The 72089-nt window shown below is 37.2% G+C and overlaps 1 protein-coding gene across 1 annotated transcript; it reads right to left on the bottom strand.

Moving 5' to 3' along the window:
* Window positions 1-26267: 26267 nt before the first annotated feature.
* Window positions 26268-31986, bottom strand: LOC138305872 (MAM domain-containing protein 2-like). Its single transcript, XM_069246134.1, has 4 exons — window positions 31918-31986; window positions 31386-31581; window positions 26775-26912; window positions 26268-26457 (listed from the first exon to the last, which is right to left on the bottom strand). Exons 1-4 carry the CDS (start codon window positions 31984-31986, stop codon window positions 26276-26278), a joined length of 585 nt encoding a protein of 194 aa, XP_069102235.1. The 3' UTR covers window positions 26268-26275.
* Between the last annotated feature and the right edge of the window lie 40103 nt (window positions 31987-72089).

The raw sequence follows: 72089 nt of genomic DNA, 5'->3' as shown, positions 1-72089 counted from the left end.
AAAGGTATGAAAACCTGTGTAATAAATGCATGTACTTTTACTCTCTGAAAATACAGGTTTTTTTCCATCCTTGCATGGTATCTCTCTGTAAAAACAGTTTAAGCAACTGTCATCTTTTCGTCTTGTTCTCATTTTGTCAAATAAAACCCAAGGAGTACTGAAAATGAAAAAAAAAATTTTACGATTTTCAACTCAAAAACTTAAAAACTTTGCCGCTAAAAAAAGTGTCAAACTCATGGATTTGCTCTGAAACGTCTAAAAGTCGGTCTTTAAATTTTAAAACAAATTATTTTGAACTTTATTACAACTTAAAAAATTTTTGAAAATGGATGTTTGCTGCAAACTTAGTTTGGGAGGAAAACGGATTGCCGCTGAAAAACCCATGTCAAACTCATGGATTTGCTCTGAAACGTCTAAAAGTAGGCTTTAGCATCATTTAAATGGTAAAACTAAATTTTTGACGACACCCAACTCAAAACTGTTAAAACACATTTTTTGCCGCTGAAAAGTTGTCAGACTAATAATGGATTTGCTCTGAAACGTCTAAAAGTAGGCTTTAGCATTGATTGAAATGGTATAAAACAAATTTTTTGACGATTTTCAACTCAAAACTGTAAAAACACGTTTTTTTGCCGCTGAAAAGTTGTCAATCAAAACTCATGGATTTTTGCTCTGAAACTTAAACGTCTAAAAGTAGGCTTTTAAGCATCATTGAAATGGTAAAAATTTTTTTTTTTACCACGATTTTCAACTCAAAAAACTGTTAAAAAACACGTTTTTTGCCGCTGAAAAGTTGTCAACTCATGGATTTGCTCTCAAAACGTCTAAAATGTAGGTCTTTAGCATCATTGAAAATGGTAAAAAAAATGGATTTGACGATTTTCAACTCAAAAAAAATTAAAACACATTTTTTCCTCAAAGATGAAAAAATTTGTCAAACTGTCCAAAAGTTTGAAAGCTCAAAAAATGAAAAGTATTTTGTTAAACATGTAAACAGGTAATGTTGAACGAATGTCTGACTCATTTTTTCTGTTTGTCAAACGTTCGGTAAAGGGAGGATATTGTTTTTTTGTCCCCATTAATTGGTAAATTTTTCCAAAACTCAAAAAACTTTTCTTGATGGTCAATACCTTGGGTCAATGGATTTTCTGCATCGTCTAAAGAGGCTAAAAAAAAAATTTTTTTTTTCAATGAACACTGAAAAACCAAAAGTGGGAAAAAGTCTTCATCATGGATTTGCTCTGAAAAACTAAAAAGTAGGCTTTAGCACATTTAAATGGTAAAAAAAAATTTTTTTTTAAAACACAAAATTTTTGAAAAGTTGTTAAAAACTGTAAAACTCACATTTTGAAAAACATAATTTTTGACACAGCTGAACTCGTGTAAAAATTGTTGCAATGAGTTTTCCAAAAATCACTCATGATTTTGCTCTGAAACGTCTAAAAGTAGGCTTATAACAAGTAAAGGTATAATTAATGCACTTTTTAATGAAATTTTCAAAAAACTTTTTTGAAGATTTTTTCAAAGCACTTTAACTTTTTCAATTTTTTTTAAAACAAAAGTATTGACTGCCTTTTGCTGTGTAAAAAATTTTTTTTGAACACGTAAAAGTAAAAAGTTTCAGCATCTCCTCCACTTTGTTCTGTACTGTCATGTCACGTGTTTCAGCATCTCCTCCACTCCTTTTGTAATGTACGTACGTCACGTATTTCAAACACATTTTCTCCTCCACTCGTTCTGTACTGTTCAAAACGTGTTTCAGCATCACATCCACTCCATGTGTACTGTCTGTCACGTGTTTCAGTATTTCAGCATATCATTCACTCGTTCTGTGATCAAATTTTCAGCTGTCTAAAACGTCAAGTGTTTTCTGCATCATTCAAACTTTTCAACAAAACTGTAAAACACACTGTACTTATGTCACGTCACGTGTTTTTGAATGTCCGTCCACTCGTTCTGTACTGTCACGTCACGTGTTTCAGCATCTCCTCCAATTTCTGTACTGTCACGTCACGTGTTTCAACATCTCCTCCACTCCTTTCTGTACTGTCACGTCACGTGTTTCAGCATTCCTCCACTCCCTTCTGTACTGTCACGTCACGTGTTTTCAGCATCTCCACTCCCTCTGTACTGTCAATTCACATGTTTCAGCATCTCTTCTCCACTCTGTCTGTCACTACGTGTTTCAGCATTTCACTCCACACTCGTTTGTACTTTTCACGTCACGTGTTTCAACATCTCCTCCACTCGTTCTGTACTGTCAAATGTCACACGTGTTTCACAGCATTTCACTCATTTTCTGTACTGTCAATCGTAAAAATCTTTTTCGTTCTGTACTGTCACGTCACGTGTTTTTCAGCATCTCCTCCACTCCCTTTCTGTAACTGTTTTTCACTCTCCTCACGTCACGTTTTGCTGCATCACGTCAATGTCTCCTCCACTCGTTCTGTACTGTCACGTCACGTTTTCAAAATCTCCTTCCACTCCACTTTTTGTACTGTCACGTCATCACGTGTTTCAGTCAAACTCACTCGTTTTGTCACGTCACGTGTTTCAATCCTCACTCATTCTGTACTGTCACGTCACGTTTTTCACATCATCCTCCACTCTGTTCTGTACTGTCACGTGTTTACGTCACGTGTTTCAGCATTTCCTCAACTCCTTGTACATGTCACTGTCACGTCACACTGTTTAAAAACACGTGTTTCAGCAACTCCTGGATTTCTGTGAAACTGTCTTCAACTTTTTCACTGTCAAGTTTTCAAATCTCCTCCACTCCCTCTGTACTGTCACGTCACTTTCAGCATCTCCTCCACGATCTCAAAACGTCAAACTCGTCAAATCACACTGTTTTGACTTTTCTCACTCCAAAACTCTTTCAGCATCTCACTCGTTTGTAAACTGTCAAAAACGTCACGTGTTTCAGCATCACATCCTCCACTCGTTCTGTAATGTCACGTCAAACTGTTTTGAGCATCTCATCTCCACTCCTCTGTACTGTGTCACGTCACGTGTTTCAACATCTCCTCCACTCGTTCTGTACTGTCACGTCATTTTCAGCATCTCCTCCAAAATTCATGTACTGTCACGTCACGTGTTTTCAGCATCTCCTCCACTCAAAAATTTTTGTACTGTCACACTCACGTCATTTTTAGCACATCAAACTCTCCAATCGTTCTGTACTGTCACGTCACGTTTTCACATCCTCACTCGTCTCTGTACTGTCACGTCACGTGTTTCAGCATCTCCTCCACTTTTCCATCAAACACATACTTCTGTACTGTCACGTCACGTCTTCAAGCATCTCCTCCACTCGTTCTGTAAAACGTCACGTGTTTTTCAGCATCTCCTCCACTTTCTGTACTGTCAACGTCACGTATTTCAACATCTCCTCCCCTCTTTGTTCTGTACTGTCACGTCACGTGTTTCAGCATCTCACTCCAAAAGTTTTTCAGCATCTCAACTTGTACTCTCACTTGTACGTTGTCACTACGTGTTTTACAATTTCATTTCCTCCTCCCTCTGTACGTCACGTCACGTGTTTCAATCTCCTCAACTCGTTCTGTAAAACGTCACGTTTTTTTTCAGCATGTCCTCTGAAAAAGTTGTCAGTCACTGTCACGTGGATTTGTTTCTGAAACGTCTCCAAAACAGGCTTTAGCAAAGTCATTGCAATTAAAAAAAAATTTTTTGTTTTCGATTTTTTCAACTCAAAACTGTAAAACACATTTTTTTTGCCGCTGAAAAATGTTTCAACTCATGGATTTGCTCTGAAACGTCTAAAAGTAGGCTTTAGCATCATTGAAATGGTAAAACAAATTTTTGACGATTTTCAACTCAAAACTGTAAAACACGTTTTTTGCCGCTGAAAAGTTGTCAGACTCATGGATTTGCTCTAAAACGTCTAAAAATAGGCTTTAGCATCATTGAAATGGTAAAACAAATTTTTGACGATTTTCAACTAAAAACTTAAAACACGTTTTTTGCCGCTGAAAAGTTGTCAGACTCATGGATTTGCTCTGAAAACGTCTAAAAGTAGGCTTTAGCATCATTGAAATGGTAAAACAAATTTTTGACGATTTTCAACTCAAAACTGTAAAAAAACACGTTTTTTGCCGCTGAAAAGTTGTCAAACTCTCATGGATTTGCTCTGTAAACGTCTAAAAAGTTTCAGCATCATTAAAACAGCATCATTTAAATAGTAAAAAATTTGGTTCACGATCTTTCAAATCAAAAACTGTAAAACACGTTTTTTGCCGCTGAAAAAAATTTTCAAACTCATGGATTTGCTCTGAAACGTCTCTCTTGCTCAAAAGGCTTTAAATTTTTGCATCATTTTCTGAAATGGCTTTTTCAGCATAAACAAAATTTTTTGACTCATGATTTTCAATGTCAAAAAAAAAAACTTTTTTGATTTTTGCACAAATTTGAATGATATTTTAAACTCAAAAGGTTAAAAAATGCTAATTCATTTTAATTTCATTGTAAATGTTTCAACTTGTTTCAAAGTTTCTTAAGATACTTCACTTGATTGAAATGGTAAAACAATTTTTTTGAACTTTTTTAACACGTCAAAACTGTTGAAACACGTTTTTTTTTGTTTGTCTTCAAAAGTTGTTAACACATGGATTTTTCTGAAAAGTTTTATTTGCTTTACACAAAATGAAATGGTTAAAAAAAAAATTGACCATTTTCAACTCAAAATACTGTAAAAACACGTTTTTTTGTGCAAAATTGTCAAACTCATGGCTGAAACGTCTTTAAAAGTAGGCTTTAGCATCATTGAAATGGTAAAACAAATTTTTTGACGATTTTCAACTCAAAACTGTAAAACACATTTTTTTTGCCGCTGAAAAGTTGTCAAACTCATGGATTTGCTCTGAAACGTCTAAAAGTAGGCTTTACATCATTGAAATGGTAAAATTTTTTGAAAATTTTTTGATTTTTTTTCATCATTAAACTTGTCAATGTGTTCCACTCCATCTGTAAATTGAAAAAGTTTTTCATTTGCTCCGCTTTAAATTAAAACAATTTTTGTAGTTTCCTCAAAAAACTCTGAAACTTTTAACTTTGGCTAACGTTGACAAAAGTACTTTAGCATGTTTGAAAAACATGGATTTTTGTCAACATTTCACTCTAAAACTGTAAAAACTTTTTGCCGCTGAAAAGTTGTCAAAATTGGATTTGCTCAGTTTGAAACGTCTAAAAGTAGGCTTTTTTTACATTTGAAATGATAAATAACAAATGTACTGATTTTCAAAAAAAACTGTAAAACACATTTTTGCCGCTGAAAAGTTGTCAAACTCATGGATTTTTCTGTGAAACGTCTAAAAGTAGGCTTTAGCATCATTGAAATGGTAAAACAAATTTTTGAACGACTTTCAACTCAAAACTGTAAAACACATTTTTTGCCCGCTGAAAAGTTGTCACACTCATGGATTTGCTCTGAAACGTCTAAAAAGTAGGCTTTAGCATCATTGAAATGGTTTACAAAAATTTTTGACGATTTTCAACTCAAAAACTGTAAAACACATTTTTTTGCCGAAAAAAGTTGTCAAACTCATGGATTTGCTCTGAAAAACGTCTAAAAAAAGGCTGTAGCTAATGTAAATGGTCAAAACAAAAACACATTTTTTAATGTGAAACAAAACTGTAAAACACATTTATTGCAAAGTCTAGTGTGTGAGACACATTTCTGAAACGTCTAAAAGTTTTCAACTCAAAATAAAATAAAAAATTAAATTTTGTCGTTTTTTCAAAAAATGTAAAACACGCTTTTTTGCCGAAAAAAGTTGTCAAACTCATGGATTTGCTCTGAAACGTCTAAAAGTAGGCTTTAGCATCATTTAAATGGTAAAACAAATTTTTTTGACGATTTTCAACTCAAAACTGTAAAAACACGTTTTTTTTTGCCGCTGAAAAAGTTGTCAAACTCATGGATTTGCTCTGAAACGTCTAAAAAAGTAGGCTTTAGCATCATTGAAATGGTAAAAAAAATTTTTTTTGATTTTTTCAACTCAAAACTGTAAAAACAACATTTTTTTCCAAAAAGTAAAATTTTTTCAAAACTCTTTTGGATTTGCTCTGAAACGTGCTAAAAGTTAGGCTTCAAAAATTATCATCAATGAAAGCGAAACGTAAAACAAATTTTTTTGATTGAAATGGTAAAACGATTTTTCAACTCAAAACTGTAAAACAAAACACATTTTTTTGCATGTCTGAAAAGTTGTCAAACTCATGGATTTGTCTGTGAAAAAAAACGTCTAAAAGTAGTTTTTAGCATCATTGAAATGGTAAAACAAATTTTTTGAAATTTTCAACTCAAAACTGTAAAAACATTTTTTTACTGTTGACGAAAAGTTGTCAAACTCATGGATTTGCTTTGAAACGTCTAAAAGTAGGCTTTAAGCATCATTGAAATTGTAAAACAAATTTTTGACGATTTTCAACTCAAAACTGTAAAACACATTTTTTTGAAAAATTTGTCAAAAACTTTGGAAACTGAAATTAAAACCATTTGAAATGAAAAACATTTTGATTTCTGTTGTGTGTTTCAAAACATTTTTAGGTCAGGATCTGTGAAGTAGGTTTTAAAAGTTTCACTTGAAATGGTTTGAAACGTCAAAAGTAGGCTTTTTTTTGACTTTTTGACGATTTTCAACTCAAAACTGTAAAACACGTTTTTTTTGTTTTGCGCTGAAAAAATTGTCAAACTCATGGATTTGCTCTGAAACGTCTCAAAGTAGGCTTTAGCATCATTGTAAATGGTATTTGTTTTTTTGAACAATTTTCAACGATTTCAAATCAAACAGTAAAACACATTTTTTTTTGCGTGTGAAAAAAAAAAATTTCAAACTCATGGATTTGCTTTGCTGAAAACGTCTAAAAGTCTAGATGTTTAGCATCAAATTTTTAAATGTTAAAACAAAATTTTTTGACGATTTTCACAACTTAAAACATCATGTTAAAACATGTTTTCAACTCAAAACTGTTTAAAACACGTTTTTGCCGCTGAAAAAGTTGTCACATGGGGGATTTGCTCTGAAACGTCTCTAAAAGTAGGCTTTAGCATCATTTAAATGGTAAAACAAAATTTTTACGATTTTCAACTCAAAACTGTAAAACACGTTTTTTTTGCCGCTGAAAAGTTGTCAAACTCATGGATTTGCTCTGAAACGTCTTTTAGGCTTTAGCATCATTGAAATGGTAAAACAAATTTTTGACGATTTTCAGCAACTGTAAACTGTAAAACACATTTTTTGTGCCGTTGTTTTTGAAAAGTTTTCGACTTTGGCATGATTTGCTCTGAAACTCTAAAAGTAGGTCTTTAGCGTTGGTTGTTTTGAAGCTGAAATGCTCTATTGTCTGTCTTTTTCAAAAAAACTGTAAAACACTTTTGTCCGCAGCTGAAAAGTTTTAAACTCATGTCATGGATTTGCTCAAAACTGTTAAAAGTAGGCTTTAGCAATCATTCCTAATGTAAAACAAAAATTTTTGACGATTTTCAACTCAAAACTGTTTAAAACACGTTTTTTTTTTTTGCCGCTGAAAAGTTTCACAACTCATGGATTTGCTGTGAAACGTCTAAAAGTAGGCTTTAGCATCATTTTAAATGGTAAAACAAATTTTTTGACGATTTTCAACTCAAAACTGTTTCTAAAACACGTTTTTTGCCGCTGAAAAAGTTGTTGTCAACTCATGGATTTGCTCTGAAACGTCTAAAAAAGGCTTTAGCATCAAAAAAATGGTTTTAAAAACAAATTTTGACGATTTTCAAAACTGTAAAAACTGTTTTTGAACAACATTTTTTCAAAAAAATGAGTTTGAAACATTTCATGGATTTGTTTTTTTGAGTGAAAAGTTGTCGTCATGGAAAAGTAGAAACTTTAGCAAGATTTAAATGTTAAAAAAATTTTTTTGACGACTTTTCAACTCAAAAAACTGTAAAAAACGTTTTTGCCGCTGAAAAAAGTTTTTTGAAAATGTCTAATTTTCATTTGAAAAATCAAAAAGTTTTTTTTTTTCCAAAAACGTCTAAAAAAATACTTTTCACTTTTCAACGTTCTGTAAAACGTCTTAAAGTTTTTTACATTTTTTATTTTTGAAATTAAAAACTTTTTTGCCGTCAAAACTCATGGATTTGCTCTGAAACGTTTAAAAAGGCTTTAGCAAACATTGAAATGTTGAAACAAATTTTTGACTTTTCAACTGTTTCAAAAACTGTAAAACACATTTTTTGCAATGAAAAGTTTTGTCAAAATGGGATTGCTCTGAAACGTCTAAAAGTAGGCTTTAGCATCATTTAAATGGTAAAACAAATTTTTTTGACGATTTTCAACTCAAAACTGTAAAACACATTTTTTGCCGCTGAAAAAAGTCAAAAACTCATGGATTTTGCTCTGAAAACGTCTAAAAGTAGGCTTTAGCATCATCATTCAAAAATGGTAAAAAAAAATTTTTGACGACTTTTCATTTTCAACTCAAAACTGTAAAACACGTTTTTTTTTTGCCACTGAAAAGTTGTCAAACTCATGGAAATTTGCTCTGAAAAACTCTAAAAGTAGGCTTTAGCATCATTGAAATGGTAAAACAAATTTTTGACGATTTTCAACTCAAAACTGTAAAACACGTTTTTTGCCGCTGAAAAGTTGTCAGACTCATGGATTTGCTCTGAAACGTCTAAAAGTAGGCTTTAGCATCATTGAAATGGTAAAACAAATAGTTTTGACGATTTTCAACTCAAAACTGTAAAACACGTTTTTTGCCGCTGAAAAGTTGTCAGACTCATGGATTTGCTCTGAAACGTCTAAAAGTTGGCTTTAGCGGCATTGAAATGGTATAACAATTTTTTGACGATTTTCAACTCAAAACTGTAAAACACGTTTTTTGCCGCTGAAAAGTTGTCAGACTCATGGATTTGCTCTGAAACGTCTAAAAGTAGGCTTTAGCATCATTGAAATGGTAAAACAAATTTTTGACGATTTTCAACTCAAAACTGTAAAACACGTTTTTTGCCGCTGAAAAGTTGTCAGACTCATGGATTTGCTCTGAAACGTCTAAAAGTAGGCTTTAGCATCATTGAAATGGGGAAAACAATTTTTTGACGATTTTCAACTCAAAACTGTAAAAACACGTTTTTTTTTGCCGACTGAAAAGTTGTCAAACTCATGGATTTGCTCTGAAACTTCTAAAAGTAGGCTTTAAGCATTAGCATTGAGAAATAGTAAAACAAAAAATTTTTGACGATTTTCAACTGAAAACTGTAAAACACGTTTTTTGCCGCTGAAAAGTTGTCAGACTCATGGATTTGCTCTGAAACGTCTAAAAGTAGGCTTTAGCATGATTGAAATGGTAAAACAAATTTTTGACGATTTTCAACTCAAAACTGTAAAACACGTTTTTTGCCGCTGAAAAGTTGTCAAACTCATGGATTTGCTCTGAAACGTCTAAAAAAGGTTTAGTATCATTGAATTGGTAAAACAAATTTTTGACGATTTTCAACTCAAAAACTGAAAACACGTTTTTTTTTTGCCGCTGAAAAAAGTCAACTCATGGATTTGCTCTGAAACGTCTAAAAGTAGGCTTTAGCATCATTGAAATGGTAAAACAAATTTTTTGACGATTTTCAACTCAAAAACTGTAAAAACGTTTTTTTGCCGTGAAAAAGTGTCAAAACATGGATTTGCTCTGAAACGTCTAAAAGTAGGCTTTAGCATCATTGAAATGGTAAAAAAAAATTTTTGACGATTTTCAAAACTCAAAACTGTAAAAACACGTTTTTTTTTGCCGCTGAAAAGTTGTCAAACTCATGGATTTGCTCTGAAACGTCTAAAAGTAGGCTTTAGCATTTTTGGTAAAACAAATTTTTTCTGTAAATTTTCAAAAAAAATTTTTGAAACATTTTTTCAAAAAAAAAGTAAAAACACGTTTTTTGAAAAATTGAAAAAAGTTGTCAAAATTTGAACGTCAAATTTTTTTTACGGATTTTCAATTCAACTGCTAAACTCTAAAACACTTTTTTTAGTTTTAAATCATGGATTTGTTTGAAACTTTTTAGCAATTTAATGATTTTAAATGGTAAAAACGTTTTTTGACGATTTTCAACTCAAAACTGTAAAACACTTTTTTGCAGTTTTAAAAGTTGTCAAAACACATTTTTTTCTGAAACGTCTAAAAGTAAATTTTCACATTTTAAATGACGTTTTTCAAAAACTCCTCCATCGTTTTTAAAAACACGTAGTTTTAAAATCAATTCAAATTTAAAACAAGTTTTTTTGATTGAAAACTTTTTTAAAATCATGTGTAAAACACGTTTTTTTGCCGCTGAAAAATTGTCAAACTTTTTTTGCTCTGAAACGTCTAAAAGTAGGCTTTAGCATCATTTTAAAATGGTAAAAAAAATTTTTGACGATTTTCAACTCAAAAACTGTAAAACACATTTTTTTTTTTGCCGCTGAAAAGTTGTCAAAACTCATGGATTTTTGCTCTGAAACGTGTAAAAACAAGTAGGCTTTAGCATTTGAAAATTGTAAAAAATTTTCAAAAAAAAATTTTTGACGTCAAATTTTCAAAACTTCAAACAAAAACACAGTTTTTTGCTTAAAACATGGACTTTGTTTCAAAAAATTTTTAAAAAAAAAAAAAAAATGTAAAAAAAATTTTTTTTTCACTTTTCAACTCAAAACTGTAAAACACGTTTTTTGCCGCTGAAAAAGTTGTCAAACTCATGGATTTGCTCTGAAACGTCTAAAAGTAGGCTTTAGCATCATTGAAATGGTAAAACAAATTTTTGACGATTTTCAACTCAAAACTGTAAAAAACGTTTTTTTTTTGCCGCTGAAAAGTGTGTCAAACTCATGGATTTGCTCTGAAACGTCTAAAAGTAGGCTTTAGCATCATTGAAATGGTAAAAAAAATTTTTTGACGATTTTTCAACTCAAAAAACTGTAAAACACACATTTTTTGCCGCTGAAAAGTTGTCAAACTCATGGATTTGCTCTGAAACGTCTAAAAGTAGGCTTTAGCATCATTTAGCATCATTAAATGGTAAAACAAAAAATTTTGACGATTTTCAACTCAAAACTGTTAAAAAAACTTTTTTTTGCCGCTGAAAAGTTGTCAACTCATGGATTTGCTCTGAAACGTCTAAAAGTAGGCTTTTAGCATTTTAAATGAAATGTAAAAAAATTTTTCTTTTCAACTGAAAAACTGTAAAACAACATTTTGCGCATGAAAAAAAAGTTTTGTCAGACACATCATGGATTTGCTCTGAAAACGTCTAAAAGTAGGCTTTTTAGCATCATTTAAATGGTAAAAAAAATTTTGACGATTTTCAACTAAAAAACTGTAAAACACGTTTTTTTTGCATTGAAAAAGTTGTCAAACTCATGGATTTGCTCTGAAACGTCTAAAAGTAGGCTTTAGCATCATTTAAATGGTAAAAAAATTTTTTTACGATTTTCAACTCAAAAACTGTAAAACACGTTTTTTTGCGCTGAAAAGTTGTTTCAAACTCATGGATTTGCTCTGAAAAAAAGTAGGCTTTAGCATCAATTAGTAAAACAAATTTTTGACGATTTTCAAAAAAAACTGTAACAAAAAAAAAAACTGTAAAACACATTTTTGAAAAAAATTTTCAACAAATCATGGATTTGCTCTGAAACGTCTAAAAGTAGTTTTTAGCAGCATGATTGAAATGGTTAAAAAAATTTTTTTTTTCTTTCAACTCAAAACACTGTAAAACACGTTTTTTGCCGCTGAAAAATTTTTCAGAAACGTTGGATTTGCTCTGAAAACGTCTAAAAGTAGGCTTTAGCATCATTGAAAAATGGTAAAACAAATTTTTTTTACGATTTTCAACTCAAAAAAACTGTAAAAACACGTTTTTTTGCCGCTGAAAAGTTGTCAAACTCATGGATTTGCTCTGAAACGTCTAAAAGTAGGCTTTAGCATCATTTTTGAATGGTAAAACAAATTTTTGACGATTTTCAACTCAAAACTGTAAAACACGTTTTTTTTGCCGCTGAAAAGTTGTTGTCAAACTCATGGATTTGCTCTGAAACAAATTCTAAAAGTAGGCTTTAGCATTTTTGCCGAAAAAAGTCATGGTAGGATTTGCTTGAAACGTCTAAAAGTAAAAAATGGTAAAATTTTTGACGATTTTCAACTCAAAAACTGTAAAACACGTTTTTTGCCGCTGAAAAAAAGTTGTCAAACTCATGGATTTGCTCTGAAACGTCTAAAAGTAGGCTTTAGCATCATTGAAAATGGTAAAAAAATTTTTTTGACGATTTTCAACTCAAAACTGTAAAACACGTTTTTTGCCGCTGAAAAGTTGTCAAACTCATGGATTTGCTCTGAAAAACGTCTCTAAAAAAGGCTTTAGCATCATTGAAATGGTAAAAAAAATTTTTGACGATTTTCAACTCAAAACTGTAAAAAAACGTTTTTTGCCGCTGAAAAAAGTTGTCAAAAATTGGATTTTGCTTGAAACGTTAAAAGTAGGCTTTAGCATCATTTAAATGTTTTCAATTTTCAACTCAAATTTAAAACACATTTTTTGCAAAAGTTTTAAAAACTTTGTATTTGCAAACAATTTTTGACGTGTTTAAATTTTTTTGATGATTTTTTAAAACAAAATTTTTACGTTTTTTTTTAAAAAAAAAAAAGTTTTTCTCATGGATTTTTGCTCTGAAACGTCTAAAAGTAGGCTTTAGCATCATTGAAATGGTAAAAAAATTTTTGACGATTTTCAACTCAAAAACTGTAAAAAACACATTTTTTTTGCCGCTGAAAAAACGTTGTCAAACTCATGGATTTGCTCTGAAAACGTCTAAAAGTAGTGTATCATTTGAAATGGTAAAACAAAATTTTTGACGATTTTCAACTCAAAACTGTAAAACACGTTTTTTTGCCGCTGAAAAAAGTTGTCAAACATGGATTTGCTCTGAAACGTTTTAGCATGCATTGAAATGGTAAAAACAAATTTTTGACGATTTTTCAACTCAAAACTGTAAAAAACACGTTTTTTTTGCCGCTGAAAAAGTTGTCAGACTCATGGATTTGCTCTGAAACGTCTAAAAGTAGGCTTTTAGCATCATTTAATAAATGGTAAAAAACAAAATTTTTTGACGATTTTCAACTCAAAACTGTAAAACACGTTTTTTGCCGCTGAAAAAAACTTGTCAAACTCATTGATTTGCAAACTCTGGATCTGAAACGTCTAAAAGTAGGCTTTAGCATCATTGAAATGGTAAAAAAAATTTTTGACGATTTTCAACTCAAAACTGTAAAACACGTTTTTTGCCGCTGAAAAGTTGTCAGACTCATGGATTTGCTCTGAAACGTCTAAAAGTAGGCTTTAGCATCATTGAAATGGTAAAACAAATTTTTGACGATTTTCAACTCAAAACTGTAAAACACGTTTTTTGCCGCTGAAAAGTTGTCAGACTCATGGATTTGCTCTGAAACGTCTAAAAGTAGGCTTTAGCATCATTGAAATGGTAAAACAAATTTTTGACGATTTTCAACTCAAAACTGTAAAACACGTTTTTTGCCGCTGAAAAGTTGTCAGACTCATGGATTTGCTCTGAAACGTCTAAAAGTAGGCTTTAGCATCATTGAAATGGTAAAACAAATTTTTGACGATTTTCAACTCAAAACTGTAAAACACGTTTTTTGCCGCTGAAAAGTTGTCAAACTCATGGATTTGCTCTGAAAACGTCTAAAAGTAGGCTTTATAGCATCATTTGAAATGGTAAAACAAAATTTTTTGACGATTTTCAACTCAAAAAACTGTAAAAACACGTTTTTTGCCGTGAAAAGTTGTCAAACTCATGCTGTAAAACACGTTTTTTTTTTGCCAATAAAAAGTGACAAACTCATTTGTTCTAAAAGTCAAAGTTTTAGCATCATTTTTCAAAATTAAAAAAAAATTTGACTTTTTCAACTACACAGTTAGACGTACACAGTTTTTGACCTGTGTGTACACAGTAGACCTGTGTGTAGTCCCCATGTAACCATGTCACACAGTAGACCGTAACTGACCTGTGTGTAGTCCCCATGTAACACAGTCACACAGTAGACTTACTGACCTGTGACCCCCCTGTAACTCAGACACACAGTAGACGTACTGACCTTGTGTAGTCCCAATGTAACACACCAGTATACACTAACCTGTGTTGTAGTAGACACATACTGACGTACTACCATGTGTAGTGTCCCCCATGTAACACAACAGTCACACAGTAGACGGTACTGACCTGTGTGTAGTCCCCATGTAACACAGTCACACAGTAGACATACTGACCTGTGTGTAGTTGTCCCCATGTAACACAGTCACACAGTAGACGTACTGACCTGTGTGTAGTGTCCCCATGTAACACAGTCACACAGTAGACATACTGACCTGTGTGTAGTGTCCCCATGTAACACAGTCACACAGTAGACATACTAGACCTGTGTGTAGTCCCCATGTAACACAGTCACACAGTAGACGTACTGACCTGTGTGTAGTGTCCCCATGTAACACAGTCACACAGTAGACGTACTGACCCTGTGTGTGTAGTCCCCATGTAACACAGTCACACAGTAGACATACTGACCTGTGTGTAGTGTCCCCATGTAACACAGTCACACAGTAGACGTACTGACCTGTGTGTAGTAGTCCCCCATGTAACACAGTCACACAGTAGACGTACTGACCTGTGTGTAGTCCCCATGTAACACAGTCACACAGTAGACGTACTGACCTGTGTGTAGTGTACCCATGTAACACAGTCACACAGTAGACGTACTGACCTGTGTGTAGTAGTGTCCCCATGTAACACAGTCACACAGTAGACGTACTGACCTGTGTGTAGTAGTGCCCCATGTAACACAGTCCACACAGTAGACAGTACTACTGACCTGTGTGTAGTGTCCCCATGTAACACAGTCACACAGTAGACGACTGACCTGTGTGTAGTGTCCCCATGTAACACAGTCACACAGTAGACATACTGACCTGTGTGTAGTGTCCCCATGTAACACAGTCACACAGTAGACATACTGACCTGTGTGTAGTCCCCATGTAACACAGTCACACAGTAGACGTACTGACCTGTGTGTAGTCCCCCATGTAACACAGTCACACAGTAGACATACTGACCTGTGTGTAGTGTCCCCATGTAACACAGTCACACAGTAGACGTACTGACCTGTGTGTAGTGTCCCCATGTAACACAGTCACACAGTAGACGTACTGACCTGTGTGTAGTGTCCCCATGTAACACAGTCACACAGTAGACGTACTGACCTGTGTGTAGGTCCCCCATGTAACACAGTCACACAGTAGACGTACTGACCTGTGTGTAGTGTCCCCATGTAACACAGTCACACAGTAGACGTACTGACCTGTGTGTAGTGTCCCCATGTAACACAGTCACACAGTAGACGTACTGACCTGTGTGTAGTGTCCCCATGTAACACAGTCACACAGTAGACATACTGACCTGTGTGTAGTGTCCCATGAACCATGTAACACAGTCACACAGTAGACCCATGTAACTGACCTGTGTGTAGTGTCCCCATGTAACACAGTCACACAGTAGACATACTGACCTGTGTGTAGTGTCCCCATGTAACACAGTCACACAGTAGACGTACTGACCTGTGTGTAGTGTCCCCATGTAACACAGTCACACAGTAGACGTACTGACCTGTGTGTAGTGTCCCCATGTAACACAGTCACACAGTAGACGTACTGACCTGTGTGTAGTGTCCCCATGTAACACAGTCACACAGTAGACGTACTGACCTGTGTGTAGTGTCCCCATGTAACACAGTCACACAGTAGACATACTGACCTGTGTGTAGTGTCCCCATGTAACACAGTCACACAGTAGACGTACTGACCTGTGTGTAGTGTCCCCATGTAACACAGTCACACAGTAGACGTACTGACCTGTGTGTAGTGTCCCCATGTAACACAGTCACACAGTAGACGTACTGACCTGTGTGTAGTGTCCCCATGTAACACAGTCACACAGTAGACGTACTGACCTGTGTGTAGTGTCCCCATGTAACACAGTCACACAGTAGACGTACTGACCTGTGTGTAGTGTCCCCATGTAACACAGTCACACAGTAGACGTACTGACCTGTGTGTAGTGTCCCCATGTAACACAGTCACACAGTAGACGTACTGACCTGTGTGTAGTCCCCATGTAACACAGTCACACAGTAGACGTACTGACCTGTGTGTAGTGTCCCCATGTAACACAGTCACACAGTAGACGTACTGACCTGTGTGTAGTGTCCCCATGTAACACAGTCACACAGTAGACCTACTGACCTGTGTGTAGTGTCCCCATGTAACACAGTCACACAGTAGACGTACTGACCTGTGTGTAGTGTCCCCATGTAACACAGTCACACAGTAGACGTACTGACCTGTGTGTAGTGTCCCCATGTAACACAGTCACACAGTAGACATACTGACCTGTGTGTAGTGTCCCCATGTAACACAGTCACACAGTAGACGTACTGACCTGTGTGTAGTGTCCCCATGTAACACAGTCACACAGTAGACGTACTGACCTGTGTGTAGTGTCCCCATGTAACACAGTCACACAGTAGACATACTGACCTGTGTGTAGTGTCCCCATGTAACACAGTCACACAGTAGACATACTGACCTGTGTGTAGTGTCCCCATGTAACACAGTCACACAGTAGACGTACTGACCTGTGTGTAGTGTCCCCATGTAACACAGTCACACAGTAGACGTACTGACCTGTGTGTAGTGTCCCCATGTAACACAGTCACACAGTAGACGTACTGACCTGTGTGTAGTGTCCCCATGTAACACAGTCACACAGTAGACATACTGACCTGTGTGTAGTGTCCCCATGTAACACAGTCACACAGTAGACTACTGACCTGTGTGTAGTGTCCCCATGTAACACAGTCACACAGTAGACGTACTGACCTGTGTGTAGTGTCCCCATGTAACACAGTCACACAGTAGACGTACTGACCTGTGTGTAGTGTCCCCATGTAACACAGTCACACAGTAGACGTACTGACCTGTGTGTAGTGTCCCCATGTAACACAGTCACACAGTAGACATACTGACCTGTGTGTAGTGTCCCCATGTAACACAGTCACACAGTAGACGTACTGACCTGTGTGTAGTGTCCCCATGTAACACAGTCACACAGTAGACATACTGACCTGTGTGTAGTGTCCCCATGTAACACAGTCACACAGTAGACGTACTGACCTGTGTGTAGTGTCCCCATGTAACACAGTCACACAGTAGACGTACTGACCTGTGTGTAGTGTCCCCATGTAACACAGTCACACAGTAGACGTACTGACCTGTGTGTAGTGTCCCCATGTAACACAGTCACACAGTAGACGTACTGACCTGTGTGTAGTCCCCATGTAACACAGTCACACAGTAGACGTACTGACCTGTGTGTAGTGTCCCCATGTAACACAGTCACACAGTAGACGTACTGACCTGTGTGTAGTGTCCCCATGTAACACAGTCACACAGTAGACGTACTGACCTGTGTGTAGTGTCCCCATGTAACACAGTCACACAGTAGACGTACTGACCTGTGTGTAGTGTCCCCATGTAACACAGTCACACAGTAGACGTACTGACCTGTGTGTAGTGTCCCCATGTAACACAGTCACACAGTAGACGTACTGACCTGTGTGTAGTGTCCCCATGTAACACAGTCACACAGTAGACGTACTGACCTGTGTGTAGTGTCCCCATGTAACACAGTCACACAGTAGACGTACTGACCTGTGTGTAGTGTCCCCATGTAACACAGTCACACAGTAGACATACTGACCTGTGTGTAGTGTCCCCATGTAACACAGTCACACAGTAGACGTACTGACCTGTGTGTAGTGTCCCATGTAACACAGTCACACAGTAGACGTACTGACCTGTGTGTAGTCCCCATGTAACACAGTCACACAGTAGACATACTGACCTGTGTGTAGTGTCCCCATGTAACACAGTCACACAGTAGACGTACTGACCTGTGTGTAGTGTCCCCATGTAACACAGTCACACAGTAGACATACTGACCTGTGTGTAGTGTCCCCATGTAACACAGTCACACAGTAGACGTACTGACCTGTGTGTAGTCCCCATGTAACACAGTCACACAGTAGACGTACTGACCTGTGTGTAGTGTCCCCATGTAACACAGTCACACAGTAGACTACTGACCTGTGTGTAGTCCCATGTAACACAGTCACACAGTAGACGTACTGACCTGTGTGTAGTGTCCCCATGTAACACAGTCACACAGTAGACGTACTGACCTGTGTGTAGTGTCCCCATGTAACACAGTCACACAGTAGACATACTGACCTGTGTGTAGTGTCCCCATGTAACACAGTCACACAGTAGACGTACTGACCTGTGTGTAGTGTCCCCATGTAACACAGTCACACAGTAGACGTACTGACCTGTGTGTAGTGTTCCCCATGTAACACAGTCACACAGTAGACGTACTGACCTGTGTGTAGTGTCCCCATGTAACACAGTCACACAGTAGACGTACTGACCTGTGTGTAGTGTCCCCATGTAACACAGTCACACAGTAGACGTACTGACCTGTGTGTAGTGTCCCCATGTAACACAGTCACACAGTAGACGTACTGACCTGTGTGTAGTGTCCCCATGTAACACAGTCACACAGTAGACGTACTGACCTGTGTGTAGTGTCCCCATGTAACACAGTCACACAGTAGACATACTGACCTGTGTGTAGTGTCCCCCATGTAACCCAGTCACACAGTAGACGTACTGACCTGTGTGTAGTGTCCCCATGTAACACAGTCACACAGTAGACGTACTGACCTGTGTGTAGTGTCCCCATGTAACACAGTCACACAGTAGACATACTGACCTGTGTGTAGTGTCCCCATGTAACACAGTCACACAGTAGACGTACTGACCTGTGTGTAGTGTCCCCATGTAACACAGTCACACAGTAGACATACTGACCTGTGTGTAGTGTCCCCATGTAACACAGTCACACAGTAGACGTACTGACCTGTGTGTAGTGTCCCCATGTAACACAGTCACACAGTAGACGTACTGACCTGTGTGTAGTGTCCCCATGTAACACAGTCACACAGTAGACGTACTGACCTGTGTGTAGTGTCCCCATGTAACACAGTCACACAGTAGACGTACTGACCTGTGTGTAGTGTCCCCATGTAACACAGTCACACAGTAGACATACTGACCTGTGTGTATGTCCCCATGTAACACAGTCACACAGTAGACGTACTGACCTGTGTGTAGTGTCCCCATGTAACACAGTCACACAGTAGACGTACTGACCTGTGTGTAGTGTCCCCCATGTAACACAGTCACACAGTAGACGTACTGACCTGTGTGTAGTGTCCCCATGTAACACAGTCACACAGTAGACGTACTGACCTGTGTGTAGTGTCCCCATGTAACACAGTCACACAGTAGACATACTGACCTGTGTGTAGTGTCCCCATGTAACACAGTCACACAGTAGACGTACTGACCTGTGTGTAGTGTCCCCATGTAACACAGTCACACAGTAGACATACTGACCTGTGTGTAGTGTCCCCATGTAACACAGTCACACAGTAGACATACTGACCTGTGTGTAGTGTCCCCATGTAACACAGTCACACAGTAGACGTACTGACCTGTGTGTAGTGTCCCCATGTAACACAGTCACACAGTAGACGTACTGACCTGTGTGTAGTGTCCCCATGTAACACAGTCACACAGTAGACATACTGACCTGTGTGTAGTGTCCCCATGTAACACAGTCACACAGTAGACATACTGACCTGTGTGTAGTGTCCCCATGTAACACAGTCACACAGTAGACGTACTGACCTGTGTGTAGTCCCCATGTAACACAGTCACACAGTAGACGTACTGACCTGTGTGTAGTGTCCCCATGTAACACAGTCACACAGTAGACGTACTGACCTGTGTGTAGTGTCCCCATGTAACACAGTCACACAGTAGACATACTGACCTGTGTGTAGTGTCCCCATGTAACACAGTCACACAGTAGACATACTGACCTGTGTGTAGTCCCCATGTAACACAGTCACACAGTAGACGTACTGACCTGTGTGTAGTGTCCCCATGTAACACAGTCACACAGTAGACGTACTGACCTGTGTGTAGTGTCCCCATGTAACACAGTCACACAGTAGACGTACTGACCTGTGTGTAGTGTCCCCATGTAACACAGTCACACAGTAGACATACTGACCTGTGTGTAGTGTCCCCATGTAACACAGTCACACAGTAGACGTACTGACCTGTGTGTAGTGTCCCCATGTAACACAGTCACACAGTAGACGTACTGACCTGTGTGTAGTGTCCCCATGTAACACAGTCACACAGTAGACGTACTGACCTGTGTGTAGTGTCCCCATGTAACACAGTCACACAGTAGACGTACTGACCTGTGTGTAGTGTCCCCATGTAACACAGTCACACAGTAGACGTACTGACCTGTGTGTAGTGTCCCCATGTAACACAGTCACACAGTAGACATACTGACCTGTGTGTAGTGTCCCCATGTAACACAGTCACACAGTAGACGTACTGACCTGTGTGTAGTGTCCCCATGTAACACAGTCACAGTGTAGACGTACTGACCTGTAGACCCCATGTAACACAGTAACACAGTAGACGTACTGACCTGTGTGTAGTGTCCCCATGTAACACAGTCACACAGTAGACGTACTGACCTGTGTGTAGTGTCCCCATGTAACACAGTCACACAGTAGACGTACTGACCTGTGTGTAGTCCCCATGTAACACAGTCACACAGTAGACGTACTGACCTGTGTGTAGTCCCCATGTAACACAGTCACACTGTAGACGTACTGACCTGTGTGTAGTGTCCCCATGTAACACAGTCACACAGTAGACATACTGACCTGTGTGTAGTCCCCATGTAACACAGTCACACAGTAGACGTACTGACCTGTGTGTAGTCCCCATGTAACACAGTCACACAGTAGACATACTGACCTGTGTGTAGTGTCCCCATGTAACACAGTCACACAGTAGACGTACTGACCTGTGTGTAGTCCCCATGTAACACAGTCACACAGTAGACGTACTGACCTGTGTGTAGTGTCCCCATGTAACACAGTCACACAGTAGACGTACTGACCTGTGTGTAGTGTCCCCATGTAACACAGTCACACAGTAGACGTACTGACCTGTGTGTAGTGTCCCCATGTAACACAGTCACACAGTAGACGTACTGACCTGTGTGTAGTGTCCCCATGTAACACAGTCACACAGTAGACGTACTGACCTGTGTGTAGTGTCCCCATGTAACACAGTCACACAGTAGACGTACTGACCTGTGTGTAGTGTCCCCATGTAACACAGTCACACAGTAGACGTACTGACCTGTGTGTAGTGTCCCCATGTAACTCAGTCACACAGTAGACGTACTGACCTGTGTGTAGTCACACAGTAGACGTACTGACCTGTGTGTAGTGTCCCCATGTAACACAGTCACACAGTAGACATACTGACCTGTGTGTAGTGTCCCCATGTAACCCAGTCACACAGTAGACATACTGACATGTGTGTAGTGTCCCCATGTAACACAGTCACACAGTAGACGTACTGACCTGTGTGTAGTGTCCCCATGTAACACAGTCACACAGTAGACATACTGACCTGTGTGTAGTGTCCCCATGTAACACAGTCACACAGTAGACATACTGACCTGTGTGTAGTGTCCCCATGTAACACAGTCACACAGTAGACGTACTGACCTGTGTGTAGTGTCCCCATGTAACACAGTCACACAGTAGACATACTGACCTGTGTGTAGTGTCCCCATGTAACACAGTCACACAGTAGACATACTGACCTGTGTGTAGTGTCCCCATGTAACACAGTCACACAGTAGACGTACTGACCTGTGTGTAGTCCCCATGTAACACAGTCACACAGTAGACATACTGACCTGTGTGTAGTGTCCCCATGTAACACAGTCACACAGTAGACGTACTGACCTGTGTGTAGTGTCCCCATGTAACACAGTCACACAGTAGACATACTGACCTGTGTGTAGTGTCCCCATGTAACACAGTCACACAGTAGACATACTGACCTGTGTGTAGTCCCCATGTAACACAGTCACACAGTAGACATACTGACCTGTGTGTAGTCCCCATGTAACACAGTCACACAGTAGACATACTGACCTGTGTGTAGTGTCCCCATGTAACACAGTCACACAGTAGACGTACTGACCTGTGTGTAGTGTCCCCATGTAACACAGTCACACAGTAGACATACTGACCTGTGTGTAGTGTAGTCCCCATGTAACACAGTCACACAGTAGACGTACTGACCTGTGTGTAGTCCCCATGTAACACAGTCACACAGTAGACATACTGACCTGTGTGTAGTGTCCCCATGTAACACAGTCACACAGTAGACATACTGACCTGTGTGTAGTGTCCCCATGTAACACAGTCACACAGTAGACTACTGACCTGTGTGTAGTGTCCCCATGTAACACAGTCACACAGTAGACTACTGACCTGTGTGTAGTGTCCCCATGTAACACAGTCACACAGTAGACATACTGACCTGTGTGTAGTCCCCATGTAACACAGTCACACAGTAGACGTACTGACCTGTGTGTAGTGTCCCCATGTAACACAGTCACACAGTAGACGTACTGACCTGTGTGTAGTGTCCCCATGTAACACAGTCACACAGTAGACGTACTGACCTGTGTGTAGTGTCCCCATGTAACACAGTCACACAGTAGACGTACTGACCTGTGTGTAGTGTCCCCATGTAACACAGTCACACAGTAGACGTACTGACCTGTGTGTAGTGTCCCCATGTAACACAGTCACACAGTAGACATACTGACCTGTGTGTAGTCCCCATGTAACACAGTCACACAGTAGACGTACTGACCTGTGTGTAGTGTCCCCATGTAACACAGTCACACAGTAGACGTACTGACCTGTGTGTAGTGTCCCCATGTAACACAGTCACACAGTAGACATACTGACCTGTGTGTAGTGTCCCCATGTAACACAGTCACACAGTAGACATACTGACCTGTGTGTAGTGTCCCCATGTAACACAGTCACACAGTAGACGTACTGACCTGTGTGTAGTGTCCCCATGTAACACAGTCACACAGTAGACGTACTGACCTGTGTGTAGTGTCCCCATGTAACACAGTCACACAGTAGACGTACTGACCTGTGTGTGTAGTGTCCCCATGTAACACAGTCACACAGTAGACATACTGACCTGTGTGTAGTGTCCCCATGTAACACAGTCACACAGTAGACGTACTGACCTGTGTGTAGTGTCCCCATGTAACACAGTCACACAGTAGACATACTGACCTGTGTGTAGTGTCCCCATGTAACACAGTCACACAGTAGACGTACTGACATGTGTGTAGTGTCCCATGTAACACAGTCACACAGTAGACGTACTGACCTGTGTGTAGTGTCCCCATGTAACACAGTCACACAGTAGACATACTGACCTGTGTGTAGTGTCCCCATGTAACACAGTCACACAGTAGACATACTGACCTGTGTGTAGTGTCCCCATGTAACACAGTCACACAGTAGACATACTGACCTGTGTGTAGTGTCCCCATGTAACACAGTCACACAGTAGACGTACTGACCTGTGTGTAGTGTCCCCATGTAACACAGTCACACAGTAGACGTACTGACCTGTACTGACTAGTGTGTGTAGTGTCCCCATGTAACACAGTCACACAGTAGACGTACTGACCTGTGTGTAGTGTCCCATGTAACACAGTCACACAGTAGACGTACTGACCTGTGTGTAGTGTCCCCATGTAACACAGTCACACAGTAGACATACTGACCTGTGTGTAGTCCCCATGTAACACAGTCACACAGTAGACATACTGACCTGTGTGTAGTGTCCCCATGTAACACAGTCACACAGTAGACGTACTGACCTGTGTGTAGTGTCCCCATGTAACACAGTCACACAGTAGACATACTGACCTGTGTGTAGTGTCCCCATGTAACACAGTCACACAGTAGACATACTGACCTGTGTGTAGTGTCCCCATGTAACACAGTCACACAGTAGACGTACTGACCTGTGTGTAGTGTCCCCATGTAACACAGTCACACAGTAGACATACTGACCTGTGTGTAGTGTCCCCATGTAACACAGTCACACTACTGTGTTAGTCCCATGAGACTACTGACCTGTGTGTAGTGTCCCCATGTAACACAGTCACACAGTAGACATACTGACCTGTGTGTAGTGTCCCCATGTAACACAGTCACACAGTAGACGTACTGACCTGTGTGTAGTGTCCCCATGTAACACAGTCACACAGTAGACATACTGACCTGTGTGTAGTCCCCATGTAACACAGTCACACAGTAGACGTACTGACCTGTGTGTAGTGTCCCCATGTAACACAGTCACACAGTAGACGTACTGACCTGTGTGTAGTGTCCCCATGTAACACAGTCACACAGTAGACATACTGACCTGTGTGTAGTGTCCCCATGTAACACAGTCACACAGTAGACATACTGACCTGTGTGTAGTGTCCCCATGTAACACAGTCACACAGTAGACGTACTGACCTGTGTGTGTGTGTCCCCATGTAACACAGTCACACAGTAGACATACTGACCTGTGTGTAGTGTCCCCATGTAACACAGTCACACAGTAGACGTACTGACCTGTGTGTAGTGTCCCCATGTAACACAGTCACACAGTAGACATACTGACCTGTGTGTAGTGTCCCCATGTAACACAGTCACACAGTAGACATACTGACCTGTGTGTAGTCCCCATGTAACACAGTCACACAGTAGACGTACTGACCTGTGTGTAGTGTCCCCATGTAACACAGTCACACAGTAGACATACTGACCTGTGTGTAGTGTCCCCATGTAACACAGTCACACAGTAGAATACTGACCTGTGTGTAGTGTCCCCATGTAACACAGTCACACTGACATACTGACTACTGACCTGTGTGTAGTGTCCCCATGTAACACAGTCACACAGTAGACATACTGACCTGTGTGTAGTGTCCCCATGTAACACAGTCACACATGTAGACGTACTGACCTGTGTGTAGTCCCCATGTAACACAGTCACACAGTAGACGTACTGACCTGTGTGTAGTCCCCATGTAACACAGTCACACAGTAGACATACTGACCTGTGTGTAGTCCCCATGTAACACAGTCACACAGTAGACGTACTGACCTGTGTGTAGTGTCCCATGTAACACAGTCACACAGTAGACATACTGACCTGTGTGTAGTCCCCATGTAACACAGTCACACAGTAGACATACTGACCTGTGTGTAGTGTCCCCATGTAACACAGTCACACAGTAGACGTACTGACCTGTGTGTAGTCCCCATGTAACACAGTCACACAGTAGACATACTGACCTGTGTGTAGTGTCCCCATGTAACACAGTCACACAGTAGACGTACTGACCTGTGTGTAGTGTCCCCATGTAACACAGTCACACAGTAGACGTACTGACCTGTGTGTAGTGTCCCCATGTAACACAGTCACACAGTAGACGTACTGACCAGTGTGTAGTGTCCCCATGTAACACAGTCACACAGTAGACATACTGACCTGTGTGTAGTGTCCCCATGTAACACAGTCACACAGTAGACGTACTGACCTGTGTGTAGTGTCCCCATGTAACACAGTCACACAGTAGACGTACTGACCTGTGTGTAGTGTCCCCATGTAACACAGTCACACAGTAGACATACTGACCTGTGTGTAGTGTCCTCATGTAACACAGTCACACAGTAGACATACTGACCTGTGTGTAGTCCCCATGTAACACAGTCACACAGTAGACATACTGACCTGTGTGTAGTCCCCATGTAACACAGTCACACAATAGACGTACTGACCTGTGTGTAGTGTCCCCATGTAACACAGTCACACAGTAGACATACTGACCTGTGTGTAGTGTCCCCATGTAACACAGTCACACAGTAGACGTACTGACCTGTGTGTAGTGTCCCCATGTAACACAGTCACACAGTAGACGTACTGACCTGTGTGTAGTGTCCCCATGTAACACAATCACACAGTAGACGTACTGACCTGTGTGTAGACATCTAGCGTCCCCATGTAACACAATCACACAGTAGACGTACTGACCTGTGTGTAGACATCTAGCGTCCCCATGCAACACAGTCACACAGTAGAAGTACTGACCTGTGTGTAGACATCTAGCGTCCCCATGTTGGCCCCATTCATGTTGTACCAGTAATCCAGACAGTACTGTTGGCCTGGGTTAAGTACAGGCGACAAGAGCTTGGCTTGGTATCCACTTCGTTGTGGACTTGAACCCTCCACAAATAGGTAATGTCCTGTCCCTGTTAGATACAGACGGCTAAGTTTCTTTCAAAATCAAATGCTGTTTTTATTTGGGTGAGAAAAGTCTGCTGTCATATCTTAAAACCAAATTTACCGCAGCACAAACATCGACTTGTTATCAATAAACAAGATATGCTTATATTGATATATATGTTACCTTTACAGCTGGTGGTCAGTATCATTTAGCTGTTAACAGTATAGTCCGGATGATAGCAGCGCTATACCTGTCTGCTGCCATAGCTTAAAGAAGGGTGCCATCTAGTTTATTTTTAGCATCATTTACCAGCTAGCAGTCTTGTCCCTGTTATACCAATACCTGTAGTGTGGTCACCGTTAGGACCCGTGTCCAGTGATGGCGTGGACCCAGAGTTTAGTGTCCAGTCGAAATTGTCCGTGGTATCCTGTACCCAGGAACACGTGTCTTTTTCAAAGTCACAAGGGTCATCAGCAGCGCCTTTAAAAAAAGCGATCAATCAGAACTCATCACCGGCTTTCTTCTCCACATACTTATTATACATATAAAGTGTCTACAGATGGACACTATGACGTGCGCATGCGGCGTGTGTGTTTTGCGGATAGATACTGTATCCTGTGGATGGGAGAGAGGACTACTGCAACTTGATGAATAATTGAATATACATTTTCTTAGTACTATTTGATTTCACCGCTGCCCGTTTCCACTTTTTACGTATTTCTTATTAATACATGAAGGGGGGCATCCTTTATATTTAGTGTTTGATTTGACACAGGACAAATGTGAGGACAAGACCAGCTGACACTTTTGACACCTGTGACCTTGAATGAAGGTAATAGTGATTCATATAAACAAGTTTAGTAGCCTTTCATCATATGTTACAGATCAAGTATTTTTAGTCCTTAGCGATTTAATCCTAATTGAGACTTGTTGTCACGAAGGAAGGTCAAGGTCATTCATATTTAAAAAAAATAACCTGATAGCCCTTTATATCAGTATGTGACATACCCTAAGTCTATAGGTCTTCTTTAACTTGGAAATATCTCAATTAAAAATGTAGTTTTTGCCGGTCCCTGAAACCTTGAATGAAGGCCAAAGTCATTTATATTAAGAAACTTGGTCGCCTTATATTTCGGCATACTACGGGACTAACTCCAGGTCTCTCTGCCTTTCATGACTTTAAATTTGTTTAAAGATTTCAATGTTTTGACCTCTTTGACCTTGAAGACCAGCAATATCTGCTATAAAGGCGGAACTGATAATTACATAAGCATATTACATAAGACCTTTTTAACGCTAATTGATAATTATAAATATGATAGTAGAAATGAAATCAGAAGAAATCTAGTAAAATCAGATGAATTCCAGTTAAGAAAAGAAATTTTTTTTAAGAGTCTGTATCAACTGTGCTATAGTTTGAGATAATTGCTTGTTTATCATCAATTACTTTATACTATAATCACAAAACCTGTATTGAAATATCCAAAAGTGTGAGTACAATTACCCACCCTCAAAAAATTATCTGGAGCATTGCATGTGTGTATGTGTGCACGTGAGCGCGCGCGTGTGTGTATACATTTATATATTGTGTTACGAATCTTGGGACCCAATGACATAGGTGAGAGACATAAATATGGCGGCATCAGTATTTGTTATTATTACCCATGATGCAGTTCGGTATTGCATGTGTCATACTAATTACCGGAATGATGTTACGGATATTGTAGACCGACAAACAGCGACAAGACTTAACTATGTAAATACATTACATCTTGTTCGTCTCCATTCAATTCTTCTTTTCTTATGTCCGTGTATAAAACTCTATTTTCTGCAGTCTAATTAGTCCAAAAAAATGTCTGTTTAGGGTTACATTGGCAAATAAGATAGGGTCGGTAGGTCGGGAGGATTCTTTTTTTGTTGTCTTTCACTCTAAAATAATGGCCGGAACCGGAGTCTGAGATCGAAAACCAAACTTTCAATTTTTTTCGTAAAAAAGCGGGAAAAAAATTGGGGTCGGGGGTAAAAAATTAGGGTAACCCTAAACAGACAAATTATTTGTTTGGCCTTACTGATCTAACAGTTATATTGGTACGGTTTGAAGGATTAGGATTCTCCTCTATTTCCCCCTCTGGTTAGCCGTGAAATACCTAAATTTCACAATGAACTATCCCAACACTACATATGCTATCGTCTGCATAAGGATTATCAAATTTAGAATTAGGATTAAAAATAAAATCAAAATATAGAAATTAATCATTTATTTACTAATATAATCATGTTTTTCTTGTCGCAACTGTTAAATAATAAATTCAACTAATGTATTTTTTTATCGAGCTCAAATTTGCAAAACTACAATCTTGTGATGATCGCAAGCCCTTAGATCTATCTATATATTGTGACAAGCCCTTAGATCTATCTATATATTGTGACAAGCCCTTAGATCTATCTATATATTGTGACAAGCCCTTAGATCTATCTATATATTGTGACAAGCCCTTAGATCTATCTATATATTGTGACAAGCCCTTAGATCTATCTATATATTGTGACAAGCCCTTAGATATATCTATATATTGTGACAAGCCCTTAGATATATCTATATATTGTGACAAGCCCTTAGATATATCTATATATTGTGACAAGCCCTTAGATATATCTATATATTGTGACAAGCCCTTAGATCTATCTATATATTGTGACAAGCCCTTAGATATATCTATATATTGTGACAAGCCCTTAGATATATCTATATATTGTGACAAGCCCTTAGATATATCTATATATTGTGACAAGCCCTAAGATATATCTATATATTGTGACAAGCCCTTAGATATATCTATATATAGTGACAAGCCCTTAGATATATCTATATATTGTGAAAAGCCCTTAGATATATCTATCTATTGTGACAAGCCCCTAGATCTATCTATCTATTGTGACAAGCCATTAGATCTATCTATATATTGTGACAAGTCCTTAGATCTATCTATATATTGTGACAAGCCCTTAGATATATCTATATATTGTGACAAGCCCTTAGATATATCTACATATTGTGACAAGCCCTATCTAGATATTGTGACAAGCTATCTATCTATATATTGTGACAAGCCCTAGATCTATCTATATATTGTGCAAGCCTAGATCTATCTATATATTGTGACATCCTTATATATATTGTGACAAGCCCCTAGATCTATCTATATATTGTGACAAGCCCTTAGATCTATCTATATATTGTGACAACCCTTAGATTATCTATATATTGTGACAAGCCCTTAGATCTATCTATATATTGTGACAAGCCCTTAGATATATCTATATATTGTGACAAGCCCCTTAGATCTATCTATATATTGTGACAAGCCCTTAGATCTATCTATATATTGTGACAAGCCCTTAGATCTATCTATATATTGTGACAAGCCCTTAGATATATCTATATATTGTGACAAGCCCTTAGATATATCTATATATTGTGACAAGCCCTTAGATCTATCTATATATTGTGACAAGCCCTTAGATATATCTATATATTGTGACAAGCCCTTAGATATATCTATATATAGTGACAAGCCCTTAGATATATCTATATATTGTGACAAGCCCTTAGATATATCTATATATTGTGACAAGCCCTTAGATCTATCTATATATTGTGACAAGCCCTTAGATATATCTATATATTGTGACAAGCCCTTAGATATATCTATATATTGTGACAAGCCCTTAGATCTATCTATATATTGTGACAAGCCCTTAGATCTATCTATATATTGTGACAAGCCCTTAGATATACCTATATATATTGTGACAAGTCCTTAGATCTATCTATATATTGTGACAAGCCCCTAGATCTATCTATATTTTGTGACAAGCCCTTAGATATATCTATATATTGTGACAAGCCCTTAGGTCTATCTATATATTGTGACAAGCCCCTAGATCTATCTATATATTGTGACAAGCCCCTAGATCTATCTATATATTGTGACAAGCCCTTAGATATATCTATATATTGTGACAAGCCCTTAGATATATCTATATATTGTGACACGCCCTTAGATATATATATATATTGTGACAAGCCCCTAGATCTATCTATATATTGTGACAAGCCCTTAGATCTATCTATATATTGTGACAAGCCCCTAGATCTATCTATATATTGTGACAAGCCCTTAGATCTATCTATATATTGTGACAAGCCCTTAGATATATCTATATATTGTGACAAGCCCTTAGATCTATCTATATATTGTGACAAGCCCTTAGATCTATCTATATATTGTGACAAGCCCTTAGATTTATCTATATATTGTGACAAGCCCTTAGATCTATCTATATATTGTGACAAGCCCTTAGATTTATCTATATATTGTGACAAGCCCTTAGATCTATCTATATATTGTGACAAGCCCCTAGATCTATCTATTTATTGTGACAAGCCCTTAGATCTATCTATATATTGTGACAAGCCCTTAGATCTATCTATATATTGTGACAAGCCCTTAGATCTATCTATATATTGTGACAAGCCCTTAGATCTATCTATATATTGTGACAAGCCCTTAAATCTATCTATATATTGTGACAAGCCCTTAGATCTATCTATATATTGTGACAAGCCCCTAGATCTATCTATTTATTGTGATAAGCCCTTAGATCTATCTATATATTGTGACAAGCCCTTAGATCTATCTATATATATATTATAATCCAGTCATGATTGTTTAATGCTTAAAGTTACAATAATGCTACAGTAAAATGTATTCGGACCCGGAAACCCTGGATGGAATCCCTTTTCATCCCTATTAGTCATTTAAACTACTTTCCTAACAATTATATATTTTTTTGGTAATATTTGTAAAACCAGGTACAAGGTAGTTGAACACGTGGTTCTTATATTAGTTTAATATGACGTCACGTCAAATTGTGCAGTACAACACTTACGACAAGAACAGCTGACGTCAGCAGAAAGTTCGATGTCGTCAATCGCGATGTCTCCTAGATAGCCATCACCACGAACGCCCTCTATGAGCAGGTTGAAGTCATTAGGTTGTGAGTGGACTTTGGTACAACTCTCCCGCCAGGCGTCGCCCTTATCGCCCACATAAGACAACACCTTCTTCTTATTGCCATGACAGTCCTTCAAATAATCCAAGGAAATGTACTGCAAATTACTAACGTGACGCTACCCAAAATGGAACACTTCTAAAATAGGTGATACAGAATTTTCAGTTTACCATCTAGCCATAACTGTCCTGAACAAAAATTGATGTGCTGACTAAAAACTATGCCAATTTAATATATCATTTTCTTTCCAGTTGCTTATAATCTGTATTTAAAAATGAAAATAATACTGAGACTTGAATAAACTAAAATATGTTTGAACTCTCTTTAAATGAATTCAAACAGTTTTTTTATAACTGGGCATTAATCAATCAAACTGTATTTAGGAGCGTTCCGTTTTGGGTACTCAAACCTGCTGAAACACAGGGATGGACCGGCATGCTTCAAAGCTCTGTATTGTTATGTATGACACTAAATACATGTAGTTATGAGATAAGGGAGATAACTCCTATATTTTTTATCAATACATCCTATAAAGTTCACATAATTAATTTAGGTTATAGAACTTTCTAGAATATCATCATCGTATAAACAAATATGTTTGTAAACATGTTGATTATAATTAGAGATCTAGAATGATCTATTTCCAGAAAGTTCTGTGTGTTTATTTGTTTACTGTTTTTAGTTAGATATTTCTAGAAGTAGAAGGTTCTCCAATATTCTTGAATTACGGTTTAGCTATATATACTCCAGCTGTCCAAGGCTAATCAGAACTGTAATGAGACCTGTAATAAGACATATCAAGAATTGTACAGCGCCATATAAGATTCTATTGGGAGAGCTATTGTGACTTTATCTGTGGATTATTACAACACTTTGTGTGGATTTATTCATATTGCCTGGAACTTTACAAATCATCGGTGGACATTCAATTTCCTTGTGGATTTGTGATTATTGTTAATTTGAAACCTGGAAGGATCAAGGATTATACCAGGACATTCGCATACAGATAAGTAACACTTTAAATCATCGTACTACTCTTGTACCACCACCAATTACTTTAGATATTGTAAACCATCTCTGTATAATATTGTATATATAATTAAATTGTGTTTTGAATTTAGCTGCTGGTTTCTCCTTTCTGTTATTCGTTAATGTAACAGAATTTATAAATATATGCACTGCTGACAAGTAAACAAATCATGAAATTAAAAATAAAGGCATCTATTCGTGGAATATTAAGAAAAAAATCTGGATTCAAACACAAGTAAGATAATTTTTACAATTATCTTCAAAAAGCGTTCCAATTTGGGTAGCGTCACGTTACACAAATTAGGACGAATACGCCGAGATCGTGTTCAAAACGACAAAGAAAACGGACGACACTTGGTGAACGACGCCGACAAAAGACAAGAGATCGCTATAGCCTTATGAATAGGAGTTCATCTCGGATTGTTTTTGTTTTAAAGAATTAGGCTTGTCTAGAAATCAAAGTGAAAAAGAAAATAGGGAACATTAACCAAGTGACCGTTATACATGAACCTTGTTAATTGGTTCGTTAAAACGCTCAATAGTCTTGTTAGAGTTATGGTCCTAGACAGAGGATGAGAATGACTGGCGTACCTTGGTGTAGTTAGAGATATGGTCTTTAAACAGAGGATGACAATGACGGGCGTACCTTGGTGTAGTTAGAGATATGGTGTTTAGACAGAGGATGACAATGACTGGCGTACCTTGGTGTAGTTAGAGATATGGTCTTTAGACAGAGGATGAGAATGACTGGCGTACCTTGGTGTAGTTAGAGATATGGTCTTTAGACAGAGGATAAGAATGACTGGCGTACCTTGGTGTAGTTAGAGATATGGTCTTTAGACAGAGGATGAGAATGACTGGCGTACCTTGGTGTAGTTAGAGATATGGTCTTTAGACAGAGGATAAGAATGACTGGCGTACCTTGGTGTAGTTAGAGATATGGTCTTTAGACAGAGGATGAGAATGACTGGCGTACCTTGGTGTAGTTAGAGATATGGTCTTTAGACAGAGGATAAGAATGACTGGCGTACCTTGGTGTAGTTAGAGATATGGTCTTTAGACAGAGGATGAGAATGACTGGCGTACCTTGGTGTAGTTAGAGATATGGTCTTTAGACAGAGGATGAGAATGACTGGCGTACCTTGGTGTAGTTAGAGATATGGTCTTTAGACAGAGGATAAGAATGACTGGCGTACCTTGGTGTAGTTAGAGATATGGTCTTTAGACAGAGGATGAGAATGACTGGCGTACCTTGGTGTAGTTAGAGATATGGTCTTTAGACAGAGGGTGAGAATGACTGGCGTACCTTGGTGTAGTTAGAGATATGGTCTTTAGACAGAGGATGAGAATGACTGGCGTACCTTGGTGTAGTTAGAGATATGGTCTTTAGACAGAGGATGAGAATGACTGGCGTACCTTGGTGTAGTTAGAGATATGGTCTTTAGACAGAGGATGAGAATGACTGGCGTACCTTGGTGTAGTTAGAGATATGGTCTTTAGACAGAGGATGAGAATGACTGGCGTACCTTGGTGTAGTTAGAGATATGGTCTTTAGACAGATGATAAGAATGACTGGCGTACCTTGGTGTAGTTAGAGATATGGTCTTTAGACAGAGGATAAGAATGACTGGCGTACCTTGGTGTAGTTAGAGATATGGTCTTTAGACAGAGGATGAGAATGACTGGCGTACCTTGGTGTAGTTAGAGATATGGTCTTTAGACAGAGGATGAGAATGACTGGCGTACCTTGGTGTAGTTAGAGATATGGTCTTTAGACAGAGGATAAGAATGACTGGCGTACCTTGGTGTAGTTAGAGATATGGTCTTTAGACAGAGGATAAGAATGACTGGCGTACCTTGGTGTAGTTAGAGATATGGTCTTTAGACAGAGGATAAGAATGACTGGCATACCTTGGTGTAGTTAGAGATATGGTCTTTAGACAGAGGATAAGAATGACTGGCGTACCTTGGTGTAGTTAGAGATATGGTCTTTAGACAGAGGATAAGAATGACTGGCGTACCTTGGTGTAGTTAGAGATATGGTCTTTAGACAGAGGATAAGAATGACTGGCGTACCTTGGTGTAGTTAGAGATATGGTCTTTAGACAGAGGATGAGAATGACTGGCGTACCTTGGTGTAGTTAGAGATATGGTCTTTAGACAGAGGATGAGAATGACTGGCGTACCTTGGTGTAGTTAGAGATATGGTCTTTAGACAGAGGATGAGAATGACTGGCGTACCTTGGTGTAGTTAGAGATATGGTCTTTAGACAGAGGATGAGAATGACTGGCGTACCTTGGTGTAGTTAGAGATATGGTCTTTAGACAGAGGATAAGAATGACTGGCGTACCTTGGTGTGGTTAGTTAGACAGAGATAAGAATGACTGGCATACCTTGGTGTAGTTAGAGATGTGGTCTTTAGACAGAGGATGAGAATGACTGGCGTACCTTGGTGTAGTTAGAGATATGGTCTTTAGACAGAGGATAAGAATGACTGGCATACCTTGGTGTAGTTAGAGATATGGTCTTTAGACAGAGGATAAGAATGACTGGCGTACCTTGGTGTAGTTAGAGATATGGTCTTTAGACAGAGGATAAGAATGACTGGCGTACCTTGGTGTAGTTAGAGATATGGTCTTTAGACAGAGGATGAGAATGACTGGCGTACCTTGGTGTAGTTAGAGATATGGTCTTTAGACAGAGGATAAGAATGACTGGCGTACCTTGGTGTAGTTAGAGATATGGTCTTTAGACAGAGGATAAGAATGACTGGCGTACCTTGGTGTAGTTAGAGATATGGTCTTTAGACAGATGATAAGAATGACTGGCATACCTTGGTGTAGTTAGAGATATGGTCTTTAGACAGAGGATGAGAATGACTGGCGTACCTTGGTGTAGTTAGAGATATGGTCTTTAGACAGAGGATGAGAAGAATGACTGGCGTACCTTGGTGTAGTTAGAGATATGGTCTTTAGACAGAGGATAAGAATGACTGGCGTACCTTGGTGTAGTTAGAGATATGGTCTTTAGACAGAGGATGAGAATGACTGGCGTACCTTGGTGTAGTTAGAGATATGGTCTTTAGACAGAGGATGAGAATGACTGGCGTACCTTGGTGTAGTTAGAGATATGGTCTTTAGACAGAGGATGAGAATGACTGGCGTACCTTGGTGTAGTTAGAGATATGGTCTTTAGACAGAGGATGAGAATGACTGGCGTACCTTGGTGTAGTTAGAGATATGGTCTTTAGACAGAGGATGAGAATGACTGGCGTACCTTGGTGTAGTTAGAGATATGGTCTTTAGACAGAGGATGAGAATGACTGGCGTACCTTGGTGTAGTTAGAGATATGGTCTTTAGACAGAGGATGAGAATGACTGGCGTACCTTGGTGTAGTTAGAGATATGGTCTTTAGACAGAGGATGAGAATGACTGGCGTACCTTGGTGTAGTTAGAGATATGGTCTTTAGACAGAGGATAAGAATGACTGGCGTACCTTGGTGTAGTTAGAGATATGGTCTTTAGACAGAGGATAAGAATGACTGGCGTACCTTGGTGTAGTTAGAGATATGGTCTTTAGACAGAGGATGAGAATGACTGGCGTACCTTGGTGTAGTTAGAGATATGGTCTTTAGACAGAGGATAAGAATGACTGGCGTACCTTGGTGTAGTTAGAGATATGGTCTTTAGACAGAGGATAAGAATGACTGGCGTACCTTGGTGTAGTTAGAGATATGGTCTTTAGACAGAGGATAAGAATGACTGGCGTACCTTGGTGTAGTTAGAGATATGGTCTTTAGACAGAGGATGAGAATGACTGGCGTACCTTGGTGTAGTTAGAGATATGGTCTTTAGACAGAGGATAAGAATGACTGGCGTACCTTGGTGTAGTTAGAGATATGGTCTTTAGACAGAGGATAAGAATGACTGGCGTACCTTGGTGTAGTTAGAGATATGGTCTTTAGACAGAGGATGAGAATGACTGGCGTACCTTGGTGTAGTTAGAGATATGGTCTTTAGACAGAGGATGAGAATGACTGGCGTACCTTGGTGTAGTTAGAGATATGGTCTTTAGACAGAGGATGAGAATGACTGGCGTACCTTGGTGTAGTTAGAGATATGGTCTTTAGACAGAGGATAAGAATGACTGGCGTACCTTGGTGTAGTTAGAGATATGGTCTTTAGACAGAGGATAAGAATGACTGGCGTACCTTGGTGTAGTTAGAGATATGGTCTTTAGACAGAGGATGAGAATGACTGGCGTACCTTGGTGTAGTTAGAGATATGGTCTTTAGACAGAGGATGAGAATGACTGGCGTACCTTGGTGTAGTTAGAGATATGGTCTTTAGACAGAGGATGAAAATGACTGGCGTACCTTGGTGTAGTTAGAGATATGGTCTTTAGACAGAGGATGAGAATGACTGGCGTACCTTGGTGTAGTTAGAGATATGGTCTTTAGACAGAGGATAAGAATGACTGGCGTACCTTGGTGTAGTTAGAGATATGGTCTTTAGACAGAGGATGAGAATGAATGACTGGCGTACCTTGGTGTAGTTAGAGATATGGTCTTTAGACAGAGGATGAGAATGACTGGCGTACCTTGGTGTAGTTAGAGATATGGTCTTTAGACAGAGGATAAGAATGACTGGCGTACCTTGGTGTAGTTAGAGATATGGTCTTTAGACAGAGGATAAGAATGACTGGCGTACCTTGGTGTAGTTAGAGATATGGTCTTTAGACAGAGGATAAGAATGACTGGCGTACCTTGGTGTAGTTAGAGATATGGTCTTTAGACAGAGGATAAGAATGACTGGCGTACCTTGGTGTAGTTAGAGATATGGTCTTTAGACAGAGGATGAGAATGACTGGCGTACCTTGGTGTAGTTAGAGATATGGTCTTTAGACAGAGGATGAGAATGACTGGCGTACCTTGGTGTAGTTAGAGATATGGTCTTTAGACAGAGGATGAGAATGACTGGCGTACCTTGGTGTAGTTAGAGATATGGTCTTTAGACAGAGGATAAGAATGACTGGCGTACCTTGGTGTAGTTAGAGATATGGTCTTTAGACAGAGGATAAGAATGACTGGCGTACCTTGGTGTAGTTAGAGATATGGTCTTTAGACAGAGGATGAGAATGACTGGCGTACCTTGGTGTAGTTAGAGATATGGTCTTTAGACAGAGGATAAGAATGACTGGCGTACCTTGGTGTAGTTAGAGATATGGTCTTTAGACAGAGGATAAGAATGACTGGCGTACCTTGGTGTAGTTAGAGATATGGTCTTTAGACAGAGGATGAGAATGACTGGCGTACCTTGGTGTAGTTAGAGATATGGTCTTTAGACAGAGGATGAGAATGACTGGCGTACCTTGGTGTAGTTAGAGATATGGTCTTTAGACAGAGGATAAGAATGACTGGCGTACCTTGGTGTAGTTAGAGATATGGTCTTTAGACAGAGGATGAATGAATGACTGCCGTACCTTGGTGTAGTTAGAGATATGGTCATTAGACAGAGGATAAGAATGACTGGCGTACCTTGGTGTAGTTAGAGATATGGTCTTTAGACAGATGATAAGAATGACTGGCGTACCTTGGTGTAGTTAGAGATATGGATCTTTAGACAGAGGATGAGAATGACTGGCGTACCTTGGTGTAGTTAGAGATATGGTCTTTAGACAGAGGATAAGAATGACTGGCGTACCTTGGTGTAGTTAGAGATATGGTCTTTAGACAGAGGATGAGAATGACTGGCGTACCTTGGTGTAGTTAGAGATATGGTCTTTAGACAGAGGATAAGAATGACTGGCGTACCTTGGTGTAGTTAGAGATATGGTCTTTAGACAGAGGATAAGAATGACTGGCGTACCTTGGTGTAGTTAGAGATATGGTCTTTAGACAGAGGATAAGAATGACTGGCGTACCTTGGTGTAGTTAGAGATATGGTCTTTAGACAGAGGATAAGAATGACTGGCGTACCTTGGTGTAGTTAGAGATATGGTCTTTAGACAGAGGATGAGAATGACTGGCGTACCTTGGTGTAGTTAGAGATATATGGTCTTTAGACAGAGGATGAGAATGACTGGCGTACCTTGGTGTAGTTAGAGATATGGTCTTTAGACAGAGGATAAGAATGACTGGCGTACCTTGGTGTAGTTAGAGATATGGTCTTTAGACAGAGGATAAGAATGACTGGCGTACCTTGGTGTAGTTAGAGATATGGTCTTTAGACAGAGGATGAGAATGACTGGCGTACCTTGGTGTAGTTAGAGATATGGTCTTTAGACAGAGGATAAGAATGACTGGCGTACCTTGGTGTAGTTAGAGATATGGTCTTTAGACAGAGGATAAGAATGACTGGCGTACCTTGGTGTAGTTAGAGATATGGTCTTTAGACAGAGGATAAGAATGACTGGCGTACCTTGGTGTAGTTAGAGATATGGTCTTTAGACAGAGGATAAGAATGACTGGCGTACCTTGGTGTAGTTAGAGATATGGTCTTTAGACAGAGGATGAGAATGACTGGCATACCTTGGTGTAGTTAGAGATATGGTCTTTAGACAGAGGATAAGAATGACTGGCGTACCTTGGTGTAGTTAGAGATATGGTCTTTAGACAGAGGATGAGAATGACTGGCGTACCTTGGTGTAGTTAGAGATATGGTCTTTAGACAGAGGATAAGAATGACTGGCGTACCTTGGTGTAGTTAGAGATATGGTCTTTAGACAGAGGATGAGAATGACTGGCGTACCTTGGTGTAGTTAGAGATATGGTTTTTAGACAGAGGATAAGAATGACTGGCGTACCTTGGTGTAGTTAGAGATATGGTCTTTAGACAGAGGATAAGAATGACTGGCGTACCTTGGTGTAGTTAGAGATATGGTCTTTAGACAGAGGATGAAGAATGACTGGCGTACCTTGGTGTAGTTAGAGATATGGTCTTTAGACAGAGGATGAGAATGACTGGCGTACCTTGGTGTAGTTAGAGATATGGTCTTTAGACAGAGGATAAGAATGACTGGCGTACCTTGGTGTAGTTAGAGATATGGTCTTTAGACAGAGGATGAGAATGACTGGCGTACCTTGGTGTAGTTAGAGATATGGTCTTTAGACAGAGGATGAGAATGACTGGCGTACCTTGGTGTAGTTAGAGATATGGTCTTTAGACAGAGGATAAGAATGACTGGCGTACCTTGGTGTAGTTAGAGATATGGTCTTTAGACAGAGGATGAGAATGACTGGCGTACCTTGGTGTAGTTAGAGATATGGTCTTTAGACAGAGGATGAGAATGACTGGCGTACCTTGGTGTAGTTAGAGATATGGTCTTTAGACAGAGGATGAGAATGACTGGCGTACCTTGGTGTAGTTAGAGATATGGTCTTTAGACAGAGGATGAGAATGACTGGCGTACCTTGGTGTAGTTAGAGATATGGTCTTTAGACAGAGGATGAGAATGACTGGCGTACCTTGGTGTAGTTAGAGATATGGTCTTTAGACAGAGGATAAGAATGACTGGCGTACCTTGGTGTAGTTAGAGATATGGTCTTTAGACAGAGGATGAGAATGACTGGCGTACCTTGGTGTAGTTAGAGATATGGTCTTTAGACAGAGGATAAGAATGACTGGCGTACCTTGGTGTAGTTAGAGATATGGTCTTTAGACAGAGGATAAGAATGACTGGCGTACCTTGGTGTAGTTAGAGATATGGTCTTTAGACAGAGGATGAGAATGACTGGCGTACCTTGGTGTAGTTAGAGATATGGTCTTTAGACAGAGGATAAGAATGACTGGCGTACCTTGGTGTAGTTAGAGATATGGTCTTTAGACAGAGGATAAGAATGACTGGCGTACCTTGGTGTAGTTAGAGATATGGTCTTTAGACAGAGGATAAGAATGACTGGCGTACCTTGGTGTAGTTAGAGATATGGTCTTTAGACAGAGGATAAGAATGACTGGCGTACCTTGGTGTAGTTAGAGATATGGTCTTTAGACAGAGGATAAGAATGACTGGCGTACCTTGGTGTAGTTAGAGATATGGTCTTTAGACAGAGGATGAGAATGACTGGCATACCTTGGTGTAGTTAGAGATATGGTCTTTAGACAGAGGATAGAATGACTGGCGTACCTTGGTGTAGTTAGAGATATGGTCTTTAGACAGAGGATGAGAATGACTGGCGTACCTTGGTGTAGTTAGAGATATGGTCTTTAGACAGAGGATGAGAATGACTGGCGTACCTTGGTGTAGTTAGAGATATGGTCTTTAGACAGAGGATAAGAATGACTGGCGTACCTTGGTGTAGTTAGAGATATGGTCTTTAGACAGAGGATAAGAATGACTGGCGTACCTTGGTGTAGTTAGAGATATGGTCTTTAGACAGAGGATGAGAATGACTGGCATACCTTGGTGTAGTTAGAGATATGGTCTTTAGACAGAGGATAAGAATGACTGGCGTACCTTGGTGTAGTTAGAGATATGGTCTTTAGACAGAGGATGAGAATGACTGGCGTACCTTGGTGTAGTTAGAGATATGGTCTTTAGACAGAGGATGAGAATGACTGGCGTACCTTGGTGTAGTTAGAGATATGGTCTTTAGACAGAGGATGAGAATGACTGGCGTACCTTGGTGTAGTTAGAGATATGGTCTTTAGACAGAGGATGAGAATGACTGGCGTACCTTGGTGTAGTTAGAGATATGGTCTTTAGACAGAGGATGAGAATGACTGGCGTACCTTGGTGTAGTTAGAGATATGGTCTTTAGACAGAGGATGAGAATGACTGGCGTACCTTGGTGTAGTTAGAGATATGGTCTTTAGACAGAGGATAAGAATGACTGGCGTACCTTGGTGTAGTTAGAGATATGGTCTTTAGACAGAGGATAAGAATGACTGGCGTACCTTGGTGTAGTTAGAGATATGGTCTTTAGACAGAGGATGAGAATGACTGGCGTACCTTGGTGTAGTTAGAGATATGGTCTTTAGACAGAGGATGAGAATGACTGGCATACCTTGGTGTAGTTAGAGATATGGTCTTTAGACAGAGGATGAGAATGACTGGCGTACCTTGGTGTAGTTAGAGATATGGTCTTTAGACAGAGGATGAGAATGACTGGCATACCTTGGTGTAGTTAGAGATATGGTCTTTAGACAGAGGATAAGAATGACTGGCGTACCTTGGTGTAGTTAGAGATATGGTCTTTAGACAGAGGATGAGAATGACTGGCGTACCTTGGTGTAGTTAGAGATATGGTCTTTAGACAGAGGATGAGAATGACTGGCGTACCTTGGTGTAGTTAGAGATATGGTCTTTAGACAGAGGATAAGAATGACTGGCGTACCTTGGTGTAGTTAGAGATATGGTCTTTAGACAGAGGATAAGAATGACTGGCGTACCTTGGTGTAGTTAGAGATATGGTCTTTAGACAGAGGATGAGAATGACTGGCGTACCTTGGTGTAGTTAGAGATATGGTCTTTAGACAGAGGATAAGAATGACTGGCGTACCTTGGTGTAGTTAGAGATATGGTCTTTAGACAGAGGATGAGAATGACTGGCGTACCTTGGTGTAGTTAGAGATATGGTCTTTAGACAGAGGATAAGAATGACTGGCGTACCTTGGTGTAGTTAGAGATATGGTCTTTAGACAGAGGATAAGAATGACTGGCGTACCTTGGTGTAGTTAGAGATATGGTCTTTAGACAGAGGATAAGAATGACTGGCGTACCTTGGTGTAGTTAGAGTGTCTTTAGACAGAATGACTGGCTACTTGGTGTAGTTAGAGATATGGTCTTTAGACAGAGGATAAGAATGACTGGCGTACCTTGGTGTAGTTAGAGATATGGTCTTTAGACAGAGGATGAGAATGACTGGCGTACCTTGGTGTAGTTAGAGATATGGTCTTTAGACAGAGGATAAGAATGACTGGCGTACCTTGGTGTAGTTAGAGATATGGTCTTTAGACAGAGGATAAGAATGACTGGCGTACCTTGGTGTAGTTAGAGATATGGTCTTTAGACAGAGGATGAGAATGACTGGCGTACCTTGGTGTAGTTAGAGATATGGTCTTTAGACAGAGGATAAGAATGACTGGCGTACCTTGGTGTAGTTAGAGATATGGTCTTTAGACAGAGGATGAGAATGACTGGCGTACCTTGGTGTAGTTAGAGATATGGTCTTTAGACAGAGGATAAGAATGACTGGCGTACCTTGGTGTAGTTAGAGATATGGTCTTTAGACAGAGGATAAGAATGACTGGCGTACCTTGGTGTAGTTAGAGATATGGTCTTTAGACAGAGGATGAATATGACTGGCGTACCTTGGTGTAGTTAGAGATATGGTCTTTAGACAGAGGATGAGAATGACTGGCGTACCTTGGTGTAGTTAGAGATATGGTCTTTAGACAGAGGATGAGAATGACTGGCGTACCTTGGTGTAGTTAGAGATATGGTCTTTAGACAGAGGATGAGAATGACTGGCGTATACCTTGGTGTAGTTAGAGATATGGTCTTTAGACAGAGGATAAGAATGACTGGCGTACCTTGGTGTAGTTAGAGATATGGTCTTTAGACAGAGGATGAGAATGACTGGCGTACCTTGGTGTAGTTAGAGATATGGTCTTTAGACAGAGGATGAGAATGACTGGCGTACCTTGGTGTAGTTAGAGATATGGTCTTTAGACAGAGGATAAGAATGACTGGCGTACCTTGGTGTAGTTAGAGATATGGTCTTTAGACAGAGGATAAGAATGACTGGCGTACCTTGGTGTAGTTAGAGATATGGTCTTTAGACAGAGGATAAGAATGACTGGCGTACCTTGGTGTAGTTAGAGATATGGTCTTTAGACAGAGGATGAGAATGACTGGCGTACCTTGGTGTAGTTAGAGATATGGTCTTTAGACAGAGGATAAGAATGACTGGCGTACCTTGGTGTAGTTAGAGATATGGTCTTTAGACAGAGGATAAGAAATGACTGGCGTACCTTGGTGTAGTTAGAGATATGGTCTTTAGACAGAGGATAAGAATGACTGGCGTACCTTGGTGTAGTTAGAGATATGGTCTTTAGACAGAGGATGAGAATGACTGGCGTACCTTGGTGTAGTTAGAGATATGGTCTTTAGACAGAGGATGAGAATGACTGGCGTACCTTGGTGTAGTTAGAGATATGGTCTTTAGACAGAGGATAAGAATGACTGGCGTACCTTGGTGTAGTTAGAGATATGGTCTTTAGACAGAGGATGAGAATGACTGGCGTACCTTGGTGTAGTTAGAGATATGGTCTTTAGACAGAGGATGAGAATGACTGGCGTACCTTGGTGTAGTTAGAGATATGGTCTTTAGACAGAGGATAAGAATGACTGGCGTACCTTGGTGTAGTTAGAGATATGGTCTTTAGACAGAGGATAGAATGACTGGCGTACCTTGGTGTAGTTAGAGATATGGTCTTTAGACAGAGGATAAGAATGACTGGCGTACCTTGGTGTAGTTAGAGATATGGTCTTTAGACAGAGGATGAGAATGACTGGCGTACCTTGGTGTAGTTAGAGATATGGTCTTTAGACAGAGGATAGAATGACTGGCTACCTTGGTGTAGTTAGAGATATGGTCTTTAGACAGAGGATGAGAATGACTGGCGTACCTTGGTGTAGTTAGAGATATGGTCTTTAGACAGAGGATAAGAATGACTGGCGTACCTTGGTGTAGTTAGAGATATGGTCTTTAGACAGAGGATGAGAATGACTGGCGTACCTTGGTGTAGTTAGAGATATGGTCTTTAGACAGAGGATGAGAATGACTGGCGTACCTTGGTGTAGTTAGAGATATGGTCTTTAGACAGAGGATAAGAATGACTGGCGTACCTTGGTGTAGTTAGAGATATGGTCTTTAGACAGAGGATAAGAATGACTGGCGTACCTTGGTGTAGTTAGAGATATGGTCTTTAGACAGAGGATAAGAATGACTGGCGTACCTTGGTGTAGTTAGAGATATGGTCTTTAGACAGAGGATAAGAATGACTGGCGTACCTTGGTGTAGTTAGAGATATGGTCTTTAGACAGAGGATGAGAATGACTGGCGTACCTTGGTGTAGTTAGAGATATGGTCTTTAGACAGAGGATAAGAATGACTGGCGTACCTTGGTGTAGTTAGAGATATGGTCTTTAGACAGAGGATAAGAATGACTGGCGTACCTTGGTGTAGTTAGAGATATGGTCTTTAGACAGAGGATAAGAATGACTGGCGTACCTTGGTGTAGTTAGAGATATGGTCTTTAGACAGAGGATGAGAATGACTGGCGTACCTTGGTGTAGTTAGAGATATGGTCTTTAGACAGAGGATAAGAATGACTGGCGTACCTTGGTGTAGTTAGAGATATGGTCTTTAGACAGAGGATAAGAATGACTGGCGTACCTTGGTGTAGTTAGAGATATGGTCTTTAGACAGAGGATGAGAATGACTGGCGTACCTTGGTGTAGTTAGAGATATGGTCTTTAGACAGAGGATAAGAATGACTGGCGTACCTTGGTGTAGTTAGAGATATGGTCTTTAGACAGAGGATGAGAATGACTGGCGTACCTTGGTGTAGTTAGAGATATGGTCTTTAGACAGAGGATAAGAATGACTGGCGTACCTTGGTGTAGTTAGAGATATGGTCTTTAGACAGAGGATAAGAATGACTGGCGTACCTTGGTGTAGTTAGAGATATGGTCTTTAGACAGAGGATAAGAATGACTGGCGTACCTTGGTGTAGTTAGAGATATGGTCTTTAGACAGAGGATAAGAATGACTGGCGTACCTTGGTGTAGTTAGAGATATGGTCTTTAGACAGAGGATAAGAATGACTGGCGTACCTTGGTGTAGTTAGAGATATGGTCTTTAGACAGAGGATAAGAATGACTGGCGTACCTTGGTGTAGTTAGAGATATGGTCTTTAGACAGAGGATAAGAATGACTGGCGTACCTTGGTGTAGTTAGAGATATGGTCTTTAGACAGAGGATAAGAATGACTGGCGTACCTTGGTGTAGTTAGAGATATGGTCTTTAGACAGAGGATGAGAATGACTGGCGTACCTTGGTGTAGTTAGAGATATGGTCTTTAGACAGAGGATGAGAATGACTGGCGTACCTTGGTGTAGTTAGAGATATGGTCTTTAGACAGAGGATAAGAATGACTGGCGTACCTTGGTGTAGTTAGAGATATGGTCTTTAGACAGAGGATGAGAATGACTGGCGTACCTTGGTGTAGTTAGAGATATGGTCTTTAGACAGAGGATGAGAATGACTGGCGTACCTTGGTGTAGTTAGAGATATGGTCTTTAGACAGAGGATAAGAATGACTGGCGTACCTTGGTGTAGTTAGAGATATGGTCTTTAGACAGAGGATAAGAATGACTGGCGTACCTTGGTGTAGTTAGAGATATGGTCTTTAGACAGAGGATGAGAATGACTGGCGTACCTTGGTGTAGTTAGAGATATGGTCTTTAGACAGAGGATGAGAATGACTGGCGTACCTTGGTGTAGTTAGAGATATGGTCTTTAGACAGAGGATAAGAATGACTGGCGTACCTTGGTGTAGTTAGAGATATGGTCTTTAGACAGAGGATAGAGACTGGCGTATGACTGGCGTACCTTGGTGTAGTTAGAGATATGGTCTTTAGACAGAGGATAAGAATGACTGGCGTACCTTGGTGTAGTTAGAGATATGGTCTTTAGACAGAGGATAAGAATGACTGGCGTACCTTGGTGTAGTTAGAGATATGGTCTTTAGACAGAGGATAAGAATGACTGGCGTACCTTGGTGTAGTTAGAGATATGGTCTTTAGACAGAGGATGAGAATGACTGGCGTACCTTGGTGTAGTTAGAGATATGGTCTTTAGACAGAGGATAAGAATGACTGGCGTACCTTGGTGTAGTTAGAGATATGGTCTTTAGACAGAGGATAAGAATGACTGGCGTACCTTGGTGTAGTTAGAGATATGGTCTTTAGACAGAGGATAAGAATGACTGGCGTACCTTGGTGTAGTTAGAGATATGGTCTTTAGACAGAGGAAAGAATGACTGGCGTACCTTGGTGTAGTTAGAGATATGGTCTTTAGACAGAGGATGAGAATGACTGGCGTACCTTGGTGTAGTTAGAGATATGGTCTTTAGACAGAGGATGAGAATGACTGGCGTACCTTGGTGTAGTTAGAGATATGGTCTTTAGACAGAGGATGAGAATGACTGGCGTACCTTGGTGTAGTTAGAGATATGGTCTTTAGACAGAGGATAGAATGACTGGCGTACCTTGGTGTAGTTAGAGATATGGTCTTTAGACAGAGGATAAGAATGACTGGCGTACCTTGGTGTAGTTAGAGATATGGTCTTTAGACAGAGGATAAGAATGACTGGCGTACCTTGGTGTAGTTAGAGATATGGTCTTTAGACAGAGGATGAGAATGACTGGCGTACCTTGGTGTAGTTAGAGATATGGTCTTTAGACAGAGGATGAGAATGACTGGCGTACCTTGGTGTAGTTAGAGATATGGTCTTTAGACAGAGGATGAGAATGACTGGCGTACCTTGGTGTAGTTAGAGATATGGTCTTTAGACAGAGGATAAGAATGACTGGCGTACCTTGGTGTAGTTAGAGATATGGTCTTTAGACAGAGGATAAGAATGACTGGCGTACCTTGGTGTAGTTAGAGATATGGTCTTTAGACAGAGGATAAGAATGACTGGCATACCTTGGTGTAGTTAGAGTTATGGTCTTTAGACAGAGGATGAGAAATGACTGGCGTACCTTGGTGTAGTTAGAGATATGGTCTTTAGACAGAGGATGAGAATGACTGGCGTACCTTGGTGTAGTTAGAGATATGGTCTTTAGACAGAGGATAAGAATGACTGGCGTACCTTGGTGTAGTTAGAGATATGGTCTTTAGACAGAGGATAAGAATGACTGGCGTACCTTGGTGTAGTTAGAGATATGGTCTTTAGACAGAGGATAAGAATGACTGGCGTACCTTGGTGTAGTTAGAGATATGGTCTTTAGACAGAGGATAAGAATGACTGGCGTACCTTGGTGTAGTTAGAGATATGGTCTTTAGACAGAGGATAAGAATGACTGGCGTACCTTGGTGTAGTTAGAGATATGGTCTTTAGACAGAGGATAAGAATGACTGGCGTACCTTGGTGTAGTTAGAGATATGGTCTTTAGACAGAGGATGAGAATGACTGGCGTACCTTGGTGTAGTTAGAGATATGGTCTTTAGACAGAGGATAAGAATGACTGGCGTACCTTGGTGTAGTTAGAGATATGGTCTTTAGACAGAGGATAAGAATGACTGGCGTACCTTGGTGTAGTTAGAGATATGGTCTTTAGACAGAGGATGAGAATGACTGGCGTACCTTGGTGTAGTTAGAGATATGGTCTTTAGACAGAGGATAAGAATGACTGGCGTACCTTGGTGTAGTTAGAGATATGGTCTTTAGACAGAGGATAAGAATGACTGGCGTACCTTGGTGTAGTTAGAGATATGGTCTTTAGAGACAGAGGATAGAATGACTGGCGTACCTTGGTGTAGTTAGAGATATGGTCTTTAGACAGAGGATAAGAATGACTGGCGTACCTTGGTGTAGTTAGAGATATGGTCTTTAGACAGAGGATAAGAATGACTGGCGTACCTTGGTGTAGTTAGAGATATGGTCTTTAGACAGAGGATAAGAATGACTGGCGTACCTTGGTGTAGTTAGAGATATGGTCTTTAGACAGAGGATGAGAATGACTGGCGTACCTTGGTGTAGTTAGAGATATGGTCTTTAGACAGAGGATAAGAATGACTGGCGTACCTTGGTGTAGTTAGAGATATGGTCTTTAGACAGAGGATAAGAATGACTGGCGTACCTTGGTGTAGTTAGAGATATGGTCTTTAGACAGAGGATGAGAATGACTGGCGTACCTTGGTGTAGTTAGAGATATGGTCTTTAGACAGAGGATGAGAATGACTGGCGTACCTTGGTGTAGTTAGAGATATGGTCTTTAGACAGAGGATAAGAATGACTGGCGTACCTTGGTGTAGTTAGAGATATGGTCTTTAGACAGAGGATAAGAATGACTGGCGTACCTTGGTGTAGTTAGAGATATGGTCTTTAGACAGAGGATAAGAATGACTGGCGTACCTTGGTGTAGTTAGAGATATGGTCTTTAGACAGAGGATAAGAATGACTGGCGTACCTTGGTGTAGTTAGAGAGATGGTCTTTAGACAGAGGATAAGAATGACTGGCGTACCTTGGTGTAGTTAGAGATATGGTCTTTAGACAGAGGATAAGAATGACTGGCGTACCTTGGTGTAGTTAGAGATATGGTCTTTAGACAGAGGATAAGAATGACTGGCGTACCTTGGTGTAGTTAGAGATATGGTCTTTAGACAGAGGATGAGAATGACTGGCGTACCTTGGTGTAGTTAGAGATATGGTCTTTAGACAGAGGATAAGAATGACTGGCGTACCTTGGTGTAGTTAGAGATATGGTCTTTAGACAGAGGATAAGAATGACTGGCGTACCTTGGTGTAGTTAGAGATATGGTCTTTAGACAGAGGATAAGAATGACTGGCGTACCTTGGTGTAGTTAGAGATATGGTCTTTAGACAGAGGATGAGAATGACTGGCGTACCTTGGTGTAGTTAGAGATATGGTCTTTAGACAGAGGATAAGAATGACTGGCGTACCTTGGTGTAGTTAGAGATATGGTCTTTAGACAGAGGATGAGAATGACTGGCGTACCTTGGTGTAGTTAGAGATATGGTCTTTAGACAGAGGATAAGAATGACTGGCGTACCTTGGTGTAGTTAGAGATATGGTCTTTAGACAGAGGATAAGAATGACTGGCGTACCTTGGTGTAGTTAGAGATATGGTCTTTAGACAGAGGATGAGAATGACTGGCGTACCTTGGTGTAGTTAGAGATATGGTCTTTAGACAGAGGATGAGAATGACTGGCGTACCTTGGTGTAGTTAGAGATATGGTCTTTAGACAGAGGATAAGAATGACTGGCGTACCTTGGTGTAGTTAGAGATATGGTCTTTAGACAGAGGATAAGAATGACTGGCGTACCTTGGTGTAGTTAGAGATATGGTCTTTAGACAGAGGATAAGAATGACTGGCGTACCTTGGTGTAGTTAGAGATATGGTCTTTAGACAGAGGATGAGAATGACTGGCGTACCTTGGTGTAGTTAGAGATATGGTCTTTAGACAGAGGATAAGAATGACTGGCGTACCTTGGTGTAGTTAGAGATATGGTCTTTAGACAGAGGATAAGAATGACTGGCGTACCTTGGTGTAGTTAGAGATATGGTCTTTAGACAGAGGATAAGAATGACTGGCGTACCTTGGTGTAGTTAGAGATATGGTCTTTAGACAGAGGATGAGAATGACTGGCGTACCTTGGTGTAGTTAGAGATATGGTCTTTAGACAGAGGATAAGAATGACTGGCGTACCTTGGTGTAGTTAGAGATATGGTCTTTAGACAGAGGATGAGAATGACTGGCGTACCTTGGTGTAGTTAGAGATATGGTCTTTAGACAGAGGATAAGAATGACTGGCGTACCTTGGTGTAGTTAGAGATATGGTCTTTAGACAGAGGATGAGAATGACTGGCGTACCTTGGTGTAGTTAGAGATATGGTCTTTAGACAGAGGATAAGAATGACTGGCGTACCTTGGTGTAGTTAGAGATATGGTCTTTAGACAGAGGATAAGAATGACTGGCGTACCTTGGTGTAGTTAGAGATATGGTCTTTAGACAGAGGATAAGAATGACTGGCGTACCTTGGTGTAGTTAGAGATATGGTCTTTAGACAGAGGATGAGAATGACTGGCGTACCTTGGTGTAGTTAGAGATATGGTCTTTAGACAGAGGATAAGAATGACTGGCGTACCTTGGTGTAGTTAGAGATATGGTCTTTAGACAGAGGATAAGAATGACTGGCGTACCTTGGTGTAGTTAGAGATATGGTCTTTAGACAGAGGATAAGAATGACTGGCGTACCTTGGTGTAGTTAGAGATATGGTCTTTAGACAGAGGATAAGAATGACTGGCGTACCTTGGTGTAGTTAGAGATATGGTCTTTAGACAGAGGATAAGAATGACTGGCGTACCTTGGTGTAGTTAGAGATATGGTCTTTAGACAGAGGATAAGAATGACTGGCGTACCTTGGTGTAGTTAGAGATATGGTCTTTAGACAGAGGATAGAATGACTGGCGTACCTTGGTGTAGTTAGAGATATGGTCTTTAGACAGAGGATAGAATGACTGGCGTACCTTGGTGTAGTTAGAGATATGTTTTAGACAGAGGATGAGAATGACTGGCGTACCTTGGTGTAGTTAGAGATATGGTCTTTAGACAGAGGATGAGAATGACTGGCGTACCTTGGTGTAGTTAGAGATATGGTCTTTAGACAGAGGATGAGAATGACTGGCGTACCTTGGTGTAGTTAGAGATATGGTCTTTAGACAGAGGATAAGAATGACTGGCGTACCTTGGTGTAGTTAGAGATATGGTCTTTAGACAGAGGATGAGAATGACTGGCGTACCTTGGTGTAGTTAGAGATATGGTCTTTAGACAGAGGATAAGAATGACTGGCGTACCTTGGTGTAGTTAGAGATATGGTCTTTAGACAGAGGATAAGAATGACTGGCGTACCTTGGTGTAGTTAGAGATATGGTCTGTAGACAGAGGATGAATATGACTGGCGTACCTTGGTGTAGTTAGAGATATGGTCTTTAGACAGAGGATAAGAATGACTGGCGTACCTTGGTGTAGTTAGAGATATGGTCTTTAGACAGAGGATGAGAATGACTGGCGTACCTTGGTGTAGTTAGAGATATGGTCTTTAGACAGAGGATGAGAATGACTGGCGTACCTTGGTGTAGTTAGAGATATGGTCTTTAGACAGAGGATAAGAATGACTGGCGTACCTTGGTGTAGTTAGAGATATGGTCTTTAGACAGAGGATAAGAATGACTGGCGTACCTTGGTGTAGTTAGAGATATGGTCTTTAGACAGAGGATGAGAATGACTGGCGTACCTTGGTGTAGTTAGAGATATGGTCTTTAGACAGAGGATAAGAATGACTGGCGTACCTTGGTGTAGTTAGAGATATGGTCTTTAGACAGAGGATGAGAATGACTGGCGTACCTTGGTGTAGTTAGAGATATGGTCTTTGAGACAGAGGATGAGAATGACTGGCGTACCTTGGTGTAGTTAGAGATATGGTCTTTAGACAGAGGATAAGAATGACTGGCGTACCTTGGTGTAGTTAGAGATATGGTCTTTAGACAGAGGATGAGAATGACTGGCGTACCTTGGTGTAGTTAGAGATATGGTCTTTAGACAGAGGATAAGAATGACTGGCGTACCTTGGTGTAGTTAGAGATATGGTCTTTAGACAGAGGATAAGAATGACTGGCGTACCTTGGTGTAGTTAGAGATATGGTCTTTAGACAGAGGATGAGAATGACTGGCGTACCTTGGTGTAGTTAGAGATATGGTCTTTAGACAGAGGATGAGAATGACTGGCGTACCTTGGTGTAGTTAGAGATATGGTCTTTAGACAGAGGATAAGAATGACTGGCGTACCTTGGTGTAGTTAGAGATATGGTCTTTAGACAGAGGATAAGAATGACTGGCGTACCTTGGTGTAGTTAGAGATATGGTCTTTAGACAGAGGATAGAGAATGACTGGCATACCTTGGTGTAGTCAGTGTTACATATCATTGACTCAGTGTTACATATCATTGACTCAGTATTACATATCATTGACTCAGTATCACATATCATTGACTCAGTGTCACATATCATTGACTCAGTGTTACATATCATTGACTCAGTATTACATATCATTGACTCAGTATTACATATCATTGACTCAGTATTACATATCATTGACTCAGTATCACATATCATTGACTCAGTGTTACATATCATTGACTCAGTGTTACATATCATTGACTCAGTATTACATATCATTGACTCAGTATTACATATCATTGACTCAGTATTACATATCATTGACTCAGTATTACATATCATTGACTCAGTATTACATATCATTGACTCAGTATTACATATCATTATCACGAATCATTGACACAGTATTACATGTCATTGACTCAGTATTACATATCATTGACTCAGTATTTCATATCATTGACTCAGTATTACATATCATTGACTCAGTATTACATATCATTGACTCAGTATTACATATCATTGACTCAGTATTACATATCATTGACTCAGTGTTACATATCATTGACTCAGTATTACATATCATTGACTCAGTATTACATATCATTGACTCAGTATTACATATCATTGACTCAGTATTACATATCATTGACTCAGTATTACATATCATTGACTCAGTGTTACATATCATTGACTCAGTATTACATGTCATTGACTCAGTATTACATATCATTGACTCAGTGTTACATATCATTGACTCAGTATTACATATCATTGACTCAGTATTACATATCATTGACTCAGTATTACATATCATTGACTCAGTATTACATATCATTGACTCAGTGTTACATATCATTGACTCAGTATTACATATCATTGACTCAGTATTACATATCATTGACTCAGTATTACATATCATTGACTCAGTATTACATATCATTGACTCAGTATTACATATCATTGACTCAGTATTACATATCATTGACTCAGTATTACATGTCATTGACTAAGTAATACATGTCATTGACTCAGTATCACGAATCAGTATTACATATCATTGACTCAGTATTACATATCATTGACTCAGTATTACATGTCATTGACTCAGTATTACATATCATTGACTCAGTATTACATATCATTGACTCAGTATTACATGTCATTGACTCAGTATTACATATCATTGACTCAGTATTACATATCATTGACTCAGTATTACATATCATTGACTCAGTATTACATATCATTGACTCAGTATTACATATCATTGACTCAGTATTACATATCATTGACTCAGTATTACATATCATTGACTCAGTTTTACATATCATTGACTCAGTATTACATATCATTGACTCAGTATTACATGTCATTGACTAAGTATTACATATCATTGACTCAGTGTTACATATCATTGACTCAGTTTACATATCATTGACTCAGTATTACATATCATTGACTCAGTTACATGTCATTGACTCAGTTACATATCATTGACTCAGTATTACATATCATTGACTCAGTATTACATATCATTGACTCAGTATTACATGTCATTGACTCAGTATACATGTCATTGACTCAGTATTACATATCATTGACTCAGTATTACATATCATTGACTCAGTATTACATATCATTGACTCAGTATTACATATCATTGACTCAGTATTACATATCATTGACTCAGTATTACATGTCATTGACTCAGTATTACATATCATTGACTCAGTATCACGAATCATTATCACGAATCATTGACTCAGTATTACATATCATTGACTCAGTATTACATATCATTGACTCAGTATTACATATCATTGACTCAGTATTACATATCATTGACTCAGTATTACATATCATTGACTCAGTATTACATATCATTGACTCAGTATTACATATCATTGACTCAGTATTACATATCATTGACTCAGTATTACATATCATTGACTCAGTATCACATATCATTGACTCAGTATTACATATCATTGACTCAGTATTACATATCATTGACTCAGTATTACATATCATTGACTCAGTATTACATATCATTGACTCAGTATTACATGTCATTGACTCAGTATTACATATCATTGACTCAGTGTTACATATCATTGACTCAGTATTACATATCATTGACTCAGTATTACATGTCATTGACTCAGTATTACATGTCATTGACTCAGTATTACATATCATTGACTCAGTATTACATATCATTGACTCAGTATTACATATCATTGACTCAGTATTACATATCATTGACTCAGTATTACATATCATTGACTCAGTATTACATATCATTGACTCAGTATTACATATCATTGACTCAGTATTACATATCATTGACTCAGTATTACATATCATTGACTCAGTATTACATATCATTGACTCATCATTGACTTACATATCATTGACTCAGTGTTACATATCATTGACTCAGTATTACATATCATTGACTCAGTATCACATATCATTGACTCAGTATTACATATCATTGACTCAGTATCACATGTCATTGACTCAGTATTACATATCATTGACTCAGTATTACATATCATTGACTCAGTATTACATATCATTGACTCAGTATTACATATCATTGACTCAGTATTACATATCATTGACTCAGTGTTACATATCATTGACTCAGTATTACATATCATTGACTCAGTATTACATATCATTGACTCAGTATTACATATCATTGACTCAGTATTACATATCATTGACTCAGTATTACATATCATTGACTCAGTGTTACATATCATTGACTCAGTATTACATATCATTGACTCAGTATTACATATCATTGACTCAGTATTACATATCATTGACTCAGTATTACATATCATTGACTCAGTATTACATATCATTGACTCAGTATTACATGTCATTGACTAAGTAATACATGTCATTGACTCAGTATCACGAATCATTAATCATTGACACAGTATTACATGTCATTGACTAAGTATTACATGTCATTGACTCAGTATTACATGTCATTGACTCAGTGTTACATATCATTGACATTGACTCAGTATTACATATCATTGACTCAGTATTACATGTCATTGACTCAGTATTACATGTCATTGACTCAGTATTACATATCATTGACTCAGTATTACATGTCATTGACTCAGTATTACATATCATTGACTCAGTATTACATATCATTGACTCAGTATTACATATCATTGACTCAGTGTTACATGTCATTGACTCAGTATTACATATCATTGACTCAGTATTACATGTCATTGACTCAGTATTACATATCATTGACTCAGTATTACATATCATTGACTCAGTATTACATGTCATTGACTCAGTATTACATATCATTGACTCAGTATCACATATCATTATCACGAATCATTGACTCAGTATTACATATCATTGACTCAGTATTACATATCATTGACTCAGTATTACATATCATTGACTCAGTATTACATATCATTGACTCAGTATTACATATCATTGACTCAGTATTACATGTCATTGACTCAGTATTACATATCATTGACTCAGTATTACATATCATTGACTCAGTATTACATATCATTGACTCAGTATTACATGTCATTGACTCAGTATTACATATCATTGACTCAGTATTACATATCATTGACTCAGTGTTACATATCATTGACTCAGTATTACATATCATTGACTCAGTATTACATATCATTGACTCAGTGTTACATATCATTGACTCAGTATTACATGTCATTGACTCAGTATTACATATCATTGACTCAGTATTACATATCATTGACTCAGTGTTACATATCATTGACTCAGTGTTACATATCATTGACTCAGTATTACATATCATTGACTCAGTATCACATATCATTGACTCAGTGTCACATATCATTGACTCAGTGTTACATATCATTGACTCAGTATTACATATCATTGACTCAGTATTACATATCATTGACTCAGTATTACATTCATATCATTGACATCAGTATTACATATCATTGACTCAGTATTACATATCATTGACTCAGTATTACATATCATTGACTCAGTATTACATATCATTGACTCAGTATTACATATCATTGACTCAGTATTACATATCATTGACTCAGTATTACATGTCATTGACTCAGTATTACATATCATTGACTCAGTATTACATATCATTGACTCAGTATTACATGTATCATTGACTCAGTATTACATATCATTGACTCAGTATTACATGTCATTGACTCAGTATTACATATCATTGACTCAGTGTTACATATCATTGACTCAGTATTACATGTCATTGACTCAGTGTTACATATCATTGACTCAGTATTACATGTCATTGACTCAGTATTACATATCATTGACTCAGTATTACATATCATTGACTCAGTATTACATATCATTGACTCAGTATTACATATCATTGACTCAGTGTTACATATCATTGACTCAGTATTACATATCATTGACTCAGTATTACATATCATTGACTCAGTATTACATGTCATTGACTCAGTATTACATATCATTGACTCAGTATTACATATCATTGACTCAGTATTACATATCATTGACTCAGTATTACATATCATTGACTCAGTATTACATATCATTGACTCAGTATTACATATCATTGACTCAGTATTACATATCATTGACTCAGTATTACATATCATTGACTCAGTATTACATATCATTGACTCAGTATTACATATCATTGACTCAGTGTTACATATCATTGACTCAGTATTACATATCATTGACTCAGTATTACATATCATTGACTCAGTATTACATATCATTGACTCAGTATTACATATCATTGACTCAGTATTACATATCATTGACTCAGTATTACATATCATTGACTCAGTATTACATGTCATTGACTCAGTATTACATGTCATTGACTCAGTATTACATATCATTGACTCAGTATTACATGTCATTGACTCAGTATTACATATCATTGACTCAGTATTACATGTCATTGACTCAGTATTACATATCATTGACTCAGTATTACATATCATTGACTCAGTATTACATATCATTGACTCAGTATTACATATCATTGACTCAGTATTACATGTCATTGACTCAGTATTACATATCATTGACTCAGTATTACACAATCATTGACTCAGTATTATACATGTCATTGACTCAGTGGTTACATATCATTGACTCAGTATTACATATCATTGACTCAGTATTACATGTCATTGACTCAGTGATTACATGTCATTGACTCAGTATTACATATCATTGACTCAGTATTACATATCCATTGACTCAGTATTACATATCATTGACTCAGTATTACATATCATTGACTCAGTATTACATATCATTGACTCAGTATCACATATCATTGACTCAGTATTACATATCATTGACTCAGTATTACATATCATTGACTAAGTATTACATGTCATTGACTCAGTATTACATATCATTGACTCAGTATCACGAATCATTGACTCAGTATTACATGTCATTGACTCAGTATTACATGTCATTGACTCAGTATTACATGTCATTGACTCAGTATTACATATCATTGACTCAGTATTACATATCATTGACTCAGTATCACATATCATTGACTCAGTAATACATGTCATTGACTCAGTATCACGAATCATTATCACGAATCATTGACACAGTATTACATGTCATTGACTAAGTATTACATGTCATTGACTCAGTATTACATGTCATTGACTCAGTATTACATATCATTGACTCAGTATCACATATCATTGACTCAGTATTACATGTCATTGACTCAGTATTACATATCATTGACTCAGTATTACATATCATTGACTCAGTATTACATGTCATTGACTCAGTATTACATATCATTGACTCAGTATTACATATCATTGACTCAGTATCACATATCATTGACTCAGTATTACATATCATTGACTCAGTATCACATGTCATTGACTCAGTATTACATATCATTGACTCAGTATTACATATCATTGACTCAGTATTACATGTCATTGACTCAGTATTACATATCATTGACTCAGTATTACATATCATTGACTCAGTATTACATGTCATTGACTCAGTATTACATATCATTGACTCAGTATTACATATCATTGACTCAGTATTACATATCATTGACTCAGTATTACATATCATTGACTCAGTATTACATGTCATTGACTCAGTATTACATATCATTGACTCAGTATTACATATCATTGACTCAGTATTACATGTCATTGACTCAGTATTACATATCATTGACTCAGTATTACATATCATTGACTCAGTATTACATGTCATTGACTCAGTATTACATATCATTGACTCAGTATTACATGTCATTGACTCAGTATTACATATCATTGACTCAGTATTACATATCATTGACTCAGTATTACATATCATTGACTCAGTATTACATATCATTGACTCAGTATTACATGTCATTGACTCAGTATTACATATCATTGACTCAGTATTACATATCATTGACTCAGTATTACATGTCATTGACTCAGTATTACATGTCATTGACTCAGTATTACGAATCATTATCACGAATCATTGACACAGTATTACATGTCATTGACTCAGTATTACATGTCATTGACTCAGTATTACATATCATTGACTCAGTATTACATATCATTGACTCAGTATCACATATCATTGACTCAGTATCACATATCATTGACTCAGTGTTACATATCATTACAGTTGACTCAGTAGTATTACATATCATTGACTCAGTATTACATATCATTGACTCAGTATTACATGTCATTGACTCAGTATTACATATCATTGACTCAGTATTACATGTCATTGACTCAGTATTACATATCATTGACTCAGTATTACATATCATTGACTCAGTATTACATATCATTGACTCAGTATTACATATCATTGACTCAGTATTACATGTCATTGACTCAGTATTACATATCATTGACTCAGTATTACATGTCATTGACTCAGCGTTACATATCATTGACTCAGTGTTACATATCATTGACTCAGTGTTACACATCATTGACTCAGTGTTACATATCATTGACTCAGTATTACATATCATTGACTCAGTATTACATGTCATTGACTCAGTGTTACATGTCATTGACTCAGTATTACATATCATTGACTCAGTATTACATATCATTGACTCAGTATTACATTTCATTGACTCATGTATCATTGACTCAGTATTCACATATCATTGACTCAGTATTACATATCATTGACTCAGTATTACATATCATTGACTCAGTATTACATATCATTGACTCAGTATTACATATCATTGACTCAGTGTTACATATCATTGACTCAGTATTACATATCATTGACTCAGTATTACATGTCATTGACTCAGTATTACATGTCATTGACTCAGTATTACATATCATTGACTCAGCATTACATGTCATTGACTCAGTATTACATATCATTGACTCAGTATTACATATCATTGACTCAGTGTTACATGTCATTGACTCAGTATTACATATCATTGACTCAGTGTTACATATCATTGACTCAGTGTTACATATCATTGACTCAGTATTACATATCATTGACTCAGTATTACATATCATTGACTCAGTAATTACATATCATTGACTCAGTATTACATATCATTGACTCAGTATTACATATCATTGACTCAGTATTACATATCATTGACTCAGTATTACATGTCATTGACTACAGTATTACATATCATTGACTCAGTATTACATATCATTGACTCAGTATTACATATCATTGACTCAGTATTACATGTCATTGACTCAGTATTACATGTCATTGACTCAGTATTACATATCATTGACTCAGTATTACATAATCATTGACTCAGTATTACATGTCATTGACTCAGTATTACATATCATTGACTCAGTATTACATATCATTGACTCAGTATTACATATCATTGACTCAGTATCACATATCATTGACTCAGTATTACATATCATTGACTCAGTATTACATATCATTGACTCAGTATTACATATCATTGACTCAGTATTACATGTCATTGACTCAGTATTACATGTCATTGACTCAGTATTACATATCATTGACTCAGTATTACATGTCATTGACTCAGTATTACATTATCATTGACTCAGTATTACATATCATTGACTCAGTGTTACATATCATTGACTCAGTGTTACATATCATTGACTCAGTATCACATATCATTGACTCAGTATTACATATCATTGACTCAGTATTACATATCATTGACTCAGTATTACATATCATTGACTCAGTATCACGAATCATTGACTCAGTATCACGAATCATTGACACAGTATTACATGTCATTGAGTCAGTATTACATATCATTGACTCAGTATTACATGTCATTGACTCAGTGTTACATATCATTGACTCAGTATCACTAATCATTGACTCAGTATTACATGTCATTGACTCAGTATTACATATCATTGACTCAGTATCGCATATCATTGACTCAGTATTACATATCATTGACTCAGTGTTACATATCATTGACTCAGTATTACATATCATTGACTCAGTATTACATATCATTGACTCAGTGTTACATATCATTGACTCAGTATTACATATCATTGACTCAGTATTACATGTCATTGACTCAGTATTACATATCATTGACTCAGTATTACATATCATTGACTCAGTGTTACATATCATTGACTCTAGTATTACATGTCATTGACTCAGTATTACATATCATTGACTCAGTATTACATATCATTGACTCAGTATTACATATCATTGACTCAGTATTACATATCATTGACTCAGTATTACATATCATTGACTCAGTATTACATGTCATTGACTCAGTATTACATGTCATTGACTCAGTTTTACATTCATTGACTCAGTATTTACATATCATTGACTCAGTATTACATATCATTGACTCAGTATTACATGTCATTGACTCAGTATTACATATCATTGACTCAGTATTACATATCATTGACTCAGTATTACATATCATTGACTCAGTTATTACATATCATTGACTCAGTATTTACATATCATTGACTCAGTATTACATATCATTGACTCAGTATTACATATCATTGACTCAGTAATACATGTCATTGACTCAGTATCACGAATCATTGACTCAGTATTACATGTCATTGACTAAGTATTACATGTCATTGACTCAGTATTACATATCATTGACTCAGTATTACATATCATTGACTCAGTATTACATATCATTGACTCAGTATTACATATCATTGACTCAGTATTACATGTCATTGACTCAGTTTTACATATCATTGACTCAGTATTACATATCATTGACTCAGTATTACATGTCATTGACTCAGTATTACATATCATTGACTCAGTATTACATATCATTGACTCAGTATTACATATCATTGACTCAGTATTACATATCATTGACTCAGTATTACATATCATTGACTCAGTATTACATATCATTGACTCAGTATTACATATCATTGACTCAGTATTACATATCATTGACTCAGTTTTACATATCATTGACTCAGTATTACATATCATTGACTCAGTATTTACATGTCATTGACTCAGTAATACATGTCATTGACTCAGTATACTCAGTGATCAGTATCACATATCATTGACTCAGTATTACATATCATTGACTCAGTATCACATATCATTGACTCAGTATTACATATCATTGACTCAGTATCACATGTCATTGACTCAGTATTACATATCATTGACTCACATTACATATCATGACTCAGTATTTCACATATCATTGACTCAGTATTACATATCATTGACTCAGTGTTACATATCATTGACTCATATGACATATCATTGACTCAGTATTACATATCATTGACTCAGTATCACATACATTGACTCAGTATTACATATCATTGACTCAGTGTTACATATCATTGACTCAGTATTACATATCATTGACTCAGTATTACATATCATTGACTCAGTATTACATATCATTGACTCAGTATTACATATCATTGACTCAGTATTACATATCATTGACTAGTATTACATGTCATTGACTCAAGTGTTACATTCATCATTGACTCAGTATTACATGTCATTGACTCAGTATTACATGTCATTGACTCAGTAGTTTATAATGTCATTGACTCAGTATTACATATCATTGACATCAGTATACATGTCATGACTCAGTATTACATGTCATTGACTCAGTATTACATATCATTGACTCAGTATTACATATCATTGACTCAGTGTTACATATCATTGACTCAGTATTACATATCATTGACTCAGTATTTACATATCATTGACTCAGTATTACATATCATTGACTAAGTATTACATGTCATTGACTCAGTTTTACATATCATTGACTCAGTATTACATATCATTGACTCAGTATTACATGTCATTGACTCAGTATTACATATCATTGACTCAGTATTACATGTCATTGACTCAGTATTACATATCATTGACTCAGTATTACATATCATTGACTCAGTATTACATATCATTGACTCAGTATTACATATCATTGACTCAGTGTTACATATCATTGACTCAGTATTACATATCATTGACTGAACTCTCAGTATTACATTGTCATTGACTCAGTATTACATATCATTGACTCAGTATTACATAATCATTGACTCAGTATTACATATCATTGACTCAGTATTACATATCATTGACTCAGTATTACATATTCATTGACTCAGTATTACATATCATTGACTCAGTATTACATATCATTGACTCAGTATTACATATCATTGACTCAGTATTACATATCATTGACTCAGTATTACATATCATTGACTCAGTATTACATATCATTGACTCAGTATTACATATCATTGACTCAGTATTACATATCATTGACTCAGTGTTACATATCATTGACTCAGTATTACATATCATTGACTCAGTATTACATGTCATTGACTCAGTATTACATATCATTGACTCAGTATTACATATCATTGACATATCATTGACTCAGTGACTACATATCACATGACTTGACTCAGTAACACATATCATTGACTCAGTGTTACATATCATTGACTCAGTGTTACATATCATTGACTCAGTATTACATATCATTGACTCAGTATTACATATCATTGACTCAGTATTACATATCATTGACTCAGTATTACATGTCATTGACTCAGTATTACATATCATTGACTCAGTATTACATATCATTGACTCAGTGTTACATGTCATTGACTCAGTATTACATATCATTGACTCAGTATTACATATCATTGACTCAGTATTACATGTCATTGACTCAGTATTACATATCATTGACTCAGTATTACATATCATTGACTCAGTATCACATATCATTGACTCAGTATTACATATCATTGACACAGTATTACATGTCATTGACTCAGTATTACATATCATTGACTCAGTATTACATGTCATTGACTCAGTATTGTTACATATCATTGACTCAGTATTACATATCATTGACTCAGTATTACATGTCATTGACTCAGTGTTACATATCATTGACTCAGTGTTACATATCATTGACTCAGTATTACATATCATTGACTCAGTATCACATATCATTGACTCAGTATTACGAATCATTGACTCAGTATCACATATCATTGACTCAGTATTACATATCATTGACTCAGTATTACATATCATTGACTCAGTATTACATATCATTGACTCAGTGTTACATATCATTGACTCAGTATTACATATCATTGACTCAGTATTACATGTCATTGACTCAGTATTACATCATTGACTCAGTATCACGAATCTTGACAGTATTACATATCATTGACTCAGTATTACATATCATTGACTCAGTATATACATATCATTGACTCAGTATTACATGTCATTGACTCAGTATTACATATCATTGGTACTAAAGTATTACATATCATTGACTCAAGTATTTTACATGTCATTGACTCAGTACTCAGTGTTACATATCATTGACTCAGTATTACATGATCATTGACTCAGTATTACATATCATTGACTCAGTATTACTATGTTCATTGACTCAGTATTACATATCATTGACTCAGTGTTACATATCATTGACTCAGTATTTACATGATCATTGACTCAGTATTACATTCACTTGACTTCAGTATACATGTCATTGACTCAGTATACATATCATTGACTCAGTATTACATATCATTGACTCAGTATTACATATCATTGACTCAGTATTACATATCATTGACTCAGTATTACATATCATTGACTCAGTATTACATGTCATTGACTCAGTATTACATATCATTGACTCAGTATTACATGTCATTGACTCAGTGTTACATATCATTGACTCAGTATTACATGTCATTGACTCAGTATTACATATCATTGACTCAGTATACATATCATTGACTCAGTATTACATATCATTGACTCAGTATTACATATCATTGACTCAGTACAGTATTACATGATCAGTGACTCAGTGACTCAGTACATATCATTGACTCAGTATTACATATCATTGACTCAGTATTACATATCATTGACTCAGTATTACATATCATTGACTCAGTATTACATATCATTGACTCAGTATTACATATCATATCATTGACTCAGTATTACATTATCATTGACTCAGTATTACATATCATTGACTCAGTATTACATGTCATTGACTCAGTATTACATATCATTGACTCAGTATTACATATCATTGACTCAGTATTACATGTCATTGACTCAGTATTACATGTCATTGACTCAGTATTACATGTCATTGACTCAGTATTACATGTCATTGACTAAGTATTACATGTCATTGACTCAGTATTACATGTCATTGACTTAGTATTACATATCATTGACTCAGTATTACATATCATTGACTCAGTATTACATGTCATTGACTCAGTATTACATATCATTGACTCAGTATTACATATCATTGACTCAGTATTACATATCATTGACTCAGTATTACATATCATTGACTCAGTATTACATATCATTGACTCAGTATTACATATCATTGACTCAGTATTACATATCATTGACTCAGTATTACATATCATTGACTCAGTATTACATATCATTGACTCAGTATCACATATCATTGACTCAGTATTACATATCATTGACTCAGTATTACATATCATTGACTCAGTATTACATATCATTGACTCAGTATTACATATCATTGACTCAGTATTACATATCATTGACTCAGTATTACATGTCATTGACTCAGTATTACATATCATTGACTCAGTATTACATGTCATCATTGACTCAGTATTATACATATCATTGACTCAGTATTACATATCATTGACTCAGTATTACATATCATTGACTCAGTGTTTACATATCATTGACTCAGTATTACATATCATTGACTCAGTATTACATGTCATTGACTCAGTGTTACATATCATTGACTCAGTTTTACATATCATTGACTCAGTATTACATGTCATTGACTCAGTATTACATTTTCATTGACTCAGTATTACATAATCATTGACTCAGTATATACATATCATTGACTCAGTATTACATATCATTGACGTAGTATTACATGTCATTGACTCAGTGTTACATGTCATTGACTCAGTATTACATATCATTGACTCAGTATTACATATCATTGACTCAGTATTACATATCATTGACTCAGTATTACATATCATTGACTCAGTATTACATGTCATTGACTCAGTATTACATATCATTGACTCAGTATTACATATCATTGACTTATTATTACATGTCATTGACTCAGTATTACATATCATTGACTCAGTATTACATATCATTGACTCAGTATTACATATCATTGACTCAGTATTACATATCATTGACTCAGTGTTACATATCATTGACTCAGTATTACATATCATTGACTCAGTATTACATGTCATTGACTCTGTATTACATATCATTGACTCAGTATTACATATCATTGACTCAGTATTACATATCATTGACTCAGTATTACATATCATTGACTCAGTATTACATATCATTGACTCAGTATTACATATCATTGACTCAGTATTACATATCATTGACTCAGTATTACATATCATTATCACGACTCATTGACAGTATTACATATCATTGACTCAGTATTACATGTCATTGACTCAGTATTACATATCATTGACTCAGTATTACATATCATTGACTCAGTATTACATGTCATTGACTCAGTATTATATATCATTGACTCAGTATTACATATCATTGACTCAGTATTACATATCATTGACTCAGTATTACATATCATTGACTCAGTATTACATATCATTGACTCAGTATTACATGTCATTGACTCAGTATTACATATCATTGACTCAGTATTACAAATCATTGACTCAGTATTACATATCATTGACTAAGTATTACATATCATTGACTCAGTATTACATGTCATTGACTCAGTATTACATGTCATTGACTCAGTATTACATATCATTGACTCAGTATTACATATCATTGACTCAGTATTACATATCATTGACTCAGTGTTACATATCATTGACTCAGTATTACATATCATTGACTCAGTATTACATGTCATTGACTCAGTATTACATATCATTGACTCAGTATTACATATCATTGACTCAGTATTACATATCATTGACTCAGTGTTACATGTCATTGACTCAGTATTACATATCATTGACGCAGTATTACATATCATTGACTCAGTATTACATATCATTGACTCAGTGTTACATGTCATTGACTCAGTATCATTCATTGACTCAGTGTTACATATCATTGACTCAGTATTACATCATTGACTATATACATGTCATTGACTCAGTATTACATATCATTGACTCAGTGTTACATATATCATTGACTCAGTATTATATATCATTGACTCAGTATTTACATATCATTGACTCAGTATTACATATCATTGACTCAGTATTACATATCATTGACTCAGTATTACATATCATTGACTCAGTGTTACATATCATTGACTCAGTATTACATATCATTGACTCAGTGTTATTACATATCATTGACTCAGTATTACATATCATTGACTCAGTATTACATATCATTGACTCAGTGTTACATGTCATTGACTCAGTGTTACATCATTGACTCAGTATTACATATCATTGACTCAGTATTACATGTCATTGACTAAGTATTACATGTCATTGACTCAGTATTACATGTCATTGACTCAGTATTACATATCATTGACTCAGTATCATAATCATTGACTCAGTATTACATATCATTGACTCAGTATTACATAATCATTGACTCAGTATTACATATCATTGACTCAGTGTTACATATCATTGACTCAGTGTTACATATCATTGACTCAGTATTTACATATCATTGACTCAGTATTACATATCATTGACTCAAGTATTACATATCATTGACTCAGTATTACATATCATTGACTCACGTATTACATATCATTGACTCAGTATTACATGTCATTGACTCAGTATTACATATCATTGACTCAGTATTACATATCATTGACTCAGTATTACATGTCATTGACTAGTATTACATATCATTGACTATTTACTTGTATTACATGTCATTGACTCAGTATTACATATCATTGACTCAGTATTTACATATCATTGACTCAGTATTACATGTCATTGACTCAGTATTACATATCATTGACTCAGTATTACATGTCATTGACTCAGTGTTACATGTCATTGACTCAGTATTACATATCATTGACTCAGTATTACATATCATTGACTCAGTATTACATATCATTGACTCAGTATTACATGTCATTGACTCAGTATTACATGTCATTGACTCAGTATTACATATCATTGACTCAGTATTACATATCATTGACTCAGTGTTACATATCATTGACTCAGTATTACATATCATTGACTCAGTATTACATATCATTGACTCAGTGTTACATGTCATTGACTCAGTATTACATATCATTGACTCAGTATTACATATCATTGACTCAGTATTACATGTCATTGACTCAGTAATACATGTCATTGACTCAGTATCACGAATCATTATCACGAATCATTGACACAGTATTACATGTCATTGACTAAGTATTACATGTCATTGACTCAGTATTACATGTCATTGACTCAGTGACTCATTGACTCAGTATTACATATCATTGACTCAGTATTACATATCATTGACTCAGTTATTACATATCATTGACTTATTATTACATATCATTGACTCAGTATTACATGTCATTGACTCAGTATTACATATCATTGACTCAGTATTACATATCATTGACTCAGTATTACATATCATTGACTCAGTATTACATATCATTGACTCAGTATTACATATCATCACGAATCATTGACACAGTATTACATGTCATTGACTAAGTATTACATGACTCAGTGTTACATATCATTGACTAAGTATTACATGTCATTGACTCAGTATTACATATCATTGACTCAGTATTACATATCATTGACTCAGTATTACATGTCATTGACTCAGTATTACATATCATTGACTCAGTATTACATATCATTGACTCAGTATTACATATCATTGACTCAGTATTACATATCATTGACTCAGTATTACATATCATTGACTCAGTATTACATGTCATTGACTCAGTGTTACATATCATTGACTCAGTATTACATATCATTGACTCAGTATTACATATCATTGACTCAGTATTACATATCATTGACTCAGTATCACATATCATTGACTCAGTGTTACATATCATTGACTCAGTATTACATATCATTGACTCAGTATTACATATCATTGACTTATTATTACATGTCATTGACTCAGTGTTACATATCATTGACTCAGTATCACATGTCATTGACTCAGTATTACATATCATTGACTCAGTATTACATATCATTGACTCAGTATCACATATCATTGACTCAGTATTACATATCATTGACTCAGTATTACATATCATTGACTCAGTATTACATATCATTGACTCAGTATTACATATCATTGACTCAGTATTACATATCATTGATCAGTATTACATATCATTGACTCAGTATTTCATATCAGTATTGACATACATTGTCAGTAAGTACATATCATTGACTCAGTATTACATATCATTGACTCAGTATTACATATCATTGACTCAGTAATTACATATCATTGACTCAGTATTACATGTCATTTGACTCAGTATTAGTCATTGACATATTATCATTGACTCAGTATTACATTGGCATTGACTCAGTATTACATATCATTGACTCAGTGTTACATATCATTGACTCAGTATTACATATCATTGACTCAGTATTACATATCATTGACTCAGTATTACATATCATTGACTCAGTGTTACATATCATTGACTCAGTATTACATGTCATTGACTCAGTATTACATATCATTGACTCAGTATTACATATCATTGACTCAGTATTACATATCATTGACTCAGTGTTACATATCATTGACTCAGTGTTACATATCATTGACTCAGTATTACATATCATTGACTCAGTGTTACATGTCATTGACTCAGTATTACATATCATTGACTCAGTATTACATATCATTGACTCAGTGTTACATGTCATTGACTCAGTATTACATGTCATTGACTCAGTATTACATATCATTGACTCAGTATTACATATGATCATTGACTCAGTATTACATATCATTGACTCAGTATTACATATCATTGACTCAGTAATTACATATCATTGACTCACGTATTACATGTCATTGACTCAGTATTACATATCATTGACTCAGTATTACATGTCATTGACTCAGTATTACATATCATTGACTCAGTATTACATATCATTGACTCAGTATTACATATCATTGACTCAGTATTACATATCATTGACTCAGTATTACATATCATTGACTCAGTATTACATATCATTGACTCAGTATTACATGTCATTGACTCAGTATTACATATCATTGACTCAGTATTACATATCATTGACTCAGTATTACATATCATTGACTCAGTATCACATGTCATTGACTCAGTATTACATATCATTGACTCAGTATTACATATCATTGACTCAGTATTACATGTCATTGACTCAGTGTTACATATCATTGACTCAGTATTACATATCATTGACTCAGTATTACATATCATTGACTCAGTATTACATATCATTGACTCAGTATTACATGTCATTGACTAAGTAATACATGTCATTGACTCAGTATCACGAATCATTATCACGAATCATTGACACAGTATTACATGTCATTGACTAAGTATTACATGTCATTGACTCAGTATTACATGTCATTGACTTAGTATTACATATCATTGACTCAGTATTACATATCATTGACTCAGTATTACATATCATTGACTCAGTATCACATATCATTGACTCAATGTATTACATATCATTGACTCAGTATTACATATCATTGACTCAGTATTACATATCATTGGACTCAGTATTACATATCATTGACTCAGTATTACATATCATTGACTCAGTGTTTACATGTCATTGACTCAGTATTAGCATATCATTGACTCATTATTACATATCATTGACTCAGTGTTACATATCATTGACTCAGTATTACACTGTCATGGACTACATTAGAACATGTCATTGACTCAGTGTTACATGTCATTGACTCAGTATTACATATCATTGACTCAGTATTACATATCATTGACTCAGTATTACATATCATTGACTCAGTGTATCACATATCATTGACTCAGTATTACATATCATCATTGACTCAGTATTACATATCATTGACTCAGTATTACATATCATTGACTCAGTGTTACATATCATTGACTCAGTGTTACATGTCATTGACTCAGTATTACATATCATTGACTCAGTATTACATATCATTGACTCAGTATTACATGTCATTGACTCAGTATTACATATCATTGACTCAGTATTATCATTGACTCAGTTGACATATCATTGACTCAGTATTACATATCATTGACTCAGTATTACATATCATTGAGACTCAGTATTACATATCATTGACTCAGTATTACATATCATTGACTCAGTGTTACATATCATTGACTCAGTATTACATATCATTGACTCAGTATTACATATCATTGACTCAGTATTACATATGTCATTGACTCATATGTTTTTCCCCACAAGCATGTCATTGACTCAGTGTATTACATATCATTGACTCAGTATTACATTATCATTGACTCAGTATTACATGTCATTGACTCAGTATTACATATCATTGACTCAGTATTACATGTCATTGACTCAGTGTTACATATCATTGACTCAGTATTACATGTCATTGACTCAGTATTACATATCATTGATCTCAGTATTACATGTCATTGACTCAGTATTACATATCATTGACTCAGTATTACATATCATTGACTCAGTATTACATATCATTGACTCAGTATTTACATATCATTGACTCAGTATTACATATCATTGACTCAGTGTTACATATCATTGACTCAGTGTTACATGTCATTGACTCAGTATTACATATCATTGACTCAGTATTACATATCATTGACTCACAGTTTACATGGTCATTGACTAGTATTACATATCATTGACTCAGTATTACATGTCATTGACTCAGTAATTACATATCATTGACTCAGTTATTACGAATCATTGACTCAGTATTACATATCATTGACTCAGTATTACATGTCATTGACTAAGTATTACATGTCATTGACTCAGTATTACATATCATTGACTCAGTGTTACATATCATTGACTCAGTGTCTACATATCATTGACTCA

This window comes from Argopecten irradians, chromosome 13, assembly GCF_041381155.1.
Source record: "Argopecten irradians isolate NY chromosome 13, Ai_NY, whole genome shotgun sequence".
Lineage (NCBI taxonomy): Eukaryota > Metazoa > Mollusca > Bivalvia > Pectinida > Pectinidae > Argopecten > Argopecten irradians.
Note: the sequence above shows the minus strand (reverse complement) of the source record. Positions and strands in the feature narration are given on the sequence as shown.

Bases quoted from the DNA above. Each gene is read 5' to 3' on its own strand.
- LOC138305872 (XM_069246134.1), bottom strand. From the start codon at position 31,986: ATGTATTTAGTGTCATACATAACAATACAGAGCTTTGAAGCATGCCGG. The intron at 26,913-31,385 runs GTAAGTGTTGTA...CTTTTTTTAAAG, and splicing joins TGACGTCAGCTGTTCTTGTC to GCGCTGCTGATGACCCTTGT. The intron at 26,458-26,774 runs GTATTGGTATAA...TGTATCTAACAG, and splicing joins TAACGGTGACCACACTACAG to GGACAGGACATTACCTATTT.